The following is a 72089-nucleotide window of genomic DNA, read 5'->3' on the forward strand; positions in this document are numbered from 1 at the left end:
GCCACTTAACATCATTACTAAAATGATTCATCATTTACCAAAACAGTTGCTGAATCCTTAAGGTCTACAAATCAATGCATTTTCAGTTCATGCACCGAAAAAAGGAAGTTTGGAGATACTTTGAAGTGGGCTGTTACACCACAGGAAGGGTGGAGAGGTTGTGGGGGACCAGCACTCACAAATCAAACCACAAATCAACTAATGAATTGCCCGACTTGTGGAAGCAGTGAGGGCAAAAAGTGATAGGAAAGGGGGGTGTGAAGGGCTAATGATCGGGTGAAGGGGGGGGGAGAAGGAGGAGGAGGAGGAGGAGGAGGGTAGAAGGGAAAGGAAGGAGGAGGCGGGGGGCTCAGTTTGAGTCGGGGAGGGTCTAGCAACCACAAATCAAGCAGTGATCAGTCGCCTCACTTAGCGTTTCTGGAATGTTCCAGCCTATAGCACCTGCAGGGAGCGGGAGACAGCCTGACAAGTCCTGCCAAGCTCTGGAGGAATTCAACAAGGGGGAGAGTAAGGGGGAGTAAATGGTTGTCGCTGCACCATTTGTCAGTTTGTGCCATGAAAGTCTGCATGTTTTCAGCATCTTTTTTTTTTTTTTTTTTAACCAGACCCCCTGCGGTACCTCCAACATCACCAATGTGGAAATAAAACGGTTCAGTCACAATCAGTTTATCTCCAAGAGTTAAAGACAACAAAGTCTCCATATTAGGAAACCTAAAACCACAATGCTCAGCAATTTCTCCTCTGTTTTATAAATAGTTTTTCACAGATGCATGGAGGTTGCTTTGTATGTCCATACCAGTGTTTTTGCATGTTTTAGCCCATAACATTTGATGTTTTTTCCTCTTTTTTTGATATACATGATAGTAAACTTCATACTTTTGTGTCTTTGGACTATTGGTTGGATAAAACATGCAATTCAAGTACTTCACATTGGGCTCTGGTGAAGTATAATGACCACTGAAGTTTCTTTTTTCCATTTAAAGGCAAAAATGATGATCCAAATCATATCAGAAATATTAGAAATGTGCCCACAGGCCTGCTTTTTTTTCTTACAACCATTGGTTTCCATTCATTTCCATACAGTATGAAAATGTGCACTCTTTTTAAACTAATAATATCCAGTAACAACAGGAATGAATTAGACATTTCTGGGGAGATTCCAGCATCTGCTGACTGATGATCATATAACAAAAAAATAAATGGGAACCAATGGGTGTGTGGAGCAGTGGGAAATAGACAAAAAATTGTCAGGAAAAACATGAAATATGTGCTTGATTTGTATTTAAAGAGATGATCCTTGTAAAAACACTTGTATGATCCTTTATGACTTAAAATACTGCTGTGTAGATGCTTTAACAGGTCACAGAGGGAAGGGAACCCTAACTCTAACCCATCCATGTTGCAGTCCAGCTAATGTGAAGAGCACCTTTCTGGATGGTTTCCTAACTGTCCAGGTAGTGCAGAGTCACTCGCTCCAACCTTCGACTCCTTCCTCTCCTTCCCGTCATGCCTCCTCCCTTCTCCTCACCATTCCTCCTCACCCGTGTGTGATGTTTTCCCTGTGCCAACAGCTGTGTCAGCCCCTGCAGACACTTTGGAGCACCTCCTAAAGGTCAGCTGATATTACAATAATCCACAAAGATAACAACCAGGGTAAAATAATTACCGTAGGAAGGATTTGGATTTGATTACTTATGATAAAAATAAAGCTAACTAGTCCAATATATTCATATATTTCCACATCTACAATGCAGCTTGTATAAGAAGAGTCAGTTAAATTAAGATTAAATTATTGGTTTTAGCTTCATAACTAGTCCACAAACCTGCAAAGCTGCTAACCCAGCTTCTTCTAGACATGCTAACTAACGGGCGCTACGGTTAACTAGCTACCAAGCTAAACATAAAGATTTAAAGCCAAGGTTTAAAAAGTAGTTTTCCATTTCTGTTGCATAAGCGATTATGGGTTTGGAGACGTTAGCGCTGAGGTCCAACAAAATGGCTGCTATGCTTTGTTACATCACTTCAAATCCCTTTAAAGAATGTGGTTTTATAATAACATACAGAGGTTGTACAGCCTTATCACGCACGCGGATGTTTATCTAATGTTTATATGAATTTAAATACTTATATACTTATATTTTCCGACACCAAATTGAAGCCACAATACACACAGTTACTTATTTGTCTTTCTACTGAGAAATAAACAAGTGCGTCTCATCCGATGACCCTGATGACACCTAATAGCACCTGGTAAAGCTTCCTCGTGCGCTCAGCGTACAGTAGCACAGGTGACTCAACCGCAAAGACACCAACTCTGGGCCGGACCACTGCCATTACCCGGTTACCACGGTTACGGCAGCCGAGACCACCCAATGAACTCATCTGTCACTCACTCAACCCCACACACAAGTATCCATCCACTCAGCCACCCAGTCACCCCCCCCCCACACACACACAGCCTACAACACAGAACAGGGAGGTGGGAAGTGGGTGGAGGAGTCAATTCAAAGTCAACGCAGCTCCATCAGCTATTGAGACGCAGGAAGCTTTCTGCTGCTGCTTCGCTCTAATGTTCCCCGTCAGCGTCCCTGTCACAGCTGACAACAATCTTAGTGCCATTCCCCGTCACTGAGCCCGGAGAGCAAGGCACTAACCCTTAAAGGGTTAACGGTTTGATTCCCTCATAGTTCAATGATTGGATTATAGTCGGTGTTTTAGGCCACATTTACTCCATTAATACACTTATCAATATCTAGCTATTTTATTCTTCTACTCCAACACATGTCAAAGGGAAATATAACTTTTTTTCCTTTTACTTTAAATATAATTTCTTTGTATACTAAGATTTTACATACAAAGATCAGCTTAGATCTAAATATGTGATGCAATATAGATTGAAATACTAACTAATATATCAGGTCTTTGAAATACACAACAGTAGATACTACTTACAATAGTAATAGTAATCCAATAATGAAATATATGATGAGATTACACCCAAAAAGGCTGCTTTTTATGCATAATGAGTTCTTTTTAGCGATAATACATCTGTACTTTTACTTAATTTCTGTTTCTCTTACTTGAAAATCTGTGTTTTTATATTGAGTTAATCAAACCCTGTGAGTGTATGAAGTCTTCTCTGTACCACTTTAATAAAGGTTGTCCAGCTTTAAGCTGTTTAAGGAGTGAAAATTAAGTTTTGCAAGCGTCTACCCAACATCATCTAAATGTTGTGAAGATACCACGAGGATGAAGCTCAAACTTTTGAGTCTCTTCAACCAAAACTCCTACTAGATCAACACCAACAGAAGCCATGTTGCCTCCTATCAGCCTGAATGATGCCATCAAACAGCCCTCTCGCTCTTTCTTATTCTAATGTGGGAGGTAATGGATGCAGCGCTGCACTGACCCTTCTCTTGACAACTTCACCTGACCCTTGTCATCACAGATGGCCGGTCTGTGTCTCAGTGAAGGTTTCTTCTTGTCACTTGTACATTACAATGTTGTTCTACTTAAAAGCAGGGTCCTAAAAAAACCCAAAAAAAACAACAAATCTCCAAAACATCAGCTCTGTTTCCAGCTTTGTGACGATGCATTTTTCAGATAATCCAATGGGTTTTTAAACCAAACACCCATGAGGGAACTCATAATCCTTCAGTTTACTTGAAAAACACTTTACTTTCCCATCCTCTGTGTACTGTAGCATTCATAAACAAAATATAAACTTCTTCTAACACAATACAATGTAGTTGTAAGCAGATATTGGTCACTGTAACTCCCCCTGTGGGCACCCATATGCAGGAGGAATGTGGGTAATAATATAGTAAAATGTAACTGTAAACTGTCCTTTTTGTCTGTGCATTATGAAGCCTTGGTTAAATGTTCATGTGGTGCTGATAAAAGCTTCAATTTTGGAGAAACATAGGATGCACATAGACTTACACTTTTCTGAGTTTTCATGTAAATCCTGCATAACTAATTAAACTAATTCAATGAGCATCATTTACTACATTGTGACTCTTGGGATTCCAAAAATAAGATTTCAGGAAAAGATCCCACAAGATAGTGGATATTCTGTTATTCAAGTAGGTTAACAGTTCACTAACTTTAAAATGCTATTTGCCTTCAAACTGCCCTAAAATATAAAGATTTAAAGAACAAAAATCGTGACTTCAGAGTGTTGTACAGAGAGCAGATCACCCCTGTTTGCTTGCACCCTCCTGCTGCAGCAGAGGCGGCTGGAGGTCTTGTATAGGTGTGGTTTGGAAAAGGCACGTTGTCCCTATAATCTCCTTATGCTGCATATTCATCAGCGGGGCGGGCTTTGAATTGCAAACGACCCTGAGCGGGCCCACTCAAAAACGAGCTGCCTTTTTCAGCCCCTGCGGCTGCTTATAAATTCAAACTTGCCATCAGAGCTTTAAAAAGTATCATCCCCAAAGTTTAGAGGGTGTGTGACACAAAATGAGCACACTGAGCTTACATCTTCTGCAATATGGTAATTCAAAGTGCCAGGAAACGCTGACTGTAGTGTGCTTAAAGGTTTGAGGGGCTAAAAAAAATAGAGAGAAATGTGTCTCCTCATGGCTGAAGACACCCACAGCGTGACGCATTGGGGAGAAGGAGCGTGCAGGAGACCTGTGCAGGGTGCAGGACAATATGGGCTGCGCATGAAAGTCACTTAACAAACGTATAATTAATGCAACGAGCGGCAGCTGCGGTGTTAAATTGTATTTTTTAAAGTGGCTTTAAGCTGTGTGGAGTCCCAGTTTGGTGCCACTGTGTCAGCTGAGTCTTTCCCATGCAACATTTCTATGAAAAGTTTCCTCTCCAGCTATTACGCAGTCACAATATGCGGAAAAAATAAACATTTTAGCGCATTTATCTGCACCATCTGCACTCTAAATAAAGCTGGAGAGCCGCTTTACCTGAGGGGGTGTAATAGTAAACAAATGGGACTTACTCCGTGCACAGATTCCACCGCCAAGGCGACTGCTATCACACAAATCCTGCCAGAGAAATAAACATTTTCGTTAGTTCCTTCCTCTCCCTGTTATTACCTGGCTGGGTAAAGTGCGCCGGAGCTGCTTCACTGTAGCCCACAGCCGCGGCCAGAGTTTCGGCTGCTTGCAAAGCCGAAAACTAACTTTGAATAAATTAATCTGGAGTGATTTTAAGAGGGAGTTACTCACAGGAATTTCATTTTGATCCGACTGGCAGAAGGGGAACCGCAAGGTCGAGACTCGACTCCCTTGTCTTCACCAGCAAGGCACTTCAAACGCGCTCATCGACGGCTCCAAAAACCCTGTCATCTACCCGGAGACAGACACACAGAAAGGGAGAGATAAAGTAGTCCCACCGATTAACACTCCCCCGCATTTACACACACACACGCGCGCAGCTCCGAGCATTAAAACACCACCAGAACGGAAACCCTGTTTGTGGGGGATTTCTTTCATAAAATGAGAGCTTATCCAACTCACCAAAGTTGCAGCGGTGAAGTCGCTGCTGCGCTCTCCGGGTTGTTGCGCTTCAACTCAGCAGCGCACCACAGCAGCAGGGGAGGAGGGGCCAACACATGTCATTCATGCCTCCATACCTTTGGCTACAACAGGAGATTTTACCCACGCACAAAGACCATAACCTCTGCAAACTGTGTGGTGCAGCAGAGGAGACTCTTCTGTCCCGAGGAAGTCCCGATTTCATTTCTAATCCATGAAGAAAAAAAAAAAGAAAAACAACAACAACCAGAAAATAAAGAATATATTTTACAATTAAAGACATCATAAAGACTTGTATGTCTCCTGTGTTTGCATGATATTTCTGTCAGGTATCAACATATCAACATTTGCAATTAACTTAAAAATAGCTTTTCTTTTATCTCAAAAAGTCTCCTGCCAATGTATCACAGTCACATGTTCTAATGTCTATTATCCCTACAATGAGATCACATTAATAACTTTGATTGTTTAAACACCTCTGTTTTGATCTCTGCTCTCAACATGGTGCAGACACCGAGTTGCTCAAGTTGCAAACAGCCCTCTTTTAGCTCTATTTTAGATTAACTTTGACCTGAGTGAGCCCTTATCACAACACATCAGTTTATCTACTAACACATTTCCTTGAAATTACCCTCATGTGTTGGTTAAATTACACAACATCCCTTAGATAAAGGCACCTTTGTGCTCCTCGGCAGCTTGTTTTTAACTGCGGTGCACCACAGGGATCCTTCCCGGGACCATTTTAGCTCTGCATTTTGACTTAAAAAAAAATCAAAGACATGTTTCATATTGTTACTGCTGCATGAGTCAATATATTGCTTACACTATATCCTCAACCCTTACCCTAACCTCAAGGCCATTGCTAAAAAGTTCATACTCAGGAAGCTCAAAACTTTCTTCAAAGTACCCCAACATTGGCTCATTAAATTTCAGAGTTCATGATCATCTTTGTAAGTTTTTCTGCCTGGAAATGTCAGAAACATGCACCATTTTCTTATATAAGGAGTTACCAGGTCTGTTACGGATATATATAGGATGCGAAATACAAAAATTGAACACCTGTAAGTACGACGCAACACATTTCAACAGCACCAAAAACTGCAGACTCCAAAATGCTCAGCTGAAACAACGCCTGAAAAAAAGTTTGAAATTAAAAACTTATTATAACCATCATGAATGTTGCAGGATTGCTGTATTAGACTGCATACGTTTCCTAAACTGGCAACTGGCTGTAGTTTGTGAGTTGAAGTTGTAGTTCATTTTACATTGTCAACTCACAAAACTCAAGAGAACACACTAAAAAAAATTCAATGCATATTTCCGCTGTGGTTCTTGATGTAAAGAGCAAATATGCAGGAGTCCAATAAATCTACTCCGAATCAAATATCTCAAAAAAATGAAACACAAAAATACACAACATTTGTACATTTGTAGTCTTGTGGACATGAGGTCCTCCAAAGCCTGCAAAAGTAGCTTGAGATATTCCTGATAAAACACCTGTCTGTTATTTAAAACTCTGGTCTGCAACTGATTATGAATACAGGAAGAAAAGCGGGTAAAGAAGTTAGTGTGTAAAACTTGAAAAAACAGACCGATGATCATTAACTCCTGGTCACTCTCCAACTACTAGCCCCCCACAAGGAATGTCATCTGCATTTTAGATGACTTAGTACTTCCAGGACTTATTATCACATTTAATAAATATGTGATGATAAATAGTTTATTATAAGAAAAAGATGTGTCACTGTATGTCAGTTTTCATGTCTCTTTCTTCACTCTGCATTTTAAAGAGTGTAGCAGTAGATTAGGAGAGGATGATGTAAAAAAAAAAAAAAAAGGAGTCAAAAGTGAGCATTTGACCTCTAATAATCTGGCAGGAATGCAACATGTTCGGGCGTATAGAAAATGTCAAATAAAGGTTTAATGTCAAAGCTTTTTTGTGCAGCCTCAGGCGCTGGGTAGGATTGGGTAGGCACGCAGGAGGAAGGCACCATATCCGTCCGCGCTCGCGAGGTCCTAACACAGTTAAACTCTTTTTAACTGGTAAAGAATTCAAAACAGCAGCATCAGATCCATATCTGGACTGAAGTGGCGCACAATGCAGAGCTCTTTGGGCGCAGTTTTAGGCTGCAAGTCATCCAGAAACTGTATTTCAGATGAATTGCCTGTCTTGGTGTAGGTGCACGGGGCTGATATCAGTGCGCACTGGGTGTGGGAAGTAGATCCGGCAGGGCAGGTTTGCAAGTCGAGGAGAGAAAAAGTTAGAGAGGGGGACTGCAGAGGCGCACGGTGCCAGAGCCAGGACCACTAGGAGCCTCTGCAAGCGCAACAACAGCCGACACGCCGAGAACAAGTGTTTTTCTTATTATTTCTATTTCTCTGAGAGCCAGTGTGCTGGGGGGGGGGGAAGAAGGGCTATGACATGCGAGTAGAGAGCCGCAGAGTTTGTGAGTGTTAACGCAGGCGGATCCTTGATTTATTCCCCCAAGATGAATAAAGACTTGAAGAGCCTGCGACAGCTCGCCGTGCCTCTGCTCTTCCTCGTCCTGTGCGTCGCGGTGCAGAGATCCGACTCCAAGGTAAGTGCGTTCCCACTTTTAGTTGCAGAGTTTTAGGGCTTTTCAAGCGGCTTTCGCCCCGCAAGACACCCGCGTGAAGCACCCCGGAGACCTGCCGCTCTCACTCAGCCGGCGCCGGGAAACCACCGGCTCTCCCAGCAAACTCAACCGAGGTTTATAAATAGAGGGGCTGCTTTATAACAAGTGCTTATCCTTGTGCTCTAATAATAATCCCGCTGCTGTTTCAGTTTTGTTGCAATGGAAATAATAAGCGCAGAATTAGGTCAGTTGTACACCTTCCTGCTGTGCTTTTATGGCGCTTTCTAGCGACGGAGCACCTTCATGAGCTCTGCTTTGTAGTTTCATGGGAGATCGGACGGAGTTTGCGTCCTGTTCCCTGCGCATCACGTTCCCTCTTCCCTCTGTTCCCCGGAGGAAACCTGTAGCAACACGCCAGCCGCTGCGCACTTTTCCCTGCCTTTCGTGCGTCTCTCTCTCTCTCTTGTTAAATTCCTGTGATCATGTCAAAAGATCCAGACGACACACAAGTTGTGTGTTTGGAGAAGCGCGGCGGTGCAGCGCGCCGACTCTTCCTCCACTGGTCTTCTAATTAAGATATTAACTCCGACATTCCTGCTCTGTCAGTGATAACACAGTCTGCTGCCTGTCTTACCGAACACACGTTGTGCGTAATTTTAGTTTGGTGACCACCTGATGAAACCCTTTCCACCCCAGAAGACGAGAAATGTGACTTTTATTGAGGTGCATCTCCCCTGCAGGTGTGTTTTATGTTGACAGCACTTGGTTTCTGGCGCATATTGAAGCGCAGAGAGATAAAACCCATCTGTTTTGGCTGACTTTGCTCCTAACACCATGCAGGCTTAGAGTCCGTGCAGCCAGGGCAGAGGAGACTCGACTTTTAGTGGCGCTGGCACCAGATAAGATGCATCAGGGTGATTTTTTTTCCCCCTCTTTGCACTTGAGATGTCTGTGGAGCAGAGATCCAGGAGGGGTGTGTGCGTGTTTGTATTTGCGCATACTTTACCCCTCTTCGCCCTGCATTTGTTTGAGCAGGGTGGCTCTCCATCCCAGCTGCATGCTCCCTAACTTTACATCTCACATGATGCAGCTGCATCATCAGAGTCACAGTCATCCATCAGTGGAGCTCCAGCTCTCATGTAATATTCCACCACGCTGTCTATTGTATGCGATGAATATTCACACTTCATTAATAATTCATGAGGGCCAGTTGCATGCTGATGCACGTGATCCCTCCCACAGCAGGCGTGTCCAATCACACACTGGCAGTTCACCAGTGAGTGTGTGTGTGTGTGTGTGGTATGTAAGTGTATGAGGACTTTCTGTATTACAAACCATGCAGGAGACTTTCATATTCCACCATCTTAAAAACATTTGCATCCCATGTTTACCTTTAAAGTATTGCATGAGCTCATAGAGCACAAAACCATTTTTTTAGGCCATTAACAAGCCATAAAATCTATTGTAATAAGTTCAGATTGAGGTCCAAGTCAGGCTTTAGAGAGGAAAGAAACTCTGCACAAAGTTTATAGCAAAAATAGATATATAAGATATATAACTGCACATCTGAACTTCAGAAACATGAAAACTAGCTGAGAAAGTAAGAACATGCAGCACTGGCATTATTTGACATAATCACATGCACATAAATTGGTTGCTGAATGTTTTAAATGTGTTTCATCACAGGTAAATATGTCCTAGTGAACAAGAGAGCAAATCTACAGTATGAATTCATTTGATTTTCCATGAGAGGTGTCGTTAACATCCACTTATTGATGCTTCTGTCCCGTCAGAACAATCAGAGTCCAAGTTAAAAATGAGAGGTTGATGTCTAACGTGGTGTGTTTGGAGGTGTTGGTCGTGTGTGTTACAGGCGCCACTTGTTGAGCGGACAGAGTGGCTGTTGTTGTTGCCATGGAGATGTTAAGTCAAAGGTGTGTGTGTGTGTGTGTGTGTGTGTGTGTGTGTGTGGGGGGGGGGGGGGGGGGGGGGGGGGGGGGGGGTCCACTTTGTACAGAGGAATGTGGATGACCCCACCCTCTTGGAGAGGATGAGGATGAGGAAGGAGAGAGGGTGAAGATGGATGGAGGAAAAAAAAAAGTCAGTAAAGCTATGGTTCATAAAAGACAAAAAAAAAACCTAAAGAGTCTGTTCTTGAGGTTTGGTCTCCCCATGAGCTTTCAACCACAGCTCACAGCCTTCCTCTGTAAATGGAGTGTGTTCAGGGAGTGAGATGCGATTGAAAAGCTCAGGGAAAAGCCAGTAAGTGGACCTTTAGTTAGAAAAGGAAGATGTGAATGAAGATGATACAGATGGGCAAACGATGCTGTTGTTGTCATTCTCACACACACACACACACACACACACACACACACACACACCTGGATTCCCCTCACTCTGAATACCTGGTCATGTTTGTACCATCGCTCTCACTGAGGCCCCCTAGTGGACTGTGCACATATGACCAAAGCTACCAAATGTTTCCTCAAACATGGTGAAGTTTGAAAGTACAAAAGATTTAAATGCTGAAGTATTAACTTTTCATTTAAGCCGGTTTAGTGTAAAAAAAAATTCTTTAAAATCCATTTGATGACAATCTTTAAAAAAAAAATTTAAAAAAGGCTGCGTTTTCTCTTACAGGTGAAGTTGACATGTGGAGATACATAGTTTTCACAGGTCAGTGACCAGGATAACGGCTGAATCTGCACAGAAACACAAAGTAAAGACTGACAACTGGCTCCTCACATACACAGACACACACACACACACACACAGACACACACACACACACACACACACAGGGGGCCTCTCATTGTCATTCAGCTTGTAATCATTAACTTATTATAAATGGAGCGTCTTATACATCACTGTTTCATAGTTACTTCACCATTTGTGTGTGTGTGTGTGTGTGTGTGTTAATCTTCGCCCAGATATGAATCTCCGTTAAGCCAGGTGAGGGAGTTCAGCGGTAATGTATACCTGGAGGTTTTCCTTTGAACCCGTCATGCCACACAACCACAAACACACACTTAATTGGATGCATGCTTTCTTCTGCACACTGACACACACACACACACAAACACACACACAAAGTGGGCAGATACCCCCGCTCCAAACTCCACCTGGGACGTGGGTCACGTAAAATGTGAGGGAGCCTGTGAGGCTGTGGCTGACTGTGCAATTGTGTGTGTGTGTGTGTTTCTGTGTGTGTGTGTGTGTGGTGAGGAGGCTTACATAGCCATAACATCCTCAGATCGCTGAGATAAACCAGTGATGCAAGGTAAATCTGCAGAACTGCATCTGTCCATGAAGGAGGTCGTTTCTCGGTCAAATCTTTTGCCGTTTTCTCTCGTCTTTATCTCTAGTTTGTTGTTATGATTTTCCTCCACACATCGTTTTCACCATCTCTCCCTGAGCCCAAAACCCCGTAAATGTAATTATTTGTATATATATTTGTATAAATTCAGCCGATCCCTGCAATATTTGGAAGATCTTTCAGTGGATTCTTTTTCAAATCTTGACAACAAAGCGGCTGAATTGTAATAATTTTGAAAGAAACATCTTTGTGTTGTAGATGGTTGGTCGAGGTAAACAAGTTATTGATGCTTATAGGAAAGTGTGATACTTTACAGACGCAACAATCAATTGATCATTTGAGCAAATAACTGTGGAATTACATACCAAGACTCTCAGTAAACTCATTATACAAATGTTTTTCAGTTGACTTGCAATTTTATTACTGCAACGTCACAAAAAGGACATTTTTAGCATAATTTTCTGGAGAAGATGCTCAAATTTTTGTCCCATTTCTTCTTCTCATATGCATTTATAACTTTTTCCTATGTGCCTCTATCCTTTTTTTTGTTTCTGAATCTCCCACCGTCTGTATCTCCCCTCCCTCCCTCCCTCTCCGTTTTTCTCCCCCATCCTTTCCTTTGTGTCCGTTCTTGAAGCCAAATTCCATCTTTATCTCACCTGCTCTGAGAGATGGGCCCCTTAGACAGGCAGCAACAACTCTCAGAAGAAACGCATACATATTTACCTCCTTTGTATAGCTACACATTATAAAGGAAGGTATCTCTACTTTGTGTATCTGTGTGTGTGTGTGTGTGTTTCCTGGTTGAAGTCACACTGTGGTGTCAATGAGCTGAAGATGCCATTAGGATTAACAGGTGGACAAAAGTCTATGAGAGCGAACACCAAATGTTTGGACAGCTAATTACCTTCCTACCCATTCTCTCCTCCTGCAGCTGAAGTTAGCAATCCTAGAGGGCGCTATAATAACAGACTGCGCAACTAAAGCAGGACTGGCCGTGTCAGTAAAAGGAGGATGTAAGTGTAGAAATACCAGTGACTGCAGCAGTAGTAGTTGTAGAAGTTGCAGGAGAGGGCTGCCACTTGTTTTAGCACTAATGGTGAAAGTACTAAGATGCAGTAGAAGTAATAGGTACAGGAGGGCTGACATGTAGTAGTACTAGAAGTAGAAGCTGTAGTAGTAGCAGCTGTAACAAAAGCTTTAGCAGTGGTACTGAGGGAGGGCAACAGAGGTGGTACACTGTAGTGACTGTAGTAGTAAAAGTCACAGAGGTTTGTGCTTTAGTAGAATGAGTTAAAGCAGGAGCAGGAGGACTAGCAGTGGCTACAGGAAGAGCTAAAAGAACCAGCAGTAGTGGCAGATTCAGTAGTAACATAGTGGTTGTTTCACTTACTTCACATGGATTTTAAAGGCTGATATAATAATGATAGTTTAGAGCAGGACAAACCAAAAACCCAACCTAAGTGTTGCTACTAATAAACTAGCTTAGTTCATCTCCGGGAACTTGGCCAATGAAAATAAAACTAAGTGATGCCTCTTGTAATAAATAAGGAAACACTGGGGTTACCTCCATAATCCGGCCAGTGTGCCGCAGTCAGCCCTTGCCTGGAAGTTGGGCAGTTTGTTGATGGATTTAGGGATCAGAGGTTGTTGTAAAACTAAAAATGATGGTAAACATTTAACATGTTGGCTCTTAGCAAGGGGTTGGCAAGCTAACGGCTACCAACGCCCGTGGCTCTTCCTCTCTTCATGCAAAATGCTTATGTACGTCCCCACGGGCCAAATACTTGTGGTTTTCCACTCCGCTATAATCTCATTTAATCTCTTTGCACAAGATATTTTTTTCTGTCACTTACACTCCAACTCCATTATCACCTCCTCCACCTCCCTCCCTCTCCTATTCAGCGTTAAGAGGAAGGTAAACATGGCGTGTTTGTTAGAGACTTCTTTATTTACTTCAGTCCTCACTGTTTGGTTTGAGGCTTTAAAAGGTCAACTGTGTCTCTCTAAATCACCCCCTCATATATCGTTCCATATATATCTTTTTTTTTTTTTTTATCATATTCTACCTCTCATCACTTACCAGACCACCGTGGAGTTTTAACCTAGTTTAACCTCGTCGTGACCCCCGAAAACAGCTCATAGTCACGTTATTAATGGCTCCCCACATGACAATAGCAGTGAGCTTTAACCAGCCTGTGTGCTTCATGTGAGAGACTTAAGGCGTCTTGAAACCTAAAAGTCACGAATCCCTGATCAGGAGGGTTAAATGGTCGCTTAAAGGTTTGAGAAACCTTCCTTTGAAGAGCCATGAGACTATCTAGATTAAAGCAGAGCCCGTTGTGGATTTGGTCTGAATTAGGTAACAGATTAAGAGATTTATAGTTGTTTACACTACTTATACAACTTACTACTGCATAACTTGCCCATTGCACCCCATTGTTCTTTATGTAAGCCAACAGTTGCTAGTATATTTACACAGTATTTGGGCATGTTGATGCCATTTAACCTCATTTCCTTTGTGTTTTTCTTACATCTTATCTATTGCACATCCTACTGGTATATATAGTCCCTTTCCACTGCAGGAAATTAATAACCTGTAATCCCTGTTTACTCTGCTACACACACAGTGCCCCTTTATTTTTATATGATATATGAGACTATAAGAAAGCTTTTAGTTTGTAATCGGTGACTTCTCTTCCCGAATACTAATGACGGCTGTGCCTTCTTCTTCCATCCCCTCATGCTATCCAAGTTTTCTCTGCTCTTGAAACAATAAACCGTTTCCAATAAAACATACATGTCACCTTTGCACGACTCGCACAACTTTGTTTTCGAGTGTTAAATGAGTTCTTTCAGTAGTTGCACTGGGTGTTTTCCTGCCACGCATTTAAGAAGACACCACTCAAAAAGAAAGAAAGCATTTAAAAGTGGCACCTGCTCCTTATTTGATACTTCTTTAAGATGTGGTAGCTCATTTAAAGCCGCTCTTGGATTATCTTTAACGCTTTTATCAATTGAATCTTCAGAATTGGTGATTCTGCTGCAGATTTTGATTCCTCCACAGTGGATGTGGAGTGCTGCACTTGAAATAAATAAGAAATAAAGCCTCAGTAAGATATCCTAAACTGGATGTAAGCTGCACCCATATGGGCGTCTGTATCTCAGTCTGCATCTGTTCCATCTTCTTGCCTCAATCTTATTCTACAAGACATTTTTTTAAAAATCTGTTTACACTTGAAGAGAGTTTTTCTTTCCTTAAGACCAGCAGAAACACTAGATTTCTGTGGGATATGGGAAACACGTGTTTGGATCTGTACCTATTAATACATCTGCCAACGGAAAGTTGTGTTTTCAGGCATTTGCTTGTCTGTTTGTAAGGTTTTCTGCCTCTTTACAATGTGTTTTTGTTTTTATTTAGGTTTCTTTTGCCAACTATTGTGATGTGATCAATTGCTGGTGTCAAAGTCAGACATCTGGAAGTCCGACTTTAAACATCGGACACTGTTGATTCATGTACTATTTGTCAGATAATCCAAACCGGAACACAAAAGACGAACAAATAATCCATCACGGAGGCGGCAGCTGTGCAAGTTGAAGAATTATTTATCATTCTTGGAGGTTTGCTGAGTGTTTTTTTTAAGCCAGTGTTGAAGTTCTGCATAACTTTATACATTTACAAGATTAAGTCAAGCTTAAACTTGACTTAAACTAACATCACTGCAGAGTTTTTCCCAGGTGCAACTTTATCTGAGTGTTGTTCTCTTGTAGTCCGCAAGAGTGTGTGTGTGTGTGTGTGTGTGTGTGGCTGTGATCCAGTGGGCTACCTGACAAGTCCACCTACACAGAGCGGTCACAAGACATGCCGTCCTCCTCCTCACCTCCCTCCCTTTCTTCTTGTGTTTTCCTGACCTCCTTTCCTGAAAGAACACCGTCCCTTTCTTTCTTTTTTCTTCATCATGCGTCCCCCTTCTGTTTTTTTTGTTTTAACCCCCTCGGGGGAAAAAGGAAGTTTCGCAGTCCAGAGGAAACACAGGGTGCTGCTTCGGGACAAAGGAGGAGAAAAATCTGTGAAAGAACCAGACATATATCTTCAGGTGGGAAACCACAAAAACAAAGCTGTGATGTGTGCATAAAAAAAAAGACATGCATCATACATATCTCATCTGAACAGGAGCATTTGTTTTGCATTCTTTCTACCTAAAGAGAAGAGGGGAGGGGGGTGAGAGAGGGAGAGGAGTTATAATCTGTCCAAGATAAGCAGGTGACCTTGATCTACTGATTCCTACTTGTCTCCCTCTAACCTGTTTAAACCACAGTATACGGTAGTGTGCTGTAGGTAGCTGTGGTTGGTGAATACAGTCAAACCCAAGCTGACTCGCCTCATCTTTACATCATTCAGCGCCTGTTTATTACCATCTGACGTGCATCCACCTCCTGTCTCCTGTTACTTGTCTAGTCTTGCATCTCGCTCCGTCTGCTCTTTCAAAAATCGGAAGCTGAACGTGAAACCCAAACCTAGTTTTGCAGTAAGGAACTCTTTACGGCCACTGCTGGAGAGTTTTACACGGGCAAACTTGATGCACACGTGCTAATTTTACTCAACCGGTTTTGCCTGCGAGCCTCATTTGAACAAAAGGGTTGTCATCAAACGCCACCTTTTCAAATCCATCCTCCTCCCTGGACCTTCTTCCCTCCTCTCGGCCTCCATCTGTCCACAAACCCTTCTTCTATCCGTTCACATCTCACATGAGCCGCCGCAACCCCATGTTTGCCCAAGACAGACTGATGGCAGGGGACGATAACACACACACACACACACAGCATAGTATGCTTAACGCGCAGTCTATAGATGAAAGAATGAAGTCATCAGAGCTGCTTCAGAGGGGCAGAGAGCTGTTTTGACTGCCTCGCTTCATGTTACTGAACACACACACACACACACACACAGAAATGAGTCTTGTTGTGGCTGAATCTGCCGTAGGTAGTGTGGGAGGGCATCTGCTTCTCTCTTCTTCACTCTCTCTTGTTCCTTCTCTACTTTTAAATGCTCCCCCTTCCATTTTGTGCAGCTGTTTCTTTCATCACACTACTAAAGGAAGGAAAACAGGGCTTCCCCACAAACCACATGGGAGAAACGGTGGGCCGACGGTATGAATCTGAGTGCCTCGGCTTGTCTGTGTCTACTGTTTTACATATTTCTGAGTATAGAGTTACCACATTACCTTTTATATACTTCCCTTATTCCCTCCTTTGCTCCTCGCGTAAAAACTATTGGGGTATGTTGACATTTTCCCGTCAAGGACGACCTGTGGCCGTCAGGATTATGAATCTAAACTCTCAGGAGCGAAAAGCAGACGTAGCGTGATGTTGTTGTAGCACTGCCGCCTTTTAGGAAGGGAGGCGGGATGGAGCGTTCACTACTGTTTCCCACCAACACTCAACGTTGGTTTAACTGTCTGTTAACTTGCATGGACTCATTGTTCTGCCACTCGGGGGCAGCAGATAAACACAACATTTGATATATTATCTTGTTTGCATCCACCTGATGAGTGTAAGTCCAATATTCGCTCTCCTTTTAGCTCCATTTTTGGTCTCCACCATCTCTTGAGAAAACTATTTGACTTTTTAAGCTCCTAAATGCTCCATTAGGTTCACCAATTGGTTGCTAACTTTATCTGTCTGCTATTTGTTGCTTGGTAGGTTGATTACAGTGGGTTTTTTTATTTCTTCATAGTGCCCCAAATCTGTCTCAAAGAGCTTATTCATCATTTATTGCAGGTTTATCTGAACGGTCCGTGTTTTTATATTTCTTCTTCTTTACTTTCATCCCTCTGACACAGTCCATTCATATCATCTCCTCCTTTCTCTCCTCCACTCGTTTGTCCTCCCTCTACATCAGATCAGAGTACAGCCAAAGCCTAATAACTTGTCCTGTACATACAGTAGTCACAAATACTGTTTGGACTTTACACTAAGCCGCACACCGCTGTGTCTCAGTGTGTGTGTGTGTGTGTGTGTGTGTGTTCCTCAGGTGGAGCCTGGTCTTAGTTAATCCCAGGTCAGTGTGCTGGCTGGTATGCAGCTAAGCCTTTAGCATGCAGTTGGAGGATAATGTTCAGCAGCACAGAGCAAAGTGCGTGTGTGTGTGTGCGTGCATGTGTGTTAGTGTTAGTGTGTGTGTGTGTGTGAAGTCGCTGTCGGAGCATTTTTCACATCACTGAGTGACGGAGTTGGAAGCCGGAGACTCAAAGTCACCAGATCCTCCTCTTGTTTGTGCATTAATCGTTTGTTAATTATTATTTTCCTCTTCTCTGTTGCTTGTAATACATTTTTAGGGACAGATGATGTGTTTTGTTGGCGCCTTTTTTATTTTTGTGGCCTGTTTTCTTTCCGTTTATTGATTTAAGTGTTCAGATGGGTGACCAAATTAAAGGAAAAAGAGTCTTTAGCAGCTGATGATTCTCCAAGACTATGAACTCTTTGAAAACACTTTCCCTCATTTGGCAATTTTGATATGTTTCTACAGACATTTATTCAGGTTTTTCCTTCCATTTGTCACCTGTTCGTATGTGGCTGATTGGTGATAAAAGCCTTTAAAAGATGTTTAAATAGAAAGTGAATATTTCGCTGTCTGTCTCTCTCGCTCTCGTTTGTTGAATTTCCCTAATTGGTATTTATTTGAACAAAGTGGGCACCTTTCTCCCACCTTTTTGGAAAGCAATATTTGACATGTGCTTCTGTGTGTGTGTGTGAGTGTGTGTGTGTGTGTGTGTGTATAAAACAGTGAGACAATATTAACGTAGTTTTTCTCGTCTACTTTTGTTTCTCCATCTTTATTGTCAATATGGTGCAATACAGAAAGCAATTTAAAGTGTTAGCAGAAGACATTCCTTAATTTTTTTGCCGGCTTGGTGGAGGTGGTTTTTGCTTATAAGTGTGCATGTGTGCATGTGTGTGTGTGTGTGCGTGTGTGTGCGTGCCAACACTGAATGCATGGCATTCCTCGTCTCCTCTAGACAAACAGACCCCCGCCGGTCAGAACAACGGGAAATATCAGACATCTGTCACAGCACAAAAAAGGGAGGAAGAAGAAGAAGCAGAAGCAGAAGAAGAAGAAGAGGGGGTGGAGGGATGGAGAGACGAGAGGTGGAATATGAAAGAAAGAGATAAACGACTGAAAAGGAAAAAGGAGGAAGACAAAGCATGAGAGAGAGAATGCTTAAAGTTATCTAACCTTTGTTGTTTTTCATCAAGAAAATATTACAGGCAAATATTTGAGCAGCCACAGAGCAGCGAGGACCCCCTCTTGTCCCCTGATTAAATTTATGTGAACATTTCCAGATGGAGTGAAATATTTAGTATTTAGACCTGCTCCATACTTTTTGAGGTGACTTTCTAACTTCAAAACATAAAACGATACAAAAAAGGAAGAAATGTTCCTTTACTGATAATGAAAATCCTTCAAAAACCACATTAAATGATCTAAATGTTGCACCACAGAGCTTAAAATTCATCCGTTTTTCTTATTTTGTGGACAGTTGGCATTTTGGATACTTCTGCAGACTGAACGTCCACCATTCTCCAGCTCACTAAAATGCTAAAAGCTGCTTCAGAGAAGCTGGTCTCCCTTTTCAGGCTGAAGTCATTCATGTTTCCCCTCTAAATGTTTCCCTTTTTAGCGCAAAGTCAATAGAGAGCAGCAGTCAGACGAATCGCCCTGTAACACTTCTGCTGTGCTCAGATGTCTCTTGTTCTCATTAGAGGCCGTTTAAATGAGGATAATTAAGAGAAATGTGGGCAGGGCGGGGACCTGCTGCGACCTGCCTCCCCGCAAGATCAGATCAGACACCAGAAACTAGAGAGAGCATGTTCAGCTGTGATGATCTGAATCAAACGACGGCTTGAAAGCACAACCAAAATAAATAAAAATGAATAATGTAACTCATCAACCAAACAACATGTAGCCTAGAGGGCATCTGAAATCCCTAAATCAGATTTATGTCATCCAGGCTTCAGGTCACACCAACGCTCAACTTAACTTCCTGGTAGAGAATGTAATTAAAATCATACTACTTTGATTTATTAGTTTCTAGACAGAATAGGTTATTGTTTTTCTACACTTAAGTCATAATGTTTCATCTAAAAAGTCTTTTCATCATTATATCTGCATGCCTACAGCTCATACTACCGCCCTCATGTGGCCAAGGCATGGAAATACATAAGTATGTGGACGCCCCTGCATATGAACAACTCTCTGCTGTTCCATCATGGTTTGGGCTCCTCAGTATCAGGCCACAGTTTAGCATGAATTAGAAATATTAAAGCACTCAGAATATAATTAACATAAAGGAGGAGGTGAAAACAGTAAATAAGTCCTGAGGTACAAAAGGGTTTACACTTAAAGGAGCTTAACATATTAAAATGCCACAAATAACTACATCATGTGTGAACATACTTATATTAGTCCCAGCTGCTCGTGTGTTTCCCTCCTCTGTGTCCCATTATCTCCCAGATACAGCATCGGGACGTCCAGTGTTATCTGGTTTAGTCTACAGCAGAGACTCCTGGGTGAATATTAAGCTCATGCAAACAGTGATGCACCTCCAGCGTGTGGAGAAGTTTGCCGTTTGCTCACAGGTTTTTTACAGATGCATGAACATCCGAACAGTATGACGGCACAGTCTAATATGTTCACATCTACAGCGTTTTTGTGAAACTGCCTTCAGACTTGTTTGTTTTGGAGGGTTTTTTTTGTCTCATTCAGGGTGAATGACATACTTCCTGGTCTCAGGTTAAGATGAAAACTGTCTGACAGTTGAAAGAAGAGCGAAGGGATTTCTTGAAACACAGATCCATTTGTTCTACAGTAGACCTGACACGCCCTTGTGCTTTTGACTTTTAAATTCCAAACTAAGGAGACCAACAATTTGGACCACACACATTTGCTTTTTATGCTGCAGTTCCCGTTTTTGACTTTGAGCCTGAATGCTTCCCAAAATCTTCGCACAGACCAAATCTTATCAGTGTGGTTTCACAGCAGATTAAGTGAAGGTGGTATGAGCTTCCCCTCTTTCTCCTCTCCGTCTTTCTTCCTCCTTGTTAACTTTTTACTTCCGTCTCCCCCCTGCCTCCTCCCCCCCGCCTCCTCTCTGTCTGTCCCCAGGCTACACATATCCAGGTATTCAGCTGGCATGCCGTCGCTCCCCTCTCTAATTTCTCGTTGCCCGTAGCTACGACGCGCCGTGCCAAGTGGTGATGTATGTGGAGCGCTGCAGAGAGAGGTAGAGGGGCATGTTTAAACCTGTGTTAGGCAGGGCCGGGGCCAGGCCGGGCCGGGCTGGGCTGGGCCAGGCTAGGGTGGGGTGTCATACCTCCCAGGGGAAGGAATTCAAACCCCCCCCCCTGCTTACAAGATCTACGTGAGGACCTTTTCTGGAACAAATACCAACAGAAACCGGCGCTTAATTGTATATTCTGCACAACCTTCTAGGTTTGCAAACCTGTAAGTTGCACCAATTGGTAGAATTACTGAAAACGTGAATCATAAAATGATCTGCGTTTATGGAAGCACTTAAAAAACCCTATTACAGCACACTGAGGTGAGAAAAGGCACCAACATCTGGAATCATCTGGCAACTAAAAGTGCTAATATTTACAGCATTTATACACAACACTTGTGATTATATAATTGCTCAAGGCGTCGATAGAGATTAATTATAGGTTTTCTTCACCTTGCAGCAAGGAGGTGTTAACTTTTTCCTCAAACTTTACTGGCCTTCAGCCACACTTCTGAATCAACTGAAGGGAGCGTCAAATTCAAATGGCTGCTGTTTTGTAAAAGAAGACTTGAAATGGACATTTTTAAAAAAAATTATTTTAAAAGAAGATCAAAATTGATGCAGCAGAACCATCTTTTTTTTTTTTTTTTTAAATTCCTTAACAGAACCTGGCTCCTACATTACCCAAAATGCAACACGACTGCTGCAGTTTCCCATCAAGGAGTCAAATCATAGTTTTGTGTTTCTGTTCACTGACGAGCAAACTCACTTCTGTGGTGTGATAAGATACGTAGGACCTGATGCTCTACCCATGTATCCACAGAACATGTGTGACATAAACACATGGGGTGTGTGTGTATGTGTGTGTGTGTGTGTTTACCTTTCCCTATCGGGGCCTGTTTAGATAACGTCCCATCTGCATGATCGAGTTTTAGGAATCCCAAACACTCCCTACAAAGTGTGTGTGAGAGAGAGAGAAAGAAAGAGAAAGAATAAGTCAGTCTGAAACAGTAACGTTAAACTGCAGTCCTGCTGAACGACCAGTAGAAAGGACCTGAGGGTTAGAGGTTAAACCTCCAGACCCCCAGAAACCTGCACCTCCATCTGTTAACTCGCCACAAAGCGACATCAGACCCGTGGCTGCATGTCGTGTTTAAGGTCCAGAGCGAGTTGAGGGCAGATTCAATGAGAGATGAGGTGTGTTTATCCAGATGTATGGAAGCAGAGGTCTCCAACTCTTTATCAGGAGACAAGTGATCTCTGCTGCTAAGCGCTCTGTTACATGCTGCGTTCAAGGTTTCACTGCAGTACAAAAGAGTTTATACTTAAATTAAAGTGCTAATTTTGCAGAATAGTGAATTTCAGAATAATAGAGGCTATAATATAGGCTGTGTGCTGCTGGATGACTTGTGAATTTACCACCATTATAGTCTTATAATGTATCATTTCATAATTTACTTTAATATTATTGATATGAATCTGAAAAGTGACTAAAGTTATGAAATAAATGCATTAGATAAAGTAAACATATGTACGTTTCTAAGTATAGTAAAGTAAGTAAAGTACAAGTACCCAGACATGGAAGGAGTACTTCAATATTTTACTCAGTTAAAAGTGTTTTTACTTTACAGCCACAATAAATCATCACTAAGGAAACCAAAGCAGAGACAACATGGACTCCACAGCAGCTACAACCTGCAAACACACAAGCTAAAGGAGACGATACACACCTGTACACAGCATAACACACACACCTGTACACAGCATAACACACACACCTGTACACAGCATAACACGCACACCTGTACACAGCATAACACACACACCTGTACACAGCATAACACACACACCTGTACACAGCATAACACACACACCTGTACACAGCATAACACACACACCTGTACACTGCATAACACACACACCTGTACACAGCATAACACACACGCACACACACAAGCACACACGCGCCTCACCTGAGTGTAAAGGTACCAAACCGACCGCAGAAATCACCGGAAGGATCCTCCGAGAGCATGTTAGCATTTAGCTTGTTAGCCAGACTGAGCCTCCACCTGTGAGCACGTAAAAAAACGTGGGCGCGTTTGATTTGCGTCACTTAACGTGCCCACCTGGTGGTGCGTGAAGTCACGGATTAATTAAAGTCGACCTGCTTTTTCTGCATAGTCTTCTTTTTTTCTTTTTAACTATTCTGAACTTCCACATTTGAGATAAGAAATATTTGAGTCAAAGTAAAATAGCTGATTTTTAAAAATACTGAAAAAAGTCAGCTGTAAGTACCCCAAAACTTTTTTAAATTAATAATATAATTAATAATCATAACTGCATTTGAGTAAAACTTATTTTAAAAGCCAATTCAAGGGGTAAGTGACACTGGAGTCCAAGTAAAACTGCAGATTTTTAATGATATTCTAAAAAAATAACTTATAAATAAGTACAGTAAATACAGGTACTTTATAATTGCACTTGTACTTGAAAAAATTAAGGTATATTATCAAAAATATTTGCTTGTGTTACATGTTTGAATACAAAAATAACTAAATAACTGACTAAAATGACTCAAATCTTACTGTTGTGTGTGTATGACTTGCTTGATTTACTGCTGATCTGTGCGCTGAAACACCACACATGCTACTGATATTCCCTTTACGCAACTTTTTGTTGTTTACACAGCTTGAGAAGCATCAAATCTGAAGCACAGGGAGTGAGAAGAAAACAGATTTGGGACTCAGTGGGTTGCAGAGTTATAAAATAAGGCAGTATTTTTATTATCCAGTGAGCAAAGGAGAAAACTGCCACTAACACTGAACTGCTTTTCTACAATGTCAAACTATAACTACATATTCCTTCTTCTAGTTTTTTCCTTAGTGTGTATTCGTCTTATTTAATCTATCCATCTGTCTGTCCAGTGCAGAGATGGTGGTCAGCTGTTCTGTCCCTGCAGGTATCTCTCAGTGGGAGGTCACAGGGGTCAACATTCATTAGAACAAATGAAAAGCGACGAGAGGGGAGAAAATTGCGCTGAGAAGAAAGAGAATTCCCGGGAATATCAGTGGAATTCCTGGACCGGCGCTGTGGCACGACGGCATGTGTGTGTGTGTGTGTGTGTGTGTGAGACATGGGGTCCTCCAGTCGGGGGGGGGGGGTGTCTTCCTCTTCCAAAGAGCCGGTTAGTCAAAACACACATGGTCGGATTTTTTTGAGGAAGTGAAAATATTTGGTTTGGGTGTCAGCACCTTGAAGTAGTCAAAGTCCAGCCGCGATGAAAGGGATCAACGGTTTGACGCCGCGGCTCGGGGCCTTCGGTGCCACCCTCCAGAACGGGATAAACACACACACACCGCACACCGCACACACACACACACACACAGTCTGAACACACAGATGCTGAGCTGTGAAATGATACCATTACAATACGTAATCGTCTTTACTTTCTTCTATCAGATTCTCAGCAAATCGTTCATATTTTCACCGTTAAAGATGTAAACTGAACCTGATGTCACTCTTTTATGAACTGACAAGTTGTCTTATGCTTCTTACAAGTTACACGGAGCAACTAAACAGCAAGTGAACCTTTTTGCCAAGTTCTGCTGCAGTCCTGTACAGTAATGTTTGTAAGAACAGCAGAAAACAGGCCCCACATTTCCATCTACGATAAAACTGAAGACTGATTTTCCATCAATAACTCAAACACCACGTTTACAGTAACCCTGTTTATGTCTCAGGGGTTGATCAGGCACCTGTTCGCTGCTGAAACGTGTGAATAATGTTACAGCCGACCCAGATTCACTTCTAGAGCAGGAAAACCAGCACAGATGAAACCTGGTTTTGTGTCCACGCCACTCGACGAGCAAACATAAATGAAAGCCTATAAATTAGATTAGATTCAGATATAAGTGCACTCATGTCCTCAGCAATATGTGCAAATGTTCATAATAATAGATCAGAATTAGGCCTGAATACATTTAACATTAGTTTGTTGGATTGTAGCATGTATGTGTGTGTGTGTGTGTGTGTGTGTGTGTGTGTTAAAGATGCTCAAATGACGTATACACACTCTTTCTGTCTTTGCAGCTGTGTGTACTGTTTCAATTTGCATGTGCCATGTTTCTATGACTGCATATGTGTGTGTGTGTGTGTGTGTGTGTGTGTGTGTGTGTGTGTGTTATCCAGGGCAGGGCGGTGTGTGTAGGTGTCTAATCATCAGTCTTTGATGAGCGGGGGAATTCCAGTCTCGCCAGTCTAATCCCCGGGTGCATGCCTTCCGCTCGCTCCTCCTCGTCCTCCTCCCCCTTGTCCACCTCCCCCTCCCCCTCCTCACCCTCACCTGGGTCCCCTCACTCATCGCTTTGCACACACCTAGACTTCTTTTCGCTTCTTTGTGTACAAAAACCAACCCTTGACACACTCCTGCACCATTTCTCCACCATTTATCACCAAGGTTTAGTTGGTACACTGCAATATTTCATGATCAGATCTTCTAAGATACTTATCTTGTTGCACACACTTTCTCTTCTGCAGCTGGAGGCAGCATTTAGCATGTCTTAGCATGTCAGAAATACACATTTTATCCACTGTGGCACATTTGCTGTGCTGTGTTGTTTAATTATTGACTCATAAGGGACCGTGCACATTATTAAACATGCTAAAAATCTAGATTTTGATCGTTAGATCACTCAAAAAGGGACGAAAGGGAGGGAACGCACACCTGCTGCTATCATGCTGCTCTGCAAGGGATTTTTATATAAATACTCCAAACGTATTATTTTCAATCATAGATTTACCATGAAATAAGAGATAAAGGATGCTGACTTTAATTCCGAAGCATCAACCCCATGAGGACATACGTTTAGGATACTTTTTGGTCATTTGCTGCCTCATCTTGACCTCAGATTGTACATGGAAAAAAAGGCAGCCATGACTGTGACGGTCCTATGTGGACCTCCAGTGGTGCTGAACAGGCTTTACCTCCCCACGGGCCTGATCGCAGGGTTGGCGTGGCGGAGCAAAAAGTGGGACGGAGGTGAGGAGAGAGTGAGGGAAAATGATAGAGAGAGCTAAAAGAGAGATGGAGAGAGATACAGACAGAGAGAGTGGAGCACATATCTGCAGCTCACTGACCTCTCTAAGTGGATTACATGCCCCGTCAGTGCTGTGGGGGTAAGCGAGAGGGTAGAGAGAGGGACGAAAGAGCAAGGGGAGAGTGAGAGAGAGAGAGTTCATGGGTTTTTTTTTTTAATTTAAGGGCAAATCATTCGCAGTAAACACCTCAGTACCTCAGCATATAAATAAGGAATAAAACACACAATAACAGCAAGCAAACATGTAACAGCATCATTAGTTCAGTGGGTCTGTGGAGCATTTTCACTGTCGATATAATAGATTCATGATAAAATAGATTAATGATGCACACATGCAGGTTATATCATAATTTACACACCTGATTTAGTAATAGTGGCCACGTGGTGCGGGACAGACGGACATGGTTGGAATCATTATTTCAGTATTTGTCAGGATAATCTGATTTTTATGTATGTGGTTCCCAAGCTGGGGGTCAGGACTCCCACCAGGGGTCACAGGATATATCTCAGGGGTCGGGGGGATGATTAACAGGATAGGAAAGCCCAGCTGGACTTGAGCCGGTTGTGATGAGGCTCATGGCTGACATCTTAACCCCTGAACCATGGGGGGCACCCTATATTCTATAAGGAACATGTACATTTAGAGCAAAACCAAAAGAAACATCACAAGTTGATTCAGCAGAGAAGCAATTAACAATAATTTTGTTATGACCCATATTGTTGAGGATGGAGGGGACACATCATGTTGTCATCATTAAAATAATACTGTTCTGATAGAAAATGATCTTTTAGGGTCTTAAATTAGAAAGTTATCATTTATTTATTGTGTCTTTTTCTGTACATCTCATCAAAATAATCCATAATCTGCTGGTACAGCAATGGTTGAGTACAATATGAGAGGTTTGCCCAGACATGATGATACATAAAAGATCTATTAATAGATTTGATACAAGTTTAAGAGTGATATGATGGGGTATTTCATGCAAGCCTTTGTGCATTTAACTCACCAAACTATTTTAAAAATCAGCCCCAGATGACCTGCATCAGATATGTATCACTTTTCTCCTTCTTTTAATGGATGAATGCAGCGTATTTGTCAGTCACTCCTTTATTCATACATTTGAGGCACATTTGAGGACATGAACACTAGTTAATGTTCAAAAAAATAGAGCGATAGTAGAGACGACAGGAAAACAGATGGATGAAGAGAAAGAGGGAGATGGAGGTGAAAAGAGTGTGAGCTGCAGGCCTGGGCGTGGGAGAGCAGACTGCATTGAGCTGAAGCAGACCAGAGACTAATCTGGAGATTCAGGGCTTGTAAAAACACCTCCACACACACACACACACACACACACACACTTGACTACCCATGTGCAAACACACTCAGGCGTGTATGTGTGTGAGTCTCTCCTGATAACCCAAGCAAACTCCCGTCAAGATAACACGCGTTGTGTGTTTGCCGCCAACATGCGACCCTGTGTGTACACTCCTGACTTTGGCATGTGTGCAGGGAACGTTCAGTGGGAATCAAACCGTCAACCCTGGTTGTGGCCTTGGAGCTTTTGGCCTTGGAGCTTTGCAGGAAGACGGATGAGTCACTGTCGTTTATCAGACCACTGATCTGTCTGTCAGCTTGTGGTTAACACCTGGTTTATGGACACGTCCCACACACACACACACACACACACACATGCACAGGAATGTGACATGTGTATACAAACACAGGCCACATGTGGTAATGAACTGTGTGGTGGCTTCTCTAAACATCCTGATAATAAGAAATAAAATATACGGGTCTGTAAAAAGTAAGAACCAAAACTAAAAGTAATTGCTGCAGAATTTTATAAAAGTGGATTGAGGCTGTGTTTTCATTATTGATTTAAACTGCCGTGATCCTTTAGGTTAAAGAGATTAATCTGGCTGATGTTTTTCTGATTAATCAATGACTCATTGATTAAAATAATGAGAAAAAGCCCAAATGTGGCATCTTCAAATTCCTTTTTTGTTCAACCAACAGCCTGAAAACCTTATATATGGTTTAAAATGATGCAATAAAGAGAAAAAGCACCAAAAGCTCCTATTTGAGAACCTGAAACTAGCAAATATTTGGCATTTCTACTTTTTGTTTTGGTTTTGTGACATAGCACGTACACACACACACACACACTCACACACACACACACACACACACACACACAGGAGTGCTGAGTGGGCTGGTTTCCATGTAAAACTTCACACGGACTCAGACATGAACTAGTAAAGTGCAGATGTGAACAGATGTTTTTACTCCCGTTTGTTCCTAAACATGCTTGCTTTGTTTCTTGTTGATCTATTTGCTGATTGTTTCTATTAAATTAGAGCCTTTTGCAGCTATTCGTGAGTTATTTATTAATCTAAAACAGCGTTCCTGCATCTTTTGATATCACTGGGTACTTAAAGGGAGGCAGGATCGCTTTTTCCAAGGATTTGAGTCTTTATGAAACACTATTTGGGGTTTTTTTGTCATTAGTTGAGAGACACATATATGATAAGAGAAGATAAGAACAAGTCACTTATTCAGTTGATCAACAGCTATTGAGATCTTTGAAGGTCTGTGTTTCAAATGTGAGAATTGGCTGCTCTTCTTTGTCTTATATGAATAAATAACTGATCTCGCAGACATAATGTTGCACAGTGGGCAACTGAAATGATAAAGAACACAATGGTTAATTGTATTGTAATTGTATTATATGTTTGTTTGCCAATTCCTTTACACAATGCAGAAGGTTTGCAGCATTAATTCAGCATTAATGACCTGCTGACTTGATGGATGACTCTTGTATTTTTAATCCTGCGCCCTATTTTTGCACGTTTGTGAAACTTGTCCAGTGTTTTGCCTCAGCAGGCAATACACAGGCTACTATTGAGCTTCAATGGCTGTAATGTAATTCTTCAACGTATGGCCACTAAAAGTGCTTGTTTTAGGCACTGACAGGCTCAGGTTGTTATTCTAAGTGTGTGACAGCATTATGGAAAGGATCCCTACAGAGACAGACCTGGAAGATCCTTTTGGTTTAACCACAAACAGCCGTTATGTCGCTCTCTGCACACACACCAGACTACATTCACTAAAACAGGGATTTTAGAGAACAGGACACAGAAGTTGCTGTTCTAGTTGCTGTGACTTTGTTTTTTTTTGTTTTTTTAACTCTTTAAAACAGTAAAGTCACTCAGTAAAAAAGAAAAACGAACCCCTGGATGAACATCACATTATAGCTATTACAACTACTGGACCAATTCGAACACTTTTCATAGCTACCAGTCATTTCAAATCCAAAATATGGGCCCAGGTTTAAGAATACCAGAGCTACCATTTTAGTTTTAGTGCCACAGCAATCACTTGTACATAATATTGGCTTATTTACTTCTATATGCTAGTTAGGTGTAACTTGTAATGTAGTTCATTAATTCTGCTTGACAGGCACTTCCTCCCTCACTGGTTGCTTTAAACTATGAGGTAATGAGATAACAGTGTTTTTGGATATATATATATATAAATAACCTCCCTGCAGTGACCACATTACCAGGAATCACCGGGCTGAGACGCCAAACATGTTGTCATGTCACGGTTTTAATCTGATCTGATCTGAAACTGTCTGGATTTGGAGCTTTTGTGCGTTTTACACCACTGTAGGATTTATATATTTGGGTTTTGTGGCTGTTGATCCACACCAAACAAGACGTTTGAGGACCAAATCAAACACAAACGCTGACACACAAAAGGTTTTGCAGACACAGAAGAATGCTGACTTGTCTGCCCGTCTGTCCTCTCTCGTGCGCTCTCGGCCTCTCCATCTTTCTCACAACCTGGCTGCCTGGCATGCGTGCAATCGATGCCCGTCTGGCATTCGCTGTGTCAACAAGCATGGGAAAAGTTAATCATCAGCTTGGCACTCCCACTCCCACTCCCATCCCTCCGCTCTCGGCCTTCCTCTGACAAATCTTCACAGCATCTGCTTTTGAGAAAACTGGAGGATTTTGTGAGAAAACTGTTGTTTTGAGTTAGATAAAAGTTTTCTCTTTGGGATTAGCTCGTTGTTTGGTCCTCCACCGTCATCATCCAAACACCAGACAAACAAGCAGAGCAGAACTTTCTCCCTCTCTGTGGGAAGAAGCGCTGCCTGCAGCTTGCAGTGTGCAGTAATGGAGCGTCCTCTAGTGGTTCTGGCAGATTTCGGCATGAAAGAAGCTTTAACAGGATCCTGTTTCACTGATAGATAAGGATGATATTCATCGGCCAGACAACTGAAAGCAAAAACATGCAAACAAAGATCATAAAGTGCTCTCAGGGGAGTTATTTAGGAGAAATGTAATAAGATGTAATTCTGATCTAGTGATATATGTTGTGTATTTAAAGTTTAATGCCGATCACGTCACTCTTTTTTATGAATGAGGGAAAAAAACAACAACTAATTCCTCCCTTTGTTGTCGCTCAACAGGCTTGCACTGGCAAAAATGACTGCAATGGAGAAAAAGGAGAAAAGGTAGACACACACACACACACACACACACACACACACACACATCTTAACACTCTATAAAGCTGTTGCATCTTCTCCTGTGAAACAAGTATTATGTGATCTACATGTGTAAATAAATGCGTCTGTGTCGCCGTGCGCAGGGTGAGCGGGGCTTCCCAGGTCTCCCCGGACAGCCAGGCGTCCCAGGATTCCCCGGACCTGAAGGGCCGATTGGATCCAGAGGAGAGAAGGTGGGCTGGGGGTCATTTACAGACATGTTTTACTCAAAGTCAGAACCTACGTTTGATCATTTGGTTCCATTTGTAGTCTGGATGAGTTTGTGGGTTAGAAGTTGTGGATCTAAAATGCTAAAATCCAGAATTTCGATATCAATACCAACAATATTTTATTTCAATACTGAATATGAACAAGTGTTTCCATGTAGGACTTTAAAAGAAAATACTGCAAAGTCAACAAAATACTGAATGAACTTTAATTAGAGAACAGTCTTATATCCTTGGTGCAACAGACACAATTTAGTCAGAGATTCTTCATCTAATCTGGTTTAATGTCTGTTATTCCCCTCAGGGTAGCGATGGACCTCAGGGAACAACTGGTGCAAAAGGAATAAGAGTAAGTATTTCACTTTTTAACATGTTTTGCTGTCTGTTCTCTTACAAACAGCAGCATCACACTTTAGATAAAATGTTCATACTGAGAGAGAAAAAACAACCTCATGTTTTCATTCACTTATTGGTTCGTCTCCTCACTTTATTTATTCCCAGGATTCAGTAATAAGTTTAAGTTCAGCTTGGTTGGATGATCTCAGGTTGTAATACCTTCTTCTGCCCAGCAGATGTCCACATTTCACCTTCTCAAACATGAAGGAACAACAAGCTGAATCCTGTGTGTGACTCATTCTGCAGGCTTCACTCTGTAAATGACAGGTTGTCTTTATTATTTTCCTCCTATCAGGGGCCTCCTGGGTTGCCAGGATTTCCAGGAACGCCCGGACTTCCGGTGAGTTTCCCCATCGTCTAAAATCCTAAAATGCCGAGTCCCACTCTGACAAGCAGGTGTGTGAGGCAATTTCCTTTTTGCTTCTCGTTTCCCAGGGTCTGCCCGGGCACGACGGACCTCCAGGCCCCAGAGGAGTGGCGGGCTGCAACGGGACAAAGGTATCTGATGAACAGACGGCCAAACAATCGAACTGATGTGCAAATCTTTGAATAAATCAGATAAATTCAGGAGTCAGGAGTCAGAAACTAAGGACACGGAGTAATAATTTAGCACCAAAGCTAATTTTTAATATTTTCAGAGGATTTTTTTTGATGTGTGTTAAATGTGCTTCTTTTTTCTTCTTCTCCTCCTTCTATCCAGGGCGACAGGGGTCTCCCAGGAAGTGGAGGGATCCCCGGACAGCAAGGACTGACAGTGAGTGACGAGGAAGTCTGTTCATTATCTGACTGTTTAACACAGTAATTAATGTTCTCCTTTAATATTCTCTTCTTCTTTCTCTGTTTTAGGGTCCACCTGGTCTTCCAGGGTCAAAGGTAAGTCTGTCACTGAGGATTACTGTGCTCATTTGTTTAACTGTGTTTAGACGAGGAACTTTCACCTTTATGGTGGAGTTTCATATATTTCCTATCAGAGAACTGTTGAAACTACATAGAAATACAAGAATACAAGAAAAGTAATACTCCAAATAAAGAATACTTTTAGAAAAACATTTCTCTTTGCTGTCCAGCAGCAGAATTGAGTCGCAGTAGTTCACCAAACACTCTTATTCTGTTCGAAGCTCAGTACAGCATTGTGTGATACCACACTGCACTGTATTCTCTAAGGGAAACTGTACAGCCAGCAGGTCATTCCTGCAAATCGAACCCCGACAGGGTGACGCAGGACTTGATTTTCTTGCTGTAGCTATCAGAAGTTTGTCTGCTGTGCACAAAATGTCGTAGTTGACCGATCAAAAGTCGTGTAATGAATGTGTGTGTGATGCTGCACTGTTTTTATAATGTTTCAGGCTCATGTTTAACACTATTTAACAGGTCAAATCTTTAAATCAGTCATTGCTGCAAAAGTGAATTCAGAAAAATGTTTTGTCGGCTGTTCTTTAGCTTATAAATTATGAAATAGATTATATCCAGTTGGATGTTGCTGCTTACTTTGATTAGAAACAGTGTCTGATGTAATGAAATAACAAACCTGAAACGGTTTCCTCTGGTCTTTGTCTCTGTAGGGAGACCCAGGCGATGTGATTTCCGCCAACCGGTTTGGAGACAAAGGAACAGTGGGCCTGCCCGGACCGCCAGGATCCCCTGTGAGTTTCTGTCTATTTTAACCCTTTAAAACCAAAGCTGGGCAGCCGAGACACCACAAACATCCAGCTGAGTTAGTGACACCAAAAATATAAAATAACCTCAAGGGGAAACAAAAGGGGGGAAACTGTTAAGTGGTTATTTTTATTTACATTTTACTTACATTCATATCATATATCTACATAAAACTAATAAATGGAACAAAAGAAAAATCTATACAAAATATAGTATATTATTTGCAATAGATGCTAAATATAACAGGTAATTAGAAGAAAATGGTCATTAACTTTACCATCTGTCAAATCTAAATCCATAACAGTTAATGAACTACGTTGAGTTATCATTTGTAATGATCTGATAACAGATTTGATAACTTCCAGTTGTACTCTGATCTATAAATGCTTGTTGGGTTTTCCTCTCTGCACTGCCGTGTACAATGAAACAATGTTCCTCTGGTTGTGCACACTTAAATATATACTGATTTCATTTCCCCAGTGTCACATAAGTCTGCATTAACCATTTTATACTCAGGCGTGTATTTATAGACCGAATATGAGCTCCAGCACATTCCCAGTCCTCATCCGAAATTTCATATTGTAAGTTTTCCTTCCAGGCTGGGAATGTCTCACATGAGTAAGACGTCAGGAAACTGGGAAACTTTGATATGATGCCCTTTCTCAAACTGTTAAGGACTTATTGATATTGGAGACTGACGCTCATTCTTTAAATTTCACCGTTTATTTGCTGAGATATTAGAAATGCATACCAACCAAACTATGTTATTTCATGTGGTCCAACTCAGACATCCACAGAAAAGCCTCACGTGTTTAGATCTCAACTTTATTTGTGATTGTTTCCAAACATTTAGTACAAACCATCTTCATGTTCGAGCCAAAATGAGACGAATAAATGTGTTTTACAAGCAAGTGTGGTTGTTCATACATAGATATGATAATATTCTTATTAAAAAGATAAATAAAGGTGCATGGAAATAAAGAAACCTGGTTTGTTTTCACAGGAAAGTTACTTTAAATGATTAAACTGTTAAAGATTTACAGAAAAGCATTAAAACATCTTTTCTGTGTGTGTTCGTGTCTCAGGGCTCCTCCGGACCTCCCGGCTTGCAAGGTCCACTCGGCCCTCCAGGACCCAGAGGTTATGAGGTGAAGACGGCTGCAGCCAAACATCATATCTCTGTCCAAATGTGTATTTCGCAGATGTTGTCTTTTTCGGGTGAGCGATCCAAGCTGCTAAAGTGAAGAGTAACCCAACAATGTTCTTTTCTGGTGCTGTTTTCCAGGGTCGTCCAGGTCCTCCCGGTCTTCCCGGGCCAAAAGTGAGTTCAAAGATCTGACACATAGATTCTACAAACACAAGAGGATCATTTGATGTGCTCCACATCGATCCTCTGTCCTTTTGGCTGATGTTGGTGTGTTCCTCTGCTCTCTCCAACAGGGAAACATGGGACTGAACTTCCAAGGACCCAAAGGAGAGAAGGTCCTCACCTGATTATCACTAATGAGAAGCTTCAAAACCGACTCAACTCATAGCGCTCTCTGTGTCTAACCTTTTCTATGCTCCATTTTAATCTCATCTGGTATGTGTGGTGTGTGTGTGTGTGTGTGTGTGTGTGTGAACGCAGGGTGAACCAGGTTTGCCAGGACCTCCTGGTCCTCCCGGGCAGGTGGGAGAACAGAAGAGGCCGCCTGAGACGGAGATCCAGAGAGGAGACAAGGTAACGATACCAACGTAACCCAGAGAGGGACGATGGCCTCGCTTCAAACACACAAAGCTTTTCTAACTTTGGTGTTTATACCAGAAGCTCAAGACTTTTCTAATGAAGCTGCAGCTTGTTTGGATCTAAACAAAAACAAATGCCAAAATGTAGGTTTGTTTGATGTATGTGGATGAATATAAAAATAAATGTCATGTCAGTTATCTGCAAATGAAAAACCTACTGAGCGCCACAACCTGCTGCAACCTTCACTCCAGCCACTAGATGGCAGCAGAGGATTTCTCAGCACAGTTTGGACACTTTTAAAATGTTCCTTTACCTTGTTGGTTGATGCATCGATCAGTTAATCAGTCAATCTTTATCTATAAAACACCAATTTATAACCAATGTTTTGTCAAAACACTCTCCATGAGTAAGTAAGTCAGTAAAGTTTATTTAGCACTTTTCACAGAACAAAGTCACAAAGTGCTTTATGGGATTAAAAGAAAATAAAAACAATACATATAATAAAATAAACAATAAAAGAACCAACAACAATCAGCCATAAGAATGAATAGATCTAAAAACACACCAAATCATATCCCATGAGCGTTAGACAGCAGGAGACGAGGAAGAGGATAAACCCAACGATTCAGGAATTCAAAATTAAGGATTCAAGAATCCCCACATGAGTAAAAATCAAAAATCACTTCTATTAGGCAACAGTGGCGAGAAAAACTCCCCTTTAACAGGAAGAAACCTCAAATGTGATGTAACTACAATGTGATGTGATGTTTTTTTTAGTAAAATCCTGCAGTTTAGGTCCCAAATTAGCACAAGAGCAAATATAAGCAACCAGTGAAGCTCAGATTAAACATCACTGGACGCCATTTTAAATCAGACTGCTTGTTTGATATAAAATATATAGAAATGCTCTTTTGTGGGTTTTCTCTGCAGGGCGACCCAGGACTTCCAGGACCCCCAGGTGATTCAGGCTTTCCAGGCCCCCCTGTAAGTATCTATTCCCACCTGTTCACCGTTTATTGATCAGCAGTAAGTGTCCGCTAGTGAGCTAAAGGAAAACCTCTCTCCTTGACAGCCGTGTGGTTTACGTGTGTTTTTCTTTTTGCAGGGTCCTTCAGGTGGCCAGAGAGGAGACAAGGGAGAACCAGGAGATCCAGGCAAGCGAGTAAGTACAGTTCACACATAAACTGATGATTTAACTGAGTTTAAAAGACTCACTGAATCACCTAAGAGCACCTGGACTCACCTTTCCAGAAGAGAAAATGTGCATCCGACAGTTTTTTTTTTTAACTTCCCAAAGAAATCTAACAACGTTTCTGTCTGGACCTCAGTCTCTGTTTTCTTCTGTCTGCAGGGCAAACCAGGCAAAGACGGCGACCCTGGTTCTCCAGGCTTCCCCGTGAGTTCTAACAACGAACTCTCAAGGAAAATTAATTCATGCGAAGCCGTTTTGAAAATCTTTTAAAATGTCCTTTATTTTTTTCCCCCTTGTTCACCATCAGGGAATCAAAGGAGAATCAGGCCAACCAGGTCCTCCAGGCAGGGATGGAGAGAGAGTAGGTTTACTTCCAGCTTTTTTAAAAGACATTTTAAAACTGTATTCAATACGGTGATGTCATGACTTCCCCCCGTCCCTCTCTTTTTAGGGACTAAAAGGTGATCGTGGATACCCAGGCCCCCCAGGAGTGGTGCGTAATCTACATCTTTATCATTTGACAAACTCATGATCTACTTGTGGCTTTTTCTGGAGTTATTAGCAGTTTATCCCATAATCTTCATCTGCAGACACAGTTTTTTGTCTCGGAGGGGTTTTTTTTCTTTTAATTGACAATAAAAGTCTGTATCTGCACTGGCAGCCCCATTAATGTGAATGTGTGTAACAACAAAAAGAGTTTAAAAAGTGAGAACATGCTCATATGTAAGATGTTAGACTACATCCTTCTGACCACTGGGTGGCTTCATTTCTCTCTTTTATATTATTTCTTACTACAAACTAATATTTTACTTTAACAATCTGTATTATTACTTTATTCTGTTTGTAAAAATGTCACTTAAATGTAAAACAAATTTTATTTTATTTGTCATCGTCCCACCAGGTGATTGGTGGGCAGACAGGAAGTCAGGTCGGCCCTAAAGGTGAGCCCGGGTTCCCAGGAACACCTGGACTCAAAGGAGACAGAGGACCATCAGGTAAAACACACACACACACACACACACACACTTAAGCATTTAAACATCTTTAATCAGGTTGTTTCAGTAATGCTAACACATTAGCTTAGCTTACAACACCATGTTAAATGGTAACACTGAATGCCAAATGTTGTATTGTGTATTATATTGTGGTTGTGTGTGTATATATATATATATATATATATATATATAATTATAATAATCTAAAACAATAAGTTTGGGATCTTTAGTCAGAGGAAACAACACTAGCTTGGCAAACTCTTCAATAATGAAGATAATTGTTGGTTGCAGGCCTAAATAACTGAGTTGAATTAAGGCGTTAATTTTAACTTTGGCCTCCTGCCTTCTTCAGGTTTAACAGGACCTCCAGGAGTCCCAGGAATTCCAGCTGTCGGCGGTGGTGGTCAGCCTGGATCTCCAGGCTTCCCCGGAGAGAGAGGTCAGAAGGGAGACATCGGCCCCCCAGGGCTGGGTCTGCCAGGCCCCCCAGGACGCTCGGGGTCACCTGGTCCCTCGGGTCAACCAGGGCTCCCTGGACCTCCGGGCTTTTCAACAGCGGGACAAAACTGCATCCCTGGAGTTCCCGGGCGTCCCGGCCTGCAGGGAGATAGAGGTTACCCAGGAGAGACGGGCCAGAAAGGTGAGAGATGCTGGTGCTCATCAAAAAAATCTGTGAGCAAGAAGATGTTTATCCATCATTTGTGTATATAACAGAAAAGTTAAGAACATATCAGTAGTAAGGTTTCTGTCAGGATCAGTGTCATGTGAAATACCACAAGATAATAAAAAGAAGATGAGGAAGTGGATTAAATTTAAAATGGCCGCCCTGCTTGAGCACCATAACACAGAAAACACTAACATCAGCGATCTGTTGCTGTTTCAGGAGATAAAGGCGACACCTGTGTGAACTGCTTTGGCGGCACAGATGCCATCCCAGGACCCCCAGGAGCTCCAGGACAGCCTGGATTTCCAGGTAACACCACTTAACTCTAATAGATTGGTCACATTGTAAACCTGCAGTATACAACAACGTTTCCCAACCTTTTATTTTTTACATAGACTCACGTTTCAGAAATGACAAACCACTGAAACCTAATTCACAATTCTCTCCCACAGCTAATTAGTATGTACATGACCGTTCCCGACTGTTTTTACTGCCATATATTATCTAGAATAGCTAAACCAGCCATTTTGTAGAGACATACATTTAATAAATCATGTGCTATTCAAAACATGTTAAATAAAATGAGACCAAATAAATGCAGCCAGGCCGAGTTAACGTCCTCTCACATGATGCTTTCATCAGTAATTATAAACGCATTTTAAAGACAGACTTGCAGTTAACGGGCTCAAAAGTGCACTGCAGAAATAAATCTTGTGTAAATGTTTGAAGAAATTCTGTGAGCCCTTTGCTCTCCATCAGGATCTCCTGGCGCCACGGGCATTAAAGGAGACAGAGGATTCTCAGGAACACCTGGTGCTGCTGGACCACCTGTGAGTACTTTTTACTTTTCCCTGGACAGCACATATCATCCAGGAACAGATGTTCAGGGCGTTCAAACTGTAATTTGGTGATTTTGACGCTGAACTGAACACATTCGCTTTAGGTTAATGGTTGGTATGATATAAAGATTAAATTACTTCAATTACATGAAATCTAATATGAACGACATTTTCTTCTTCCTTTCCGTTTCAGGGTCCCTCCGGTCCTTCGGGTTCTCCAGGATTCCCTGGAGAGAAGGGAGACCCGGGCGATGCCATCACAGTCAGCGGCGTGAGGGGAGAAAAGGGTGACACTGGCTTCCCCGGATCGCCTGGTCTCCCCGGTCTGGACGGTCGACCCGGTCGTGACGGACAGCCTGGACAGCCTGGACCCAAAGGAGCTTCTGTAGGTGGCCTCCAATCAGTCTGTCCAACCTTTAGATCGATCCATCCATGATTTCATAACTGAAATGTGTTCGACAGGGCTCTCTGCTGGTGAAAGGAGAACGAGGGCCCCCCGGTGAGCCTGGCGGCCCTGGTATTCCAGGGGACAGGGGTCCTCCAGGATCCCCTGGTTTTGGACCTCAAGGATCTTCAGGACAGAAAGGTGACCAAGGTGTCTCAGGACGACCTGGAAGTTCCGGCCCACCCGGTAAGATGATCATTTTAGGTTTGGTCAGTGAGTCGCATGCCACCTTATCAATCAAATTTACAAGACTCTATTATAGGACTCGCTATCGAGGAAATCTAGAAAAATCGCAGAAATTTGATGGTTTTGTTGTAAAATTAGTCATAAAAACAAAATGAACACAAATAAACTTCCTCACAGCAAATTATTCCTTCAGTACAAGAACACAGTCACAATACATTCACAGCATTCGTCATTCTTACTGATTTTCTAAGATGGTGTTTCTGAAACATTTACCATAGATCTTTCAAAATAAAAGCACCTTTATGCTTATTTAAATTCATGTTATACTATTAAACTTTTATCTGCTCACTGATCCAAACATCCGTTTCACTGAAGTCAACCTGGAGCTCACTGGTCTTTTACCTGTGCTTTCTCTCATCATGCAGGTGCTAAAGGTGAACCAGGCCTGTCGGTGGCTGAGAAAGGCTTACCGGGACCCAGAGGACAGGATGGTGAACCAGGACTGCCCGGCGCACCAGGTCATTATTTCACAGTAAAAGACATTTTTAATGCAGTTCTCACTCATTCACATCACACGTGTCTGATTTTTGTTTTCTAATTTTCTGTTGTCAGGTAGCTCAGGTCAGCCTGGACAGAATGGTTTCCCTGGTTTACCTGGAGCCAAGGGTGAACCTGGACTCCCAGGCATTGGACTCCCAGGACCCCCTGGAGCTAAAGGTAAAACAGCTCTAGCTCTCTCCTCCATTTACTCCTTTTCCACCTCCGTCCTTCTATCTTTTCATCCTCTTCGTAACTTCCTATGCCTCCTACTCATTATGTTTCTCATCATAAATTGTCTTGCATCACATTTACCACCAACCTTGTCTACCTCCTCCAGGATTCCCAGGTATCCCCGGCCAGCCAGGAGCTCCTGCAGGACCGGGCAGACCAGGAGTAGATGGACTTCCCGGCCAGCCTGGATTTCCTGGACCCAAGGTGGATAGATAGATAGCCAAGAGACTCCACTGACAAAAACTCACTCTTTAAAACACCAACATCACGCAATAACACAAATAAACTGACCAGCAACTGTCCTGTCTTCTGTGAGGTAAAATCACTGTTTTTGTTAATGGAGTCTGGTGGCTTTGAACCAATCAATATAACGACTGTTTCTGGTTTAACAAAAAGCATGTTACAGGTTTCGATCTGTAAGGATCCTATCTCTAATGCTGTCAGACACTTTGAGTAACAGTCTGAGTCCATTTGTGGCTGCTAGCAGAAAATATTTTCTCTTTCTCGTCATTTTGAACCCAAAATATGTAAAAAAATTAGACCATGGTTTAAGAGTATCCTCCTTTAATCCTTTAATATTAATGGGAAGTTCATTGCATCTCCAAAAAATATGCGATGCAAACAGTAAACCTACCAAACTTATTATTTTTCCCCTAATGTTTCAAGAAAAATATATGGGTTTTTGTCTCTGTTCACACTGACCTTTACTGGGCTGTTCTGTCCACAAGAAAATGCTGACGGTAAACAAGGTACTCTTGTGATGAGTACAGAGAAAATCCTCCAGTAAAATTATTCAAATTCATTCCACCAGAATCCAAAAAATAAAGAGAAAATGGTGTTTAATATCAATACTTCACCCAAATTTTTGTATTATTGTATTATTATTAAATTCTAATCCATTAACTGACTCTGTGTGTTTGTGTGACAGGGCGAGCCTGGCTTCGGCCTTCCTGGCCCCCCAGGTTTGCCAGGAGTACCTGGTGCTAAAGGTCTCTCCGGACCAAAGGGAGATTCTGGTTTCCCTGGCAGCCCTGGCTCACCTGGACAACCTGGATTTGATGGCGCTCCAGGACCCAAAGGTATTCTGCAACCCTGTTACTGAGACTGAGACTTTAATTTACTTTTGTCTGTTTGTGTTTCTACTTTCATCTTTAAAGCCAACAGTACACTGAGATGACTTTCTCGTCTGTCTCTGTCCAGGTGAGCCCGGTACACCTGGTGTATCTGGAGCTCGTGGCCCACCTGGATCCCTGGCCCTCGGCTCAGTGGGGCAACCCGGCCCAGTTGGACCCCCTGGTCCGATGGGACCACCAGGTGAGATACATACGACTGTATTATCAGTCTTATTTTCTCTGTGTTGACTGGAGGAGGCACATTTAGAGGACAGTTGTACTCGTGCATGTTTTTATGTGTTTCATGATTTTTTAAAAATATTTGTCTTTGTTCGGCTTCGGAAAGTCACCCAGGACTGTGCATGACCACCCACTCGTCCGTGTTTTGAGCTTGTACAGGTGTCTGGATGTCGTTTTGGTTCAAACTATATGTATCGCACACTTTTCATATGAGCACCCCAAAGAACCCGAGCACCAGGCTGCGTGTCGAGGGTTTTGGTTGATCGAAAAACACAGTCACCCTTTTTTGGTTGGTGATCAAGGTGTGTGTACAGACGGGATGAGCCTGAATATGTGTGTGTCATGGTTGCTGGATGGTAACCGTACCTTGATCTGGGGGGTCTCTTCTCTGCACCTTGTCGTGCTCCTTGCTTTCGCTTTCAAGGTCACCGCTCTCTCACCCTTTCTTGGCTGCATCACCACTGTTTGCACAGCACAACACACGTCAGGACTCACCATTTTAACTCCACTCAAGGCCCTTTCATTCACGAGCACACCAACTGTAAACTAACAGAGCTTCCCCAGTCTCTCAGCACCTTAACTTCACAACACTCGTATGCACAAAAACCACAGACTAACACGTATCCCAGCAAAATATCTGAATACTCTGAGCACGTGAGAGCTTCGGTGCATATTCAGAGTGCTCCAAAAGCGGCTTCATATAGATGTTTTAATGCATTTAATGCATTATACTTTGTTTTCCTCATCTCACCTTCGGCTTAATCCAACGCTCCGTCCTCTACGCTTTGAAACACACCCCTCCCTTACCTGCGACTCTCTGATGCCAAGGCGAGAAAGGTATTGTAACCCAATACTGGTGCCGGTTGATGGACATTTCATGGTGACACACATGACAATGAACAATTATGTTACCCCTTTTCAAATAGGGAGTAAATGTGTCGTTTAGTGTGGACTGATTATGTTTTGTGTGGAATAATTTGCTGCTTTGCCTGCTACAAAAACACGGTTACCTGCATCTGGACTGCGTTGGACATGTGTCTTCAGATTTAATTGTGCTGTGGGCTCAGCCTAGACAGCATTCAGTAAAATCTAGAGTTCAGCTGTAGCTCCTGAATCCAGACAATGAAATCTCGATCTTAACTCAACAGGATTCCCTGGAGCAAATGGAGAGAAGGGAGACCCCGGCCCTCCTGGTCTAGACATCCCAGGTCTGCCAGGAGACAGAGGATCTCCTGGTTTCCCAGGTTCCCCAGGATCAAGCGGTCTTCCAGGACCTCCTGGAGGACCTGGACGCGATGGCCTGCCAGGATTGCCAGGTAAAATATGTTACTTACATCATTAGCCTGCTGGCTAACTAATGATGGGACTGGCTAAATGATTACTTCCTCTTCCTTTAGAGGCCAGACAGTGTTTCTGTTACTGGTTTTAAGAACCTGAAACATAATACTGAGGCTACTTGTCCATATTTTAAGCCATAAAATATCTACAAAAGTCGCAGCTTAACCGTCTGGTTCAGTGCTTTACTTACTTAAAGTATGACTGACTAACTTCTTACTATAACTGTGTGAATGACGGCTTATATAATATGAATCTTCTCATTTGTGGTTTATTTTCTCTAACTTCTCTTTGCTGCTCTCGACTGTCTGTCTCTCCTCCAGGTCAGAAAGGAGACATGGGTCCTATGGGATCTCCAGGACCCTCTGGAGGACCAGGAGGCCCAGGAGGGCCTGGCGCTCCTGGATTTAAAGGTATAATTCACATAAACACTCACACCTCACTCGTAACTCTTGCATACAACCCTAAAAGGCATAAATCACATGCAGTATGTCCCCAGTGATGATCAGTGTCAACAGTAAGTTACATGCTGGAACAAGCTTTACTGAATCTTAAACATTAGATAAAATGTTTAGAGGTTCGAAGTCATTAAAGGAATAATTCAAGATATTTTCATATAAATAAGTGACAGAACAGAGCTAAACTTACTAACGTCTTACGGTCTCCACTCCAGGTGAAGCTGGATTCCCAGGCAGAGACGGCGTACCTGGTGGTCCTGGTGGTAAAGGAGAGAGAGGCGACCCCGGCGTCCAGGGACCCCCTGGAGCCAGCCAGCCGCCATCGGTCACAAAGGGAACCAAAGGAGAGCCTGGACTTCCAGGTACAGCTGAAAACACACTCCCTGCCTCTAAAGATTTTATTTTTCTTAGAAATTATGGTAAAAATATACCAGACTGATGATAAAATACAGCATATTTTGAAAGTACGTAAACACATTCATTCACCATTCACTGTATTATTGGATCCACATTATTGTGTGTGTGTTTCGCAGGTGCACCAGGTCTTCCAGGTCAGAAAGGCATCCCTGGTCTCACCGGTGACCCCGGACTCTCAGGATCAGATGGACGCCCTGGACTCCCCGGACCATCAGGTATGGACTTACCACCCAACAAACACACCCATGTAAATATGAATACGCAACAAATTCTAACATGCTGTTTCCATTGTGCTGCAGGACCCAAGGGAGATTCTGGCATCCCAGGAGCTCCAGGTGGTCCTGGAGGTCCAGGTGCAAAGGGCAGTATGGGAGAAATGGGATTTCCAGGTGGGTTTGAACATCTCAAAGCCTTTCAGGTGGTTCACGGTGTATTCATGGAAGATGTTCCCAAATGTTTTCTCCAAAATCAAGATTTAATGTTGAAATAAATGTAATCCACATTTTTAGAAAATATTTTAATTCCACGTGAGATACTGGTTTTCTTGTCCATCTTGAATCCGTAATTATGATGTTTTTTTAATGATAAGCAACTAAAATATCACCCGATTTCATTGACATAAATGCTTTGATGATGCTACAGGACCATCAGGGCAGAAGGGTCTGCCAGGTCAGGGAGGTAGGCCTGGATCCCCAGGACAGCCAGGAGGACCTGGTTTCCCTGGAGCCAAAGGTGAACCCGGCTCTGCTGGAGTTGGACCACCCGGACAACAGGGACTCAAGGTACAGGAAACACAACCACCGAAGTTTTTTACGTCAGAAAATCACATTTCAAAGGCAGGGTCACGCATTTTGTTATTTAAACATCTCTGGTAGGGTGAACCAGGCCAGCCGGGATTCCCAGGTTCTCCAGGACTGAAGGGAACTCCAGGGTCATCTGGTCTCCCAGGTTTACCAGGCGGGTCCGGTGCCAAAGGGGACCCCGGCCTCCCAGGATTCCAAGGTAAATCTAAAGTTTGAATAATGCAGTTTTAGGAAAAGACCCTCAGAGGTCTTAAAAGAGATGTAATCTACTAATATGATTCAATGATTGAGCTAGCGTGCTAAGCTAGCTAGCGTTAGTTACTCATGTTTAAACTTGAGCAATGTTAGTTAGCTTCTTACCTTGTTCTGAAAACTTTCAGCTACCAGCTGTTCTAGGGAGGAGCTTAGCGAAAGGGTCAAACATCAGATGGGAACATCCTCCCAGATTGTTTGATTATGCTGAACGTCCAGTTATTTATTATTATTGTCCATCTGTTCTCCTGTCAGGTGCGCCTGGTATCCCTGGACCTAAGGGTCTTGATGGTGGGCCCGGCGCCCCAGGTCTCACTGGAGCTCCTGGTAGACCCGGAGAGTCCGGTCGGCCGGGACAACCAGGGTTGCCAGGAGAGAAGGGTCAGGCAGGCCGGGATGGGATCCCAGGACCTTCTGGAGTCAAAGGAGAGCCAGGTACGTCACCAGTCAACATACTCGAAATTAATTACTTAACAGTTTTTTAAAAATTGCCATGTGTTTGGTTGAAGTTGCTTGACTGTCCATGTAGTGTATGAAATTTTGATCAGTCGCTAAACTTATTCACGCCTACTTCAGGGCTTCCTGGTTATGGTGGTCCCGGTGCCTCAGGGCTTCCAGGGTTGCCAGGTGAGTAACCACCCACTATATCTAACAAGTTTTAATTGTTGTGATATCGTCTCTGCACCGAACAGTCTCTACTTCATCTCTCACTATGTGTTAAGGTGCAAAGGGAGACCCAGGTCTTCCCGGCCCAACTGGCAGTTCTGGCTTCCCCGGCACCAAAGGAGAGGCTGGTTTCCCCGGTTCCCCTGGTTCTCCAGGCAACAGTGGCCCTCCTGGGCCTCCAGGACTGGCTCTGCAGGGCCCCAAAGGACTGCAAGGACCCCCTGGACCACCTGGAAGAGCAGGTAAAGCACTTGAATCTCATATGTATCACCACAGTACTGCCAGAAAATGCTGCCTGGTTTTCTGATATCTAGACTGAATGGAGTGGTTTGTTTTACTCACCTACAATAACAGGCACTGTAGGGGGTTTATTGTGTAGGAACTTCCAATTAATATTACCTGCAGATTGTAATCAGGCATAATTTTGAAGCTACCTTGTTGTTTAAATCCAAAGTTGGAGTTTAATACGAGATATAATGATCTCAATCATGTGAAACTACCATCATTAACCTGTGGGTAGAGTTCTGAATTTACAGTACAAACATTATAAATGCAAATTAAAGAAAAGACAGCTCTGATGAAAGATGGGTATGGTTAATTGAGGTAATTCAACCAGTGAAAACCAGGCAACAAATGGCAGAAGCTGCACTTTAAATGTGAATGCTTTCATCTCCATGTCAATCGATCTGCATGGGACCTTGTTGCACCATTTGCCACCACCGGCGTAAGAGCCACGTCGCTGTTTGAGCACCACCTGTCCACTCATTTTCAAGAACACTGAACACAGATGATAAACGTTTGTGATGCCGTGCACACTCCCTTCACCCCCCCCCCTCCAATCCCTTTTCACCAGGAGACGTCGAGGTGCTCCTCACGCGCCAATCACTGTTCGTCACCGGGGTTTGACAATGCCCCCAAAAAGAGCATGTGTTTGTACGTCATCATCTGGTTTGCCTTTAAATCCATCTGACCTCATGTCTCCTCACCCCCTTTCCCTCGTCTCCCGATCCCATAATGGGGAAAGCTGTAATCTATCCATCTCTCCACAGCCCTGAAGTACTGTACATGTGTGTGTGTGGTCGTCTTCTCCTCCAGTGTGCTTGTGTTAGATCATTTTTAAGGAAATGTTGGCGTGAAATATCTGAGCCTGAGGCAAACGCCAATAAATAAACTCTCAACTATTCGAGGGTATTTTTTGTGGATTGAATTTAATGGGATTCTGTGCACAGTTACACTTTTGTTCATTTACAATCACAGATCCTGAAAATCTGCTTTCAAATTTTCAAGTATTTCTCCAAAACCTTGCAGATTAATGACTAAATCGGCAACAATTAAAGTAATCTGTTTCACCAGGATGGCAAAGATAAAGTTGACACTACAACTGTCATGGGATTTTGATTCATGATTAATACTGATGATTAATTAGAGAGTAACAGATGTGTCTCGTCTAGGCATCTGATTTTACTCTAAGTTTACTGTTTAAGGGCAATAGTAGAGTCCATTTGAGAGTTTTGGGGTTTGCATCTGGCTTTGCTGTTGTGAGTGTGTTTTGTGGCACCAATCATTCATCTGCATGGGCACTGTATGTCCCAACACAAACACACACCTAAACTCACACATTGAGAACAAGCCTAACACAATGCTGGAAAGAGTGGGCAACCCTGACGCAGAGGGTAGGATAATTAATACTCTCCTGACCCCAGTGGTGTCAACACATTTTTCAGCCGATCCAGTGGATTATTAAATGGTTTATTAAGCTCGAGGAGAAGGATCCTTTTCTAATCACAAGATTTGGGAATGCACTGAGATTTTTTTCAGTCAATGTGCAGTAAATTATTGCCTTTAACTGTAAAAATGCATCTAAAATTACATAAAAAAATGTGCAAAATTGCAGCATTGCACCCTTTCATGATATTAGGATAGATGTAACCTGTTATTTTGGCTGTTTGTAAGGTAAAATCAGTAGATTTCTCCTATGACTGCTGTTGGAGCCTGTAAAATACGACTCAAAAAGTAAAAAAAAAAAGATTTGAGTTTATATTTACAGTGAATGAGACTGCCCACACACCAGCACTGTGTTCGGCTAGTAAAAAACAGGTGACAAACTGAAGCTATGACATTTTACCCCCTGTTTCCTGTGGCTTGGCCCCACCCACTGCGGTGTGGCCCCGCCCCTTCATGCGATGACACCCGGCTGCCGCAGGTCCCCCAGGTCAGATCAACGGCGTCCAGACTTCTACTGCACGTTTCCTTCAGAGCCACTGACTGAGTTTAACTCCACTCTCTGATCTAGCAGGAACAAATTACACCTGTTGGGAAATCACTGCATTTTCTCCTCTGGACTCTTCATCTCTTCCTAACGAATGTCGTCTTTTCACTTTCTATGCACACTGATGGTAGTGTAATGCACCTTTAACAAGTAAGCACCTTTTTTGAAAATAACTTTTAACCTGAGATTTTAAAGCTCACGGTAGTTTTCTGGCACAATTAGCATGTTACCTGGATCACATGTAGGCACTGTCAAATACAAATCTAGCATCGTACAGTTTGCGCACAGAAACACAACATATAACTAACTCACCTGAAATGTCAAATCGCTGTGTCACACACTGTAACTCCAGTTCTGTTGAACTTCACTCAGATTTTATTGTTTGTAGATAAGCATTGAATATTTCGAAGGCTATTATAAGTCAAACAAACTGAATTTATGTAAATCCTGACTGAGGTATGATTACTGCAAACATATCAGTGTGCAGTGGAGCTTTTGAAGCTAACTCATCAGTGTAGGAGCCTTTTTTGGGTAACTCCTCCTGGCTACTGAAAGACAATAGATTTCTGCCGTTGTTTAGTCAAACTGTGTGTCCGTACTGATGCTTGCTTCTGTTTAAAACGCCTCTTCTTTTTTGCCCTACGCCCTCAACCCTGGCTCCGCTTTACCTGGGAATTCTGGGAACCCTAGGTCCTACAGGTTAGACCCCAGTGGTTTGATGGTTTTCATACATGCTGTTGTACTTGCTCTTTAAAGGGATTTGTGGCGGCGATGAAGGCTGACGTTCACAGTGGTGATATATTGATCCGTGTGTCTGTGTGAGAAGTTGAAATGTTGGCAGTTGTGTTTAACCCTTTCTTTACCTCACAGGACAGACTGGACTCTCAAGACAGCTCAAAATCTCACAAACACATACACAAAAGAAAAAAACATATACTGTAAATATACGATGCTCTGAACATGCTGTATACCCAAGATGAAGAGTTTCCTTATGATGTTATCAGAAATGGTGCTGAACTTATATGTAAAATGCTGAAATTAAGGTTGGCTGTAAGTTTATGTAATATTCCCTAGCAATACACCACCTTTTATCTTTACTGAGAAAAAAAAATATTCTCGCTTCCTCGGCCAATTATGTAAAATTTGGAAATAAACTTCTTTAGTTTTGTTTCATTTGATGAATGAATGGAAAGTGTAGAGTAAAAAGCTGATATCTGAGGCATTCCTTTGGGCATTATGTGGTGTGTCTAATTAAAGATTGACTGTCTGTGATTTGTACTGGAGAAATATACAATATGCAGATGATACGCTGCTGTATTTGTCTATTTTATATCTCAGTGATTGTATTGAAACACTTCAGTTTCTGTTTATGCACCTGGTGATAATATAAAGAGAAGAAACGTTTATGTTTTAGCATTATTTAGCATTACTATGTTATTTCATTATTATCAATCTGTACCTGACCTTTGCCTTTTGACGTCTGCGTACAAAGGTGGACCTGGCCCACAGGGCCCCCGTGGGCCTTCAGGAAGCGGTGGCGTTAAGGGAGAGAAGGGCATTCCCGGGGCTCCTGGGCAGCCAGGCTTCCCCGGACAGAAGGGAGAATTAGGTACTCCCGGATTCCCGGTAAGATGATTTTGTTAAATTTGATTAATCTTGCCTCTTGAACCAGAATGTTTGAAAGCTAACTAAAGAATTTCTACTCTGTCTCACCAGGGTTCCTCGGGTCTTCCTGGTGCTTCTGGCGTGAAGGGAGACATCGGTCTTAGTGGTGTTCCTGGATTTCCTGGTTAGTCGATAAAAGTCCACTGTAACAGCATTTTCTGATTCTTCCAACTATCCAAAAATGTGTTTTATGCATTCATCATAAGCAACAGCCAAATATTTGTTTCATTTTTATTTTTGCCAGGACAAAAGGGAGACCCAGGACTCCCCGGCGGTAACGGCCTCCCTGGTGATCCTGGAGATATCGGCTCCACTGGTGGGTAAACATATTTACCGTTTCAGTCCGAGTTAGCTGAGCTACATATGATAATTAGAGTATTTCCAACAGAAACCTTTAGTTGTATTTAAGCTGTAAAATTTCCTCTATTTGGTGCTAAAATTCTATTTGATTCAATATTGAGATTTGGGTTTAAAATCACTTAATTTCAACCTCTAGGCCCTCCTGGTGACCCTGGCGTACCTCCGACTCCCATCGTGGTGAAGGGAGAGCGTGGACCTACTGGTCCTCCGGGCCAGCCCGGTGGTCGGGGATTACCTGGTTCTCCGGGGCGTGAGGGACTTTCAGGTGGGTAAAGGTGGACAACAGATCCATGAGTTTTCTAAAGAAAGATATTTTTACATTTGTCATGTACTCTTTGAATGTTTTCAAAGTCATGTTTCTGTCTTTAAAATTGATTTTTATTATTTTAATCATTACTATTGTGTGCATATGTGTGTACTGTATATGTCACTGATTTGATGATCAATGATTCACCCACTGTTCACTGTTCAAGATTCAGCTATTTGACTCTACAAAGTGCAGATTTTCAAAATAAAATAAACTAATTCTAGCCTCAGACACACGCATCTAACAAAGTATACTCCTGTCTCTGCCTGCTCTCAGGTCAGCCTGGTGAACCTGGGGATGCTGGTCTGGAGGGTCCTCCTGGCTTCAGTGGCCCATCTGGTAGGAAGGGAGACAACGGACCCGCTGGTCAGCCTGGTGAGTGAAACATGATCCACCACAACTCACCTGGCTCAGCCTAGCTGATCATTTTATAAAACTAGAAACATAAAATCCCAGGAGCTTTCCATTTCTAATGCTTGCCTTTCCCCTGATCTCAGGTCAGCGTGGCTACCCTGGTCCCCCAGGTTCAGACGGTCCACAGGGTCCTCCTGGCCCTCCAGGATCAGTGGCTGCAGCCCACGGCTTCCTCATCACCCGCCACAGCCAGGGTCAGGATGTGCCCTTCTGTCCCGAAGGCACTAACGTCATCTACGACGGCTACTCCCTGCTGTATGTGCAGGGCAATGAGAGGGCACACGGACAGGACCTTGGTACAGAGGACTTTTTTTCTCCAGGAAGTTGCATGAGACCAAAACAGTCCTATTTCATCAAAAGCACTTCATACATTTGACCTTCTCCTTCCTCTGTCCTCTGTCCCAGGCTCGGCCGGCAGCTGTCTACGCAGGTTCAGCACCATGCCCTTCATGTTCTGCAACATCAACAACGTCTGCAACTTCGCCTCCCGCAACGACTACTCCTACTGGCTGTCCACGCCTGAGCCCATGCCCATGTCCATGGCGCCCATCACCGGAGAGAGCATCAAGCCTTACATCAGCAGGTAGGCGTGGAGAGAGGGAGGAGGAAGGACGTTGGATGTGTCTAGATATACAAGGTGTTTCTTTTTACACTCCTCTGTGTGTGTGTGTGCAGGTGTGCAGTGTGTGAAGCTCCAGCCATGGTGATTGCAGTGCACAGTCAGACCATCCAGATTCCTACTTGCCCTTCGAATTGGGACCCTCTGTGGATAGGATACTCCTTCATGATGGTAGGATGTTACACATATACACATATCGAGGATGAGAACGAGTTACAATAACACAAGTCTGAACCCTCCAACAGCCCTTTGAAGAACTTCGACCAGCCTCACTCTCCCAAAAAGTACTTTTGATTTTGACACCATGTCAAAGAACGTTTAGGATAAGAGAGTCTCAGCCTCCTGTTTAGCAGAACATGTGTACAAGTTTGCATTTTCATCTAATCCACGCAGTGCGATAACCAGCCCTCCTCCTTTTCCTCCCCAGCACACCAGCGCGGGTGCAGAGGGCTCCGGTCAGGCCCTGGCCTCCCCCGGCTCCTGCCTGGAGGAGTTCCGCAGCGCTCCCTTCATCGAGTGCCACGGCAGAGGGACGTGCAACTACTACGGCAACTCCTACAGCTTCTGGCTGGCCACTGTGGAGCCCTCTGAGATGTTCAGGTACACTGACACTTTTCACATATTTGACATTTTGTTTACTTTAATGTCTTGAGACTGTGCTGATATACACACCCCAATCTGATGTATGTGCAATAATCTAATATCAGCCTGGTTAATTTCTTAATCTAAATAAGGCTACACGTTATACTGTATCATGTAGTTGTTTAAGATGAATTAATATTTTAACGATTTTAGGGTTTTGGGAACAATACTGTCTGACATTAAAATATAAAAAGACATGAATAAAAAGTACTACTGAAGGTGTAACTCAAACATATGAATCAATGGACTTTCCTTATATGTTGGTGGCACAATCAAGTAATTTAAGAAATTATGTGACATTACAGCCTCACATAAAGATCAAATCTCACAAATTTCAACTTGCTCAAGTCAAAAATAGCAAAAACAGGCACATCTGTGAAGTTATGTGTGAGATTTAAGGAATGAATACAAAAAGTTTGACCACAGTTCTTTAAAATAGTGAAACTAAAACAAAAAAAACAAAAAACAAGCCATGTCATTGTTAACGGGAGCCTGAAAGCTTCACGTGATTTGATTTATCTCAAATTAATATTCACTCTTCTATTTCCAGCTTTATTTTAACCACCTTTCCCCTTCGGCCCTCACAGGAAGCCCCAGTCGGAGACCCTCAAGGCGGGAAACCTACGGACGCGCGTCAGCCGCTGCGTCGTCTGCATGAAGAGGACGTAACGGCACACGGCAACAAGCGAAGCCACCGTTGCCAGGGACACCTGATCGATTACAAGAGATGATTGAATGACGGGGGACAAGTAGGGGGGTGGTGGTCACAGCGACGGATAGGCCGTCGCCGTGACGACGAGGTGGAAATCCAATGGTGCATTGTCTTCCAGAAAAAAAAACACAAAAAAAAAAACTACAACTAAAACAATGGTGCTACTGTGCAACACAGCTTAAAAGAAAAGAAAAAACTGACGTAAATAAATCTTACATTTAGTCTTTGTTTTTCTTAAGAAGTACCTCAAAATGAAAGCAGAACAAAATCCACTAAATGGTGCCATGATGGATGTGTGACAAACAAAAGTGCATTTTTCATTTCTTTTCCCTTCTTTCCCAAAAAGGATCAGTTTCCTTTCTCTTTTTAAAAAAAAAAAAAATCACTTTTGACAAAAATGTGATTCTGTTCATCCATTTCTAGACATAAGTGCTCTTTTTTTTTTTTTTTTTTTTTTGTTCTCATTTTTTATTTTGACCTTATTGATGAGGAGTGGATGGTCTCCACGGTTACCAAATCGGCACTTTGACTTCGGAAACATCCAAGATGAGAGATGCACTGACGATGAGCTTTCCTTAGTGAGACTGACTGCCTTTTTTATTACTAGCTCTTCATTCACACACTCTTCCTCTGTCTTTCTCCGTCATTTCTCTGTCGTTAAACGTTACATTTGGTGGTACTAACCCTGCTGTAGCCCGCCTTCTAACCGTCAGCCTACACCTTCTTTCTCTTACTATTTTTTTTTTGTAAGTAATAAAATGTGTATATTGTGTAAAACACCTTTTTGTTTTTAGTGTATTAGGTCCTGAATCGGTACCAGCTGTTTGTTATAAGACAATTTTCCAGGTTCTTTTTAGCTCACACACTCACGCGACCACACACAAACACACACAGACACCCACTCATTCACTTCAATGCTCACTGACACACGTCGACTCAGATATTGTACAAAGTAAGGCTTTTATGAATGAAACAGTATTTTATATATAATAAATATATATTTGAAAAAGAGGATAAAAAGGTATATAAACTTTATTCGGCTGTGGGGAGATTGTTCACTGTTTTCAAACACAAACAAAGGTCAGGCATTTCACCGGAAAATAAAGCTAACTACTGAGCGCAGACAGAGCCATTTTCCCTAAAACATAACAGTCTTGTATGATATTAACGATGCCATTCGCTTAAATCTTTTGTATTCAATTTGTAGAATTAATAAATGTTGAACTGAAATAAAGGGGATTTGCTTTTAGATAGCCTAATGATTGGGGATGTTACAGATATTTGTGCAAAAAAAAAAAGGATTTGAATTAAATCTTGGCTCCTTGATTAGAAAACCGTGATATTTGTTTTGTGTTTTTTAACATTTCCAGGTGCTGGGCTTTGCTGTAAAAAAAGAGGGCCTGAGGTTTTGGGGCCCCGTTTTGCACCCAAACCCTTTAAATCCACTTTCGCTGGCTTGAATTTGTATCCAAAACTGGTTTAAAGCGTTCACACTCGAGCCTGTTGAAGCGCAGGTGGAAGTGTGTGTGCATTTAAATCGGGTGTAACGGTCCCTGATGTGACACTTGCCTCGCATCAGGTGTGCAGACTCCTGATGTACTGTAAGTCTACAAGAGCTGTTTTAGGGGGGAAGAAATGTTTTCCTGTGATTTTATTGTTATTTTTTATTTTTTCAAAACTGCTTTTATGAATTCTAATTTTGTCAAACTGGGGTGCGATTAAAAATGTGTATTTGTTATTTTTTTCTTTTTTTTTTTTTGTTTTTTTTTCATGTTATGTTATCCAGAAGTTGTTATAAACTTTTAAGACTGAAATAAATACTATGTCCAAAGTGCCGTCTTCTGAAAAACCTGATTATCACTAAAGTAACAGCGGAAGAGCGGCATCAAGTACATTTATTCCAACGTTATTTCCAGTTTAAACACTTTTCACTAGCTGTGCCAAAATCTCTTTCAAACTCTTTACAATTTTAATTTTACTCTTTTCATTTTATTTAATCCAGCCTGCTGCCAAGCCAATAAAACCACAGGTTGTGGAGATAAAACAAAACCTTGACAAAAGTGTGACACTATTTCTTGTGTAATCTGGTCAATTGAATGAATAGATAAGAGATTAGTCATTAAATGAGCATCAGACATCAGACGTTGGACCCACATTAAAGTTACTTTGTTGTATGTTTAATTGATTTTTTCCCCCCATAAATTGACAAAATTTAGATTCTACAAACTTTCCTCTGTGTCGCCCTTTTCCAGAGATTATCTTCGTTTATCAGGTTTCATCGTTTTGGGAGTTTTTCTTACTGATGTTTTGGAGAGCTGTTGTCTCCTGTTCCCCTCAGATGGAGACACACTGGTGAGTCTGTTTTCATCTTTTTAAAATGAAATCTGACATAAATATAGTTTAGTATATAACAAAGAATCATATTTTATGATCCCTCTGTGTGTTTTGTAAGAAAAAAAATATCGTAATTTGTAAAGTAACTAAAGCTAAAAAAGTAAAAAAAAGCTAAAAGTAAGTGAAGCCAAAGAGTAAAAAGTAAAATCTTTCTCTCTAAATTGTCATGGAGAAGAAAGTGGCATGAAGAGACAAGACTCAAAATCAGGTTAAAACAGTTTTGGATTCAATAATATTTTATATAATTGATATGGAGTTATATGTTAAATGGACCAAAGGAGCTGGTGTGTGTGTGTGTGTGTGTGTAAATATGTTGTGTAAAAGTGAAAATAACCCCCATTTGAGCCACTAGAGGTCAGAAGAAAGCAGTAAATCGCAGCCTTGAGAGCAGAACACCACCTCACACCATCATCTGCTGTTGTGTATGATTGTGTTTTTGTTGGAAAAAATAAACTTTTATTGTGAAATCTCAAAAAAAAAAATCAAACAATTTATTAGCAACATTTAGAAAAATGAGAAGTGTCAGTTACATAAAAACCAACAGGATGAAACTGAATGTTAAATAGCTTTAATAGATACAATACTGCAAATTATTAGATGTGTTAATAATCAAGTGAAGTCAATGGGGACCACAAAATCAAAAAAGTCAGTGGGGATTTGTTGATTTGATTAATTGCAAATTAGATTTCAGAAAGTGGATGAAGTTATAGGTGGAGAAGCTGCTGCTACGTCTGCTACTGATTTTTAGTTTTGAGAATCTAAGTGTTGAGGAGTGATTTATTATTTAAAGGGCCCCCGACAGCCAGTGACCAGCAGGGGGCGGCACAGAGTCCGAGGACTCGCACTTAACCAACAAAGAAAAAACATTTTGGAAACGTGTGAGCTTATAAAAGAATATCAGAACATCCTCAAAACGTGCAAGAGCTGATTGAATGATGATGAAATGATGGATTAAGGATTAATATTTGTCGTCACACCTATATATATTGAACAACCTGATTCTCCTGATGAAATGTTTCATCTGCATCCAAACATAGAAGAATTAATTATTTTTTCTGTCTTGAAAAGAAAAACGTCTCGGACGATCACCTCAGAGGACCGATGAGAAGAAAAGACTTTTTATTTTGTTTATTCTAATTAGGCCACTATTTATGAAATCTATTTATTTTATCATTAGTGTAAATATTGTTTTGTTAAATTATATTGTATGTTAAAAGTAATTTGGATAATAACAATAATAAATATAATAATAATAAATATAACAAGTGTCACAACTAATTAAAAAAAAAAGGGAAGTAAATCATCCAAACCGTTAATTTCCTAATAACTTTAAAGAAAAACAAATCATCTGTTAATGAAGAAAAGGACAATTGGATCCATTATTATTCAGAAAAAAAAGAAAGTAATAATTATTATTCCTGATCTGTTGCTGAGCCCAACAATGAACAGCTTCACAAAACAAAAGGCGAAGCCAAGAAATTATTAGGAAGATTAAAATTATATAATAAGACAATAAAAAAACTTCCAAAACAAGTTTAAAAGTTTTTAAAGGAAATTAAAATCCCAGTGAGATTTTTCATTACACAGCAGTAACTCATTTAGGCTTGACAAAGTTAACTATTTAACTAAAAAACTTTCTGATTATGTTTTTTTTTTTTATTTACTTGACTGCATTTTCCTATTGAACGCCTGCTGGACACCAAAGAAATTAATCAATGGGGCCTAAAAAATGGAGGTTTTCCTCTTTTGCTTTCCCTTTTCTCCGTGTTGTAGCTGCTGTTTTGGCTTGCTAAGCCATTTTAGGCTCCTGGCTCTCCCGACTAATCTACTTCCTGATTTCTACTGGCTGAGCTATAGAGACAAGAGCGGATCGGAGGTGAGGTGGTCTGTGTGTGTGTCCAGGCCTCTTGTCTCAGCTCTCTAAGCCGTTTAGAGCCACGACCGCCTGCTGGTTCCTGGAAAGACATGCTGATCTTTTGTCTGAGCGAGCTCCCACGGCTTCCGTTCACAGCACAGAGGTGAGTTGTTGTGACGCAACAACAAAACACAAAGCGCTGCATCGCACGGCTGGTGGCGGCTGGGATGTTCCCCGGTGTTAAAGAGAGGCCATCCCATTACCAAAAAACGGATTATCGTGTTCCCTGCGCTCAAAGGCCGAGGTGTCCTGCCAGAGAGTCCTTAGGCAAGACACAGAATCCCTGCTCAATCAGAGTAAGTCCCTCAAGATAAAAGCCTGAGCTAAATGTGCACACATATTTACTCTTTAATGTCAGAGTACGCTCACAACTCAGGTACTAATCTTCAGAAAACACTCCCAGTGAAGCAGGCCACACTGATGCGGAGGTGAGTATTGTGTAAGTGGTGCGTTCTAGATTCAAAATTAAAAGGGATCACACTATTACGTGCCATCTATCCTCTGTTATCTTAAGACGAAACAACAAAGTGGGGCCAGCAAACAACCAATGAGGCTTGCAGGATGTCCCAGCGCCCCTGGAGCGACAGACCAAATCTCCCAAACACCATCAATTTTGTCGTTCGTAGCCGCTTGCTGCAAAAAGTATCTCCATCAGGAGCCTGAACTGGCCTTTTGACCCTTTCTGCACGATGCATGATGGTAATATGGTGACTGGAGCATGTTTTCTGTTCATATTCTAACTTAAATAAAGCACTGATTCTCTTGTTAGCGTTTGACAGCCACAGCTCTGGCTAACTGGTGAAGTAACTCGAGAACGCAGCCGTCTGAAGCCAATAGTCCAGATGAACGGGTTCCTCCTCGGCTCATTCTACACCCGTCCACCAAGATTCATGAAAATGGGTTTTTTCTGTAATCCTGCTCACAAACGGCACCAAAATGTGATGTTCTATTTTGGGTAAAATGACGTCGTCCAATGTGACAAAGAACTCCGCCAGAATCCCGCCAGAATCTGTTCGGGCCATTATTTTGTAGGGGCGAGCACCTCTGCTTCAGATACATGTCTGATTATGGGACATGTAGATGTGCTGTGCTAGAGATCCCCTGAAAGCCTCGTCTCTTGCTACCTAAATAGGAAACTTAGCAGGATGTGAGAAGGAGGTGGAGCGGGGGGGCCTGTCGATGGCGTCCATCTTGAAGACTAATGCTGCTGTTGAGCGCCAGCGGGGTCAGGCCTCCCGCTGGGTGACACGGAGACGAGATGCGGTCAGGTGAAACTGTTACGCATCCTCTCTCATTAGAGAAACCATCTGCGGGTGTGTTTGTGGGGGAGGATTCCAGGGATTTCGCACACACTCGCTGACGAAGATGCTAATAGCCGCGCTAATAGTTGAAAAGCCGCGTACATCAGATCCAAGCTGTGCACAGAAACACGCACGCACTCAAACACAACCCAACACACACTGGGTGGTGTTTTGAAACTCTAGCACCAGTCTACGCCCCCAGTGGGCCCACTGGTTCGCCCATCAGTAATGAAACCTTAGCGGGTCACATGCTGGTGTTGAAATGCCCCCTGCCTGGTCCGCTGGCCAGCGGCCCTCATCACCCACACACACTCACACAAACACTTGTACACATCATCGCTACGTCTCCTCCTCCTCCTCACTGCTGGGGTCTGTCAGTCAGCGGGGGAGGGGGAGCCCGCAGAGGGGTTCACTGGGTAGAAGAGGTCACTGTTTCAGTTTTCAAACCATCAATTCCTGAAACCTGCTCACACTGAACGTAATGAATGAGCGGGTAATGTCAGGTGAGATCAGGTGATGTAACTCACCCCCCGGTGGCCATACTGGGGCGACCTAAGCTACGCACGTGTGCACAGCCGTAGCTACCAAAGAAGAGGGCGTGTCTGTGTGTTAGCTCGGAGTTTTAGCCTGGTCTGCAAGTCAAAGTGGATCGGTAGAGCGGGTCGACCATCGGTCACAAGTCCCAGCACGTGTCCGAGTGTCCTGGGCGAGATGCTGGAAGCTTTGGTGTGTGAATGGTCTGCTGCTCTGCAGAGGGATTTGTCTCATAACTATTAACATTAATAGGAGTCAGTTTGAGTCTTGTAGAAGTTAACACGTCTTGTAATGTGACATTTGCATCAATGTGCAAGAGTTTGTTTAATTACATGCATACATTTTGCACAAATACCTAAAAATATATGTTGTTTTTTCTTATACGAGCACATTAGCTGTATAAAGTCAGTCTCAAATCTAAAACTGTCACGTGACACATTTGAGGTGACGCTCTGAGCTTCTCTCTATATTCTCTGAACTGTGCTGTTTACTCCCCACACTGGACGTGTCAAACAGGTACTTTGTCACCTTTGCAATAACATGGACTGACTCTCGTATGTATGTAAATTGTCCCTCTGTGGAATCTCAATAAAGTATTAGCATAAAGTCAAAGCAGTGGACCAAACCACTGTGAGGCATTTGATCTTTCCAAACTTAAAAACACGATGATTTACGTCTATAATTAGCAAAAGCTTTTCAAAGAAATTTCTTAATATCATTAAAGACGAGATATTTAGGTTTAAAATGACGTGTTGAGGAGAATAAGTAAGGAAAAACGTCCAACAACGGTTGTAGAGCAGTTTAGACTCACCTACACTTATTGGACAGCTGGACATACTTTACAAATTAATATTTTACGAACAAAACATATCATCAATCTGGAGAATGTGACGCTGTGCTATAGATTAAACTATCTAACGGTGTATTAAGTAGTTAAAATGTTCTCCACCTTCACCGGCTGTAACATTAAATTACTGCTTACGTGTCAAATCAGCAGTAATAATATTCCAGTCAAATGATATATACACTAATATAACTTTGTCTGTCTGGGCCTGCAGCACACGGTGGGTTTAATATCCCAGACACATGACAAATAGCTACCAGGACATTTTTAATAAAACACAAATATTTTAGGTCCACTGTAACATCTGTTGTATCTCTTATCTCAGCGCTGTGACTTTTGGGTTTACTCTGCAGCTGAGTTACTGCAAGCTGGTCAGAAAAAGTGCGTCACCTAGAATGAAAAATGTGAATTTATGAGAGAGGATTGGTATCTGGGAGAAAACACTCGTGCTGACGTATTTGGGAGCCCAGGCGTCGTCGGGGAAGCGCTCTGAATGGCTATCTCAGTGCAATCAGAGGGCAGCAGCATATCCAGGTTTCAGACTTTTGGGGTTTCAAAGCAAAGAATTAATTCACTGAAATGATATCTCCGGCCTCTCCGCAGTTATGTTAGTCACATATAATCATATTAGATGATCTGATTGCTGATAACTTTCGCGGCCGACATCGTGAACCCTGGAGCTGAACCCCATCAGTTTACGGAGAACAAGGCGGAGCTGGGGATTCCCGGCACAATTTGACATTTGGGCTGTTATTTTGCACAAAGTGTAATTCACCCTGGTTTGGCAGCGTGTCCATAAATAACAAAAACAGACCCAGGAGTGAGGGTCAGTAACAACCCTGACGCCCTCTAATACACGGTTCATGTGAGCCAAGACGCTCTGGGCATCGTATCAAAGCCCCATAAAATGAATAGAAACAACAACAAGTCATTATTTATATCCACTGAATCTGAACTGCTCATGAAATAATGCAGGTGTGGCTTCTTGTTGCAACAGCACTGAACTATTGACTTCCTCTCTCTTCTTATCAGCTGACCGCAGTCTGTTGTAGTTTTAAACTTTTAAACCGTTAAACTTTTAAACAGCGTTTGCGTGGATCCTCACAGACCGAACATCTTTTTTAAAACGACAAACGTTTCTTGTTATTTCCTCCACGACATTATTGAGGAAACGATGCACATTAAGATAAAGGGAGAACACTGATTTAATTTGCTGTGGGGAGAAAATCTGTGACCTACGAGTGGATGTAAAACGTCTTTAAAAGACTCGGTTGCAAACCCCTTGGATGTTTTTCGTTCCTAGTTCCTCTGAGGAGCCATTTTGGGATGAAATGTTGCACTGATTGGAGAAAATGCATCAAATTCAAATTTCTTTTACAGATTTTGACCAAAGAAAACAAACTGTAGGTGTGATTGAGTTCTCAAAAAAAACAAAGAAATCAATCCCACTTCAAATAATTAGACCCTAATAATCTAAAAGCTGTTTGAAATAACAAAAAGCCGTTATAACCTGAGAGGAATTTTAATAATGCATAAAATAATCACCTAATTGTAAAATGCCAGCTGTTAATTTGCTGTTTTCTAAGCAGGAATCAGAAAAACAAAGTTGGATCCCAGCGCTCAGCTGACCCGAGCCTCTCATGACCAAAGTGGACTCTGGACTGTTTTGACAGTTGGACTTTGAGATTCTGGGCCGGTCACCTGAGCTGGATAAACACACAGTGTCATCGGCTGAAAACCACCAGTCTGCAAAAACGGAGATTCAGGAATGAGGAAATAAGCTCCTGTTTTCCTGTTGATACCTTCGACTTAACGGGGCCACAAAAATCAGTGTGTGTCCTCATAATCTATGTAGGACTGCTTTTGAAAGGTGTGTTTGTTTATCACATGACTGGATTTATTTGACATAATAATAATAATCAGGTACACCTGTGAAGCCTAATGCACCTAATCCACCTTTACAGAGATAATAAGTTTAGATCGACGCTGTCAGGGAGGTTCATTCAATTATATATATAAAACCAGATATCTCCAGACTTCACATCTAAATGACTATAAAAGTAGAGAAAACACCTGATTATGTTAAAGATTAAGCATTTTTCAAGGAGTATATTGGAATTTAAGCATATTCAAGACATTAAAAACATAAGAGCTAAAAGATTTTAAACTAAAAACGTGTATGACTCCTCACAGGATAATCAGTAGATAGAAATACAGATATATTTTTCCAAACCAATTAAAAGCTTCACAGTTGAGAGGCTGGAAGCACAAAATGTTATTTTCACCTAAAAATGATCAAATGTTCTATTTGTATATAATATTATATCTATAAAGCTGCATGAGGGAAAACTTCCTGTCTTTGAGTAAATGTACTTGGTTCCACTGTTGGACCTCCTGATGCCTCCATGCTGAGGGCAGCTTTGTCACATAATCAGTGGGGTGTGAAAGGATTTTATCAGTCTGAGAGTTATCAGGTAACATTTCTCAACCTGCAGAGGGATCACGTGGTCCTTCGGGGAGCGAACGCACGAAAAAAAAACAACCAAAAACAGAAAAAAGGAAGCTGAAGGCACAACTTTCAGCTCGTCCAGGAGCCGAGGTAACATGTTTTTTTCACTTCCATCAAAGCACGTCTTTGTCGCACATTTCCAAACAGTCACTGGGTCAAAACACATTTGACCAAGTGTCGGTCACAGGGATTAGTGTGTTAGGCACACACACACACACACACACACACACACACACACACACACACACACAGATTAACATTTCTGGTACATTCACACCAGATTTTTTGTCTTCGATGACGTCAAATCTCACAGTTGTTGTTTGGAAGTCTTATTTGTAATATTAGCATATAAAATATGTACAGAGGGATGTGTACACTCTGTACACACACACACACACACACACACACACACACAAAGACAGCTTGAGACCACAGCGGTTACATGAACACATTTTTATTGCAATAGCTCTATCGAAAGCAAAAAAGTTTTGATAAATATAAACACTATGCCGATGCTCAAATCGCCTCTGAGTACCCCTCCTACCCCCCTTTCCCTCCACGAGGAAAAAAAAGAGAGAAAGAAAGAGAGAAGGAAATAAAAACAAAAACAAAAAAAAGGGGGGGCACCTGCCGAGGCGCCGATCATAACATGAAAAAAGCGACAACTTGAGTTTTCCTTATTTACAGGAGGAGGATTTCCATTTCCACCACAGCTTTCTCTCTTTTTTTAACTCTTTTTTTCGTATATAGGACGTACGTCGCAGAAAAATAATGCACATACGAAGGATACACACCTCCACAGTATTTTTTTCAACTCTCTCTTTCCTGTAAAGCTAATAAACAACAGCATTCAACTCGGAAACTAAGAACACAGGTAGCAGGGGAGAGTGGGATTAGCTTTTTTCACCCCCACCTCCGCCGAGATCCTCCCCAGTTTCGGGGGAAGGATTCGGAGGGGGAAAAAAACCGGACCCGCGTCTGATAGCAGGGCAATTAAAGTCATCTTCATCATCGTCATCGTCATGGTCGCCATCGACAGCGTTTTCCAACTGTTAACTGTACTACACAGCAGCAAATAAACTGTAATATAGTTACAAAAAAATAAACATTAGGCAGAGGTTGTAACCCATTTCTTTATACAAATAACTGCAAAATGCCTATGTACTCTTAAAAAAAAATACTACCCTTGTGTCGCTTTGCTTTCAGAGCAACAAGGTTAACCCGATACAACAAAACAACCAAAAATAAGATGATTATTTCCCCTCTGTAAACTAGAATACAAAATAAACCAAAAGATTAGAGGAAAAGGAAACAAAAAGTTTGCATAATGATGCAGTACCCTAAGCCTTCGCAGGTCTCATTTTATTGTCATCTCTCCACCCCTAACAAGAAAAAAAAATCATAACCGCTGATTTTCAACATCAGAATCGGTAACATTGAGGACAGTTTTGAGGTTGAATTGTTGCCAAAATAAACACAGATTCTGTGTAAATTCATTCAGTCGTGACGAAGACAGACAGGGGGTAAAAATCTGACGTGAAGGCAATCAGACATGAACGACATATATCCATCTTCGTATAATGCTTCAAATAAATTAAGGTCAAATCTTCCCCTAAATCCCCCCCCCCCAAAGTCTACCTCTACCATCTTTGCCATAGCGTTAAAACAAACAAACAAAATAAAAAGTCAGAAATAAAAACTCAAAAGCAACACGTCGCTGCAGCATAGTACACAAAATGTTCTTTTCTCCAAACATGAGGAAAAAACAGGTTTCTCGTTTGTCACTGCAGCCGAAATATTCTCACGTTCAATTGTTTGTTCGCTCAGAGGGGACGAGGGGGGGGTGGGGGGGTGGCGAATACGATCTCAGATTGTTCATAATGTACATTTAAGACACATCACGGGCTTAAAATATTTAACCTCCACCTTCTGAGCCACACGGAGACTTTTACATCAGCTTTTTTTCCTCCTCTTAGTTTCTGTCGTCACTGGGATTTGAAGGGAGGGAGGGAGGGAGGGAGGGAGGGAAAGGGTGAGGATATTTGGAGGTGTGCTTTAGCTGGAGCACCTCATGGAGCAGGATGTGGAAAGTTTTGGCAACTAAGAAAGTTTGAAAGCGTCTGTTAATGAGTCAGACGTGATATCGATGACACAATGTGAAGGACGTGGACGCAGCGAACCTCCATCTACCAAAATAAAACATTTAAACACTTTAAATATTCAGCGACTCAAAATGTGACCGTCAGTTGGTTTTGCAATGATTCATATCATTCTTATATATTTGGGCTTGTGAAAACTGTGATTCAACGTTTTGTGGCAAATTAACTGAGAATAAAAAACGATGATAATGAGAATAATCAGCCGGTGCAGCCTGACCGGCACGAGGAGGGAGACGTGGCACTAACATCGTCTTGTCTGGTGCACACGCTGCGTCGGCAGCACACAACATGAACAAACGTCGAGGAATAGATTCTAGCAGATTTTGTTAAATCTTGTGCACGCAAGATAAAGTCATTTCTATCTCGTATGCTTGAAATAATAAAAGGGCACAATGTATTAGAACAAATATCTTTCAGAATGTCTTCAAATGAGCAAGTTATGAATCTTTCAGTCGTTTAACTAACAAGATACTTTGGTTTTCTGCAGCTTCAGTCGGTTAAGTTGTTTTCTAGTCATCAAACTTTACTTGTGAGCCTGTGTTTGACCCTAACGTGTGCACCACGCAGTTATCTAACCGAGACACCTGCGATGCCAAACCTCCAAAAGGTCGACCTGGTCGGAGGCAGCGGCTGAATATTTGTCTCAGTGAACACGGAGGAGCGGATGTGCAGAGTTCACTGCATCTGTGCGGTTCAGAGAGCATCAAGTCGAGCCGTCAATCACAGCCGAGTGACCTTCACTCTGAGATCTTCCCCTGCAGTCAGTCCAAACTTCTGCTGCTGCTCTCTAAAGCAGACGCAGACGATTCATCTAAAGAAACCTCAGCTCAGTCCCTCCCTTCTGGTCGAGCATCGAAAGAAGGAGGACGATGAGAGTGACGAGCCTTCATCTCTCAGAACTAATTCTGGTGGTGGGCTGGTACACAAAACGAAATCAGCCACGGGATGAAGCCAGCAATAGACGAGTGAATACTGAACACTGAATATCATTCTGGGGGCTCCGTTAGCATTCAGTCTTTGTGTTTGAATGTTTCCTTCTATGAAATGCAGTGTGGGTAATAGTCAAGGGAGAGTAGCACGAGTAGAACTGCTAAATATGGACGCATCAGTCGTATCAGAGTGAGAGAGAAGCTCCGGCTAAGACCATGATTGATGTGGGGGTTCACTGCCTGTCCGTGTGTGTGTGTGTGTGTGTGTGTGTGTGTGTGTAACAGGGCAAGTATGACCAGCGCGCTGCACCTGGGGCTGCAGCTCAGGTTACTGGAAACCTCTTTACGTCACTGAGAGCCGATGACGAACTCCCCAGCATGCATATATGTGTGTGTGAAAATCCTGGCGTCACCAGGAGCCGCTGACAAAGGTCCAAAATGGGGGCACACAGCAGTTACCCTCGCCTAAATAGGGCTGCATGACTCCTGCATGTGTGCGTCTGCATTGCGAGAGCAGGCATGGGAGACGCCATGTGATGAGTTTTCATGACATACGAGTGTGTGTGTGTGTGTGTGTGTGTGTGTGCATGCCACTGCCGTACAGTATCGTGTGTGTGCATTAGTCATGTGTTTGCCCCCCCAGTGTCGGCGTCTGTACTTTGTGCTTTACCCTTTGACAGCATTGCATGTGTGTGCATATGTCGCCACTCTCCCTCGCCAACCTGAACTGTGCTGCGGACCGTATGAGGTAAAACTGAAAATGTAAAACAAAAAAAGAAATAAAAAACGCCTGCTTCCTCGCTTGGAGATCTGGATAATGTAACCGCGCAGCAGGGCGGTAAAACGACTTTTCCCATCATCCGCTGGCCACGGCAGCTTCTGAAGCCTCTACGAGCTACTTCCATTAAAAAAAAAGAGGTTAGTTCAACTTTTTTGGGAAAGATGCTTATTAGCGTCTTCGCCAGGTGTCAGATGTGAGCAGACAGCCCGTCAACTTAGCTTAGCGTGAAGATGGAGACAGCTAGCCGGGCTCTGTGTGAAGCTAACAAAACCCACCTATCAGCAGCTCAAAGGCTCCATAATTAACATGTTCCATCATATTTAATACGTACAAAACAACGAGGGCGAAGACGACAATTTGTGATTTTACAGAGGGACGTGTGATGACAAGACTTCAGGAAATAGTCCCGCACATGACTCATCATAAAACGGTGAATTGTCATTTTCACACTTGGGGCTTTTGAATGGATTTAACGAACATATAACGTGTTAATTAGTGAGCTTCAGCCGACTCAGTTTGAAGTGGCTCTACATAAAAACGTTTGCAGCGTTTGATTGGTGGCCGACGTTCCTTCCCCGCCCTGCTGAGTACCGTCTCTGCTACGAAAGCAAACGAAGAAATGTGCAGGAATATTTGTACCTATTGCAACGAATAAATAATATGTGCTACAGAATACGAGGAGAGTAATGCGGAAAGGTTTGCCACTGCTTTAGTACACTGTGATAAACCCATGCTGGTACCGTTACATCTGTGTGCGCGGTACTTGTGCAATGCCACTTGTCGACCCGCCACAAGCTCGTACCGTTTCAGGGGAAATCCATTAAAAAAAAAAACAACTTTGACCACAACGTAATAACTGTGCGGCTCCGTGTTGAAGGTGGATTATGCGCGGGGTAAAGAAAATATAATAAAAGATAAAAAATAATAATATTTTAAGTTCAATGCAACATAAAAGTTTCCAAGTCTGTACCATAATGCCTTTGCTTTGTATTCCAGCCTCCCTTTTTTTGTACCGTATGGAGAAGCAGAACCATCTGATAATCTATCTTCTCCCCTCCCTTGAACATGAGGGGAAAAAAGCAGCGAACACTGGCAGCATCGATTGTGAGAGGGGGAAATTATTAAAAAAAAAAAAAAAGAAGAAAGAAACAGGACAGGATATGCATATAAAACACAAAAAATAAAAGATGAAATACACTTAAAAATAAAAAAAAACTGCAAGCGTTTTTGTCATCTGTTCATCTGTTGTGATGTTGTTGTTGTTTTCTGCATCCAGAAGGGAGCGGCCTCTCGGTCTGGGTGAAGAGGTCAGAGGTCACCGGCGGGGGGAGGTCAAAGGTCACAGGCAGAGTCAAGTGCCCCGAGCGGAGAGATGAAGAGGAAGAGGAGGAGGACGAGGAGGAGGAGGAGGGTGGGGAACCTCTATCATCCTCAGTCGCTCAGTCTGAGAGAGAAAAGAGAACAAACAGCCTTTAAACACACAAATGAACATTAGACTGAGTCCAACTGGTCCGATGGTGATTTCTCATCATGTGAAAAAACTAAATATAATGATGACTGATGACGATGGGTACAAAAACTACCCATAAACTACAAGAACAGCAACATTTAAGCTAAATTCATTGAAACACTACATTTTATAACACACTCTAATTCTCCTATGCACCTGTGTGGATGCAGGAGTGCACCAAGAATAATAATAATATTATTAATAATAATAATAATAATCATCTCTCAGATTTGGTTATTAACTTGTGGAGAGTGTACTGAACATGCAAATAACACTACCAGGTATATTTGGATCACGGAAGTTATATCAGTTTCAATCATTACAAGCTAAATAAATGACAAAAAGCCCAAACACAAGAAAACTGTAATAAATTCTGATAGACTCAAACTAAACTCATGCATAAAAAATACATCAAATCTGGGATATGCAGAAACTTTCCTACTTTTAAAACAGACCTCATTGATGCTGATTAAAAATAAATTATTGCATAAAGTTATTTCATCACAAATATATCCTGACATAAACTAATATCAGCTGATTATGAGCTCTCTGGTAATATAAGTAAAGCTCAAATGAAGGGCAACTATGATAGTTGATAGTTAACTTCATTAATGCGCATCACGTAATAACATTTTTTTGGTCCATTTAGTGGTTTTAAGCCTCTGAACTGTGGCCATTTGTTGCTTTTCTTTATCTAATGTGACAGTAAAGTGAGTCTCTCTGGGTTTTGGACTTTTTTTGGGACTTGGTTGGGCAAAAAAAAGTATTATAATTCAGATGAAGTAATGAAAATAATCACAAGATGCAGCTGTGAAAAGTAAGAATTCATTAAAGTGACAGCTACAGTGGGGGAAAAAAAACCCACACAGAGAGGAATGTGGCTGCTTCGCCGACAGGTTTTGGCCTGACAATATTAGTTGTTTTTGGACATTTTGAAGCCAAGTGATGCTGACTAACTTTGACTGGAATCTGTCTGGCTTTGGACGCGACCTTTCAAACTCACTGCAGAGGAGGAAAACTTCACCTCTCCCAACCTGGGGGACTTTTTCTGTTTTGTTGGGGGAAAATTTGTTCGCGTTGACCTTTTGGAGATGCAGGTTTTTCCCACCTGGTGGCGGTACCTGGGTCGGATATCACCGGCACCCAACAACCAGGATACTACATGAATTTGTCCACACTAATGTGCACAAACACAGATTTGTTAGACGTTATTTAACACAGCAATGATATATAAGAGTGTGATTATGGACACAGCTTATAATTACAGTGAAATTAAGAGTATTTTGGTTCGTCAGAGCTTTTCAGTGAAGCAGCACAGATGTAAGACATCTCGCTGCTGCTCGCTGTATAAAACTAAATGTTTGCCTGGTAAATAAGTGAGCGTGGCCAGTGAACTTTGGATTTAGCTCGCTGCCAGCAGACACACACACACACATAAATAAAGTTTGTTTCCTGCCCTGCTATCATGGCCGGGCTCGGGCTGTCAGGTCGGCTGTTTTGGTGCGGCCCAGCGGCCCCAAATGACCCCGGCGATGGCCGCCGTCCAGCTGGGTTATTCCACTGAGAGCGAGGCTTTGTCTGATACAACAATGTGAGCAGCACGCCACAATACAGATGCTTTGACAGGGGGCACTGCTGGAATGCCGCTCCTCTGTTTGTTGGCCACGGGGATGGTGGGATGGATGAACGGACGGGCCGATAGAAAGACGGGAGCGCACAGTGCACAGAGAAGACGAGTAACGGTGCACAGACTCAGCACAGCCCAAACACAATCTGGTCCGACCAAATTACAGCCAAAGACAAAGAAAAGTACAACAACCACAGGACATGGACTGCAAACACTCCGCGAGTTGCAGAAGCGGAGACAAGACACACACACACACTGAGTGGGGGATGCAGACAAACCTGGCAACCCAAACAAGATCTGCCAACAACAAGAGGTAGAAGAAGAGCAACGCTTCCTGCTGCACTGATGCACTGCAGCCGGCGTGAACCAAAACACTCAAATGCTACGAGTTGCAGACACACAATGTAATAAAAGTTAGTATTTACTTTGGGAAACCAGAGAAAACATCATGAAACTGTACTGATAAATATATTAGGTGTGTATGGTTTTTAGAATGCATATAGAATAGAATAAACACCAACCCTTTAACTGTGCTCACATTAAAACATCCCACTGGTGCGTCGCTTGGGGGCTTTTATTGTGAAACAGCTACAGGAAATAACTACTCACAGTTAAATTGGAAGAAAAAAAAATTCCCACCCTTTTCAGCAATTTCTTCAATAATTCAGTTTTAATTGTTTTTATTATTGCTGTAAGGACATTAGAGGGAAAAGACTGAATGACCATAACGGATGAGAAGTTGGCAAACCAGCACACACACACGTATACAGTGTCGTATGGTGTGTGTGTGTGTGTGTGGTGCTTCAGTGTATATTGTGTGGTAGAGTAGAGCTCTAATGTGCAAACCAGCATTTTTCTTACATTCTCAGTCATTATACTCGCACTGTAAACAACAAGCTTTGGCAATTCTGCTCTTAATTATGGTCACGACAGTAAAACAAACTTGAATTTGAATTTGAGTGAGACGGGAGCGAGAGAGACAGAGAGCAGTCTGAGGTCTCTGGGTTTCTCTGCAGTACAGGACTTTGATCAAAACAACTCTGAGGACACGAGCCTGACTGACCTGAGCTGACCTTAGTTAAACACACACACACACACACACACACACACGAGCTCGCCACAAAATCGGGTTATAAAAACACTGTTCGCCAAACACCTGCATTAGCCAACAGCTTGTTGTGTCGTTGCAACACAGGCAGGTGTTCAGAGCCGTGACCGTCTCTCTCTCTTAAAAACACCCTCAATCCCCCTTTCTCTCTCTGTCCTCCCCGACCCGCCGCCCATCCCTCTCTCTCTCTCTCTCTCGCTCTCTGTGTCTCTCTGTGTCTCTCTGTCCCTAAACCCCATTCACCCAGCTGGGACAACAGATGAAAGGCATCATGGGAGTGAACAGCGTAACGTGTTGACCTGACACGGCCCGGCGTGGCAGCTGGACCACGGCCTTTAAAGTGCAGATCACGGAGCGAAAGCGCCGGGAATTTGATGGGGCGCTCGAGACCGATCGTTCTCCTCCTCCTCCCAGATCTGGATCGCCATGTGTAAACACTTCTCACCTTCACAATTTCACACATTCTGGGTTTTCGTTTCCTTGAGCAATAGATGGGCGGGGGGGGCTCACTTTGATCTTTTACTTCGACGCCCATTTTCGCCCTGAGAAGTGCAAAGACTTTGTGTGAAGACCTGATCTGGGCTCAAATCTAAGATAAATTCTCACATTTACCGTCATAACAAATAACTGAGCCAGCAGAGCAGCTACAAAAATGCCCTAAAAAGTGTGGACGGGACTGAAGTGGCCGTCCAGGCGGTCGCTGCGGACATATCCACGTAGACATCTGTGGGCTGCGGCTGTTCTCTGCAGCCATGAGTCTACGTGGCCGTCACGTTGGTACTACAGAGCCTCGCCTCCTGAATAACGCGCCTCCATTGAGGGAGGAGGTCCGTCCACGTTTAAAACCGTCATAACTCGCTGGATTCTCCACGGATTCTCCAGCAGTTACAAAAGCCAGACGTGCATTTATAATAAAAGGTAATTGGTTATCTATTATTGCAGATAACTGCAATAGTTCTACAATATTCAAGACGAACTTAGCTGCACTGTGTAATGAAATTATTCTGTTTTGGAAAGTGATTTCATGTTTGTGTTCCAATATATTTCACTGGTTTTTCAATATTTTCTACAAATTAAACATATTTCTCAGGGCAAAACATCACTTCAAGCACTGTAGCTACACTTGAAAAATGCTCTTTTGGGCCATTTTGTTTGTTTAAGTAATAAAAAGTCTTTTAAAACACAAGTTTTTAACACCTGTGAAAGACTGAAGCTAAAATTGAAAAGAAAAGAAAAAACTGAATTAAAAATTCCTTGATGAAATGTCCCGACTCCTCATATAATGAATAACTTTATCTGGGCTTAAGGTCGTCAGCGGAGCAGGAAAAAGGGTAAACACACCTAAGATTTCTGCCCAAAACTTGAATTTCCTGCAGCGTGCCAACATTTCAGATTTATTCTGCTTTGTTCAGCCTGTGCAGAGAGTCACCAGACGCTGGAGAAGATGAACAACTGTGTGTCGCTTTCAAATATACGTCTGCACAAACACTCAGACTTTGTCTAATAAAGATATCCAACGCCGCATTCCAGTAAGTCGAGGGGTGCTCTAGTAAAACGCTGCTTTGTCATTACAGTGTGTCTGAGGGAGGCGGCGAGACGGAGACATAAAGCATAAAGAGGGAAGACAGGAGGGGAAGAGGAGACGTAAAGAAGAAACGAGGGCTCTGTGTGTTTGAGAGAACCAGGAGCCTCTGTGATTGATGCTCAGGACCACCTATGAAATCTACACTTAAGAGCGACTAAAAACGGGCAGAAGGGTGAGACCACATAGCCGACAGTGTTTAGGTCCATTTGGGTCCATTTATTACTGATGAGACACAACATTTCCCTTTGAGTAGGCGCTGCAGGATGTTACAGGCATAACTCACCGGCCTTGTTGAGCTCAATCACTGCCTGTGACGTCTTTATTTAATCTGCATGGCTTCTCTACTTCAATATTAGCTTTCAGCGCTCAGAAAACCTCACAAAGACGAAGCTGCTCTGATAACCAGAAGAACAGCAGCTCACACTTACAATTTTTCCTGAAGGTGGCAACATCAACGTATTTACTTAGTCCAAGAAGGAGGCTAAAAGATAAAGATAAAGGTTAAAAAATGGATAAATGATGTTAGGAGAGCAGCAAATCTTCATCTTTGTACAGAAAATTACTTAAACTAATGATCAGAATAGTAATAATTGATCCAGAACTTGATTGCACAGATCAGCTTTAAAGATTAGATTGAACCCTCTGGGAAACACCTCCTTAAATTCAGTAATACTCCAGGAATTCATTGCCCAATGGGAACCCTGCTGGTACCGACAGGTCCCGGGTTAGGAGATCAATTCCCCGTTTAGCTCGGTGGACACCGACACTGCCAGGTTTATAGATTCCCATGCTACTCCGAGCAGGCCACCCATGCTAAAAGCACAGCTAGGATGTCAGAGCTATGAATTAAGGAGCTCATCAAACAGTGCGAGTTATTTTAATGTTATTTATTTGCTAAATGGAAACTAAAATGGGCATCGCAGGCAAAACTTCAACCTCTGGGGGCTTTTAGAGGGTCACAAATACTTCGCCCTGACAGTCAGAATGGCTGCTTAAGACCAAACTTGCTTTGTGTGCACGCATGATGGTTGATAATTCTAACATCTGTGGGCATAAATATCTGGCTATTTAAGAGAGAGAGCGGGCGAGAGACCTCCGCATGCAACACACACTGAGCAGAAAGGGGAGTCCTGTTACGAGCATGCCCATAAATTCATGTCAGTCTGGAAATAGACTAG

At 42.3% G+C, this 72089-nt stretch overlaps 2 protein-coding genes across 2 annotated transcripts in view; one reads left to right on the forward strand and one right to left on the reverse strand.

Moving 5' to 3' along the window:
* Positions 1-7847: 7847 nt before the first annotated feature.
* Positions 7848-53728, forward strand: col4a5 (collagen, type IV, alpha 5 (Alport syndrome)). Its single transcript, XM_070854601.1, has 49 exons — positions 7848-8080; positions 30270-30314; positions 30452-30541; positions 30879-30923; positions 31266-31310; positions 31406-31468; positions 31671-31724; positions 31817-31843; positions 32533-32613; positions 33712-33774; positions 33912-33947; positions 34067-34108; positions 34254-34346; positions 35283-35336; positions 35458-35514; positions 35704-35748; positions 35852-35905; positions 35996-36037; positions 36446-36539; positions 36892-37179; positions 37423-37512; positions 37963-38033; positions 38236-38427; positions 38505-38673; positions 39099-39191; positions 39286-39390; positions 39551-39648; positions 40373-40523; positions 40645-40758; positions 41945-42112; positions 42455-42544; positions 42805-42951; positions 43123-43221; positions 43306-43395; positions 43649-43788; positions 43882-44008; positions 44317-44496; positions 44638-44688; positions 44784-44969; positions 48489-48622; positions 48713-48785; positions 48906-48977; positions 49158-49286; positions 49605-49703; positions 49826-50038; positions 50148-50325; positions 50418-50532; positions 50789-50961; positions 51591-53728. The coding sequence occupies exons 1-49, from the start codon at positions 7991-7993 to the stop codon at positions 51670-51672; spliced, it is 5037 nt and encodes a 1678-aa protein (XP_070710702.1). The 5' UTR covers positions 7848-7990; the 3' UTR covers positions 51673-53728.
* Positions 53729-66239: 12511 nt separating this feature from the next.
* Positions 66240-72089, reverse strand: part of LOC139223040 (insulin receptor substrate 2-B) — a 15161-nt gene continuing 9311 nt past the window's right edge. The window contains exon 2 of the mRNA XM_070854972.1: positions 66240-66525. Within this exon, the coding sequence (XP_070711073.1) occupies positions 66521-66525 (5 nt within the window). The 3' untranslated portion in view covers positions 66240-66520. The remainder of the gene's footprint in view (positions 66526-72089) is intronic.

The sequence above is a fragment of the Pempheris klunzingeri genome, chromosome 23 (assembly GCF_042242105.1).
Source record: "Pempheris klunzingeri isolate RE-2024b chromosome 23, fPemKlu1.hap1, whole genome shotgun sequence".
In the NCBI taxonomy this organism is placed as follows: domain Eukaryota; kingdom Metazoa; phylum Chordata; class Actinopteri; order Acropomatiformes; family Pempheridae; genus Pempheris; species Pempheris klunzingeri.

What these genes read in the sequence shown, in the direction of transcription:
- col4a5 (XM_070854601.1), top strand. Translation starts at nt 7,991, where the DNA reads ATGAATAAAGACTTGAAGAGCCTGCGACAGCTCGCCGTGCCTCTGCTC. An exon ending in CTGGTTCTCCAGGCTTCCCC is followed by an intron (nt 35,749 to 35,851) that starts GTGAGTTCTAAC and finishes GTTCACCATCAG; the next exon opens with GGAATCAAAGGAGAATCAGG. An exon ending in CGGCCTCCCAGGATTCCAAG is followed by an intron (nt 44,009 to 44,316) that starts GTAAATCTAAAG and finishes TTCTCCTGTCAG; the next exon opens with GTGCGCCTGGTATCCCTGGA.